This window comes from Silurus meridionalis, chromosome 28 (genome assembly GCF_014805685.1).
Source record: "Silurus meridionalis isolate SWU-2019-XX chromosome 28, ASM1480568v1, whole genome shotgun sequence".
NCBI lineage: Eukaryota > Metazoa > Chordata > Actinopteri > Siluriformes > Siluridae > Silurus > Silurus meridionalis.
In genome coordinates this window covers 8,222,236-8,292,021 of record NC_060911.1, presented here as the reverse complement: position 1 = coordinate 8,292,021, position 69,786 = coordinate 8,222,236, and the positions used below count along the sequence as shown (strand labels likewise).

The following is a 69,786-nucleotide window of genomic DNA, read 5'->3' as shown; positions in this document are numbered from 1 at the left end:
GTGTTGACTGAATGTACAGATAGCAGACAGACAGGCTGAAATGCTTTCCACAAAATATACTAGATCATTCACAGCAGATCGTGTCAACATGCACAGGGATGAAGCACTGCATTCCATTCAATCTTAATGAAAATCAATGGAAATCTTTTGAATTAGCAATGTTCTGCAATAATAAACTCATGAGTTAGGTAGATCAGAAGCATGTATTCAGAAGCATGCATTCTAGGTTATGTATATAACCCTGGTTTCCTGAGGGAACGAGATGCTGCGTCAACAACAATTTGGGAATGTTTCCATGTGACCATACAGGGAGTCCCTTTTTATAGCAGACAAACACTGTACACAGCTGGTTAAGCTTTACGTAGTCAGGGGCCTGAAAGGTGGAGGATAAAATGTCTGAAGCAGGACAGGTGTGGGGAAAACAAAAGTACTTTGGCAACATACCCCAGTCTAGGTTAAAGAAAAGCACTGGCCATGCCTGAGGTAAACTCCAAAAGAGACCGGGGCCATGTAGAGGACCTGAAGATCCCCGACCCTCTTTAGGGAGAAAATGGCCAAGAGAAAGACAGTCTTAACTGTCAAAAATTTTACGGACCCCTCAGTCAAGGGCTTAAAGGAAGGTTTAGACAGGGCCTCCAGAAAGATAAGCAGGTCCCACACAGGCAATCTGTGTTCTCAGCCACTGGGTACCGCGGTAAAAACGGTTCACTAATGGGTCCTTGCCCAGCGACTGCTCAGCAAGTGGAGCATGATAAGCCACAGTAACAGACACAAAACCTTTCAGGGTGGAAGGAAACAACCTTGTAGCGAACTGTTCCTGAAGGAATTCCAGCACTGAACCAATGGGGCAGTTAACTAGATACGATAAGTGGAGTTTACACCATACAGTAAACAGGCCTCCTCATGGAGGTAGCTCTGGGTTGGAGAATGGTCTCTACTCCATCGGCTGAGAGACTAGAGACTAAGAGCGGTTCCCCCTTCAGGGGCTACAGCCACAGCCTCCATGGCTCTGGGTGGGGGTAAAACAGTGTGCCCCCTTGCCTGAGAGAGAAGGTTCCTCCCGGGAGGGATCTCACAGAGAGGTTGCACGAGGGGGGCTACCAGGGATTGTTGAACACAGGGTTTGTTGGGTCAAAGCAGAAGTGATGAAAAAAGAACAGAGATATTTGCTTTGAAGAGCAAGTAAGTATAAAACATTACAATGAATATGAGTGAACATTGGTTTAGGTAAAATTGCATGTCTAGTAAATTTATATTTGTTGCTGTGTAAATAGTGTATAGTGTATAGTATAGCTGAATAAAAGTCAATTATTTAATTTCCAATTAAATATTTGTATCCTTTTTTGTACTCATGTGCAGCAAAGGAGTTAAAGCTTTTTTTGTCAAATCCAAGGACTAGCGAAGAACAAGCTAAAACAGGGTGCTGCCTCGTTTGAGGCAAAGTCATAATTTACTCCTGAGGTAGCCAGTGTTCCTGTTCCTTTCTGCTCCTCTGATCTGCCTGGTTCGTCCCGGCTCTCTGCCTCTGGATGGGGTTTTTCTTCTACAGAAGGCTACTCTGTGCAGATGGGGATGGTTTCGCATCAATGGCTAGTGGATCTTTGAGATTACGAAGCAACACAGGAGCTTTAAGACTGGACTTGGACTGTAGTTAATGTCAACAGTCTGCTACAATGGCTCAGGACCACAGGTTGCATTTAATCATCACTGCAGACCTCAACAATGATTAACTGTAATTAACAAACATTTGGTGCCACCCCGATGATGATAGATTTTTTGAGTCTGATAATGACCCTTTTGTGTGTGGTTCCTGTCAAGGTTTCTTCCTCATGCCATCTCAAGGAGTTTTTCCTTGCCACAATTGCTAATTTCTGTCAAAATAAAAGTGAATCCAAGTCAAGATTTATACCTAAAACCATAAAATTCTTTAAGTTTTTATTTAAGGCTCATCAATGTCAAAATAACATTAGAAATTCTCCTGACAAATTCACTTCAATATAGAAAATGTGTGGAAACCAGACTAGAGTAAAATGTAAACGATTGTGTGACAACAAAACAGATTTCAACATTGCAAGTTCTAATAAAAGTCAGACAATCCCAACAGGAACATGGAGGTTTCTGAGGAAATCAGGAGTATGTCATGATTTGTCCAAAATTATACAGCCTAAGGAACAGGAGTAATAGGATTGCAGATGAATATAAACTCATGACAATAAACACAACACAACAAAATTAGTGTAGCTTTACAGATCTAACAAAGGCTCATTGTTTTATTTCACAAACTGTAATAAATGGGGTATAGGGAAAGGTGGAGTAAAGGCAGGATTGATGCAAGAATGAAGAATTTTTGACACCTCCCAGCTACTTCAGTGCAAAATCCACGTTTTAAAGCTAAATAACAAACGTGCTACCATCTGCATACTATTATAATAGCAATTCAATTCTGTACTTTAATGCTGCAAAACATATTCAACACCAAGCATAAGATTCTATGATCTATTTCAAGATAGAGAAAGGTGCTTTGCATGATGACATTCTTGTGTAACACAAAACATATTCCACTCTGGATGCTGCTTCTGTAAAATCATGTCGTAGCTTTCTCCAGTACACACATGAGCATGCCAAATACTTTACTATTCTAGGGTTAAAAATAAAAGCAAGGATAAAGAAAGTACACTTTATTTACTCTTAAGAGTTGTTCAAATTGAGATTATTTGGGGAAGCGTTTTCTTTTCAATCCTTAGGGTGTGCATTATGTAAGACAAAAGACTGTTATAAATCCCACAGCTGTCATGCTTTGCATTAAAAATAAAATGCTGTTTTGGACTGTTTTCTGATATTATGTAAGGTGCATTTCATCCTCTTGCACAGCATTCAAATAAAACTTTTGTTTGCTATCACACTATTTTTATTCCTATCCAACATACTGCATGTTGTGCCCAAGTTTCTGGAGGCGGAGGCAGAGGTGGAGGCGGTCGGCGTTGTGCTGCTGTTTTATGTGCATTATTTTTCCATTAAAGAAATAGAAGTTGATCCATAAGACACGCGCATTAACAGATGGAAAAGCTCTCTGCTTAAGCCTCAAATACACAAACACACCAATTTACTCATGTTTACTGCGAACAAAAATCTCTGCTCCAACCACACACCTTACTCATCTGCTAAGCATGTGTTTTATCGATCTAAAAGGAAGGGTAATAAATTAACACTGAGATCAGCTGTGATGTATTTGCAACTAGCTGTCACAGCTTGATCTTCTGACCTTAGATACACAAACACACCCTTTATTGAATCCTGGCAGGAACAGGTCCTTCTCTAGCCATTCCTGAGGGAATGCAGTGATTATCTTTAAGTCTCTCTGTGTGTCGCTGACTGCTGCCTTTCATCTGCTCTTAACACTCATGTGTCTCCACATGAAGACAGATGAGTGTGTTAAAACGCACAGTCAGACCACCTCGAGGGGAAAAAGCACCACTCGGGGAACAGCTTAACTTACTTAACACTTGACCTTGGTCATTAAAGAGCTGGTGGAAAAAACAGTCATATATCTGAAGAGCTTCCATTGGGACATACACACACCCACACATACACACTGTCGTAACACATGAGCCTATCATGCTAACATTTTATACAGAAAATGTTTTGTCTTTCAGAGGCCATAAATGAATGCTGAGGCTGATGTGCACGACTGTCTCTTTACATACAGGTATACAAACAGTAGCTTTTTTGTGTGTGCTTCTGGAATAGGATGATGCTGATTTGTTTCCATCCATCTCACTCAAATTCAGCTTACAGGCTGCTCTGGGCTGTTTACTGTCACTGGACTGCACGGTGGATGATGGAAGGCCAACAAAAATGCTATCGATAGACTAACAAAATGAGCCTAAATTATGACTAAGCCCAACTATGCAAACATACAAAAATCTCTCTTGAGGGTTAAATAAATATGATGTTGAAAGTCTTAAATGTGACAAATTGATTTTTGATATTAAGTTCATAAAACCATTAAATATGATGCCAGTTTTGCCAGTAAAATATAAAAATTAAAAGTCTTTTAACACAGACTGTATTGTAAACTAGTTTTGTTACTGTACTTAAATCATTTTGGCTACTTTCTAGTATTTGGCTTACAAAGATACAAAGATACATAGAAGCAACTTTTACTCTTTACTCAACTACATATTTAATTCAATATACACTGACCAGGCATACCTTAATGGCCATTGATCAGGGATAACATTATGACCACCTGCCTAATATTGTGTTGGTTCCATTTTTGCTGAGGAGACAGTTCTGACCCATCTAGCATCAACAGCATTAAGTTCTTTTGCAATTTGAGTTACAGAAGCTTGTCTGTTGGATTGGACCACATGGGCCCCCACGTGCATCAATGAGCTTTGGCCACCCATGACCCTGTTGCCAGTTCACCACTGTTCCTTTCTTTGACCACTTTTAATAGATTCTGACCACTGCACAACAGGAACATCCCATAAATGCTGCAGTTTTGTAGATGCTCTGACCTAGTTGTCTAGCCATCACAATTTGGCTCTTGTCAAACTCACTCAAATCCTTACGCTTGCCCATTTTTCCTGCATTTAACACATCATGTTTGAGGACAAAATGATTACTTGCTGCCTAATAAATCCCATTAACTAACAGGTGCCATGATGTAGAGATAATCAGTGTAATTCACTTCAATGGCATAATGTCATAATGTTACAGCGCTTCACTTTTTCCACCTTTTGTTATGTTAAAACCTTATTCCAAAGGTTAGATTAAATTCAATATTGTTATTGAAATTCTACACACAATACCCCATAATGACAACATTAAAGAAGAAGTTTGTTTTAAATCTTGCAATTGATAAAAAAAAAAAAAAAAGGAAAAAAAAAACTTAATGTGTACATAAGTATTCACAGCCTTTGCCATGACTCCCAAAATTGAGTTCAGGTGCATCCTTTTTTTACTGATCATTCTCGAGATGTTTCAACAACTTGATTGGAGTCTACCTGTGGAAAATTCAGTTGATTGGACATGATTTGGAAAGGTACGCACCTGTCTATATAAGGTCCTACAGTTAATTACAGTACATGTCAGAGCACAAACTAAGCCATGAAGTTGAAGGAATTGTCTGTAGACCTCAGAGACAGGGTTGTATCAAGGCACAGATCTGGAAAAGGGTACAGAAAATTCTCGGCAGCATTAAAGATCTTAATGAGCATAGTGGCCTGCATTATCTATAAATGGAAGTAATTTGGAACCACCCGGAATCTTTCCAGAACGGGCCACCTGGCTAAACTGAGGAGAGAAGGTGAGAAGAGCCTTAGTCAGGGAGTCTACCAAGAACCCATCCACTCTGAAAGAGCTCCAGCATTTCTCTGTGGAAAGAGGAGAACCTTCCAGAAGAACAACCATCTCTGCAACACTCTGCCAATTAGGCATGTATGGTAGAGTGGCCAAACCGAAGCCACTCCTTAGACACTAGAACTAGAACTAGAAAAACTCTTAGACACTAGAACTCTTTGGCCTGAATGCCAAGCATCATGTCTAAAGGAAAACAGTCACTGCTCATTAACTGGGCAATTCCATCCCTACAGTGAAGCATGGTGGTGGTAGCATCATGCTATGGAGATGCTTTTCAGTGGCTGGAACTGGGAGACTTGTCAGTCTTTTCGAGTAGCTATTAGAGGTAGTGACTCATGCCGTAGCCATGTTTGAGATAGATTGGCCGGCCGATCAGCAGAAGCTCGCACTTTTTACGTCGCTGCCTCCAAGCCGGGGTCTGCCACTTTTATCAGACCTGCACACCTCGGTGTCCAAGTCTTGGGTGAAGCCTAATTCAGCCTGCCCCTTTAGTCCTAGGGTGTTGGTATATGCTAATGCAGTCAGACTGAAAAAGTAAGGTTATGGGACGGTTGTAGAGACGCTGGCTAGCTATCTCTCCTTAGGTGTTGCGTCATCCCAGAAAAAAAAACAGGCGCTGCCCTCCAAGCCCTTTCAAACTACCTTGGCGCTGGTGTGCAAGGCTTATGCCTCAGCAGGTCAAGCTGCTCGCTGTCTGCACACCATGCTTGCAGCAGGCCTATCAGTCTGACTGTCAGGAGATCTGAGGGCTCCGCTGTGCAACAGACTTAGCTCTCAGGGCAACTAAAGAGACCGCAAAGGCCATTGGCCAGTCCATGGCCGCTCTTGTGTCTACTGAAAGGCACCTGGTATCTCCCATGACGCTTTTGTGGAGCTGCTCGGCAGGCGCAGCCCCAACCACAAACCTGCAAAAAGCAAAGCGTCGTGACTTGCACTTCCCCTTCTAGGAATCCTGTAGCAAGCCCATAGCCCCGTGAGTTGATGGGTCTGAGGACTGTCAACTTTAATAGAGGAGCTTCGGCCAAAAAGTCCTGATATAGGATCATCTGGGGACTTCCCCAGGAAGGAGCACAATGCACCTCAGTATATGTTCCCCACCCCACTCCGGTGCCCTCAAGTCTATATTATTGATTGCCACAAAAACATTGAGCCCAATATATTATTGATTAATTATCAAGTAAAATGTTTCAGTATTGTAAATCCATCATGCTACAATTACTATAGGCATATATAAAATTATGGATTCACATTTGTGGAGTAACCATCAAATTTAATGCTGGTAATTGTGTGTATAAAAAGTCCTGCAATATCAAATTTGCATGTTGTGTAAATAGGTGTACTACTGCATCAAGAACCATTTAAAATGCTATCAGTTGCTTGTACTTATAAAATTAATGTGTGTTGTGTTAGACTAACAATCCAGTTTATATTCTTATCTTTTAATTTACACAAACAGTATATTTCTCTTTTGCTATTTCTTTTTTATTTGTACATTTATAATGTTCTGAAAATTAAACTAGTAATTCTTAATGAAAGGATGGGCAGACTAGCTGTAAAACATGCACTGAAAAACATGACATATTGTGAGGGGGGAAAAGTTCTTTCTATTGCATGCCATCGCATCATGCAGTGCTTATTTTATCCTCATGGAGACAATGCTACTGTACGTCCAAATAAATGCTGAAATGTCTTAGCCCTGAACAGTCAACAGCAAAAGTTTCAGTACCAATTCCTCTGTCAAATAATATTAAAGTTGTTGATTGTACTTTTTCATGGAATAAAAAGAAAATCTAGTTTTTAATTTGAAATGCATGTATATTTTGTTATAAATAGTGTATGTGTTAATAACACTTGTGATAATCAAACAGAGGAGCATTTAATGGATCCATCATATCATAAAGATTATTGTACAATGTTGAGAGATCAATGAATTTTAAAATAATTTAAAAATAAATAAATGAGCAGCCATGTCTTTTAGCAAAGCAGTTGCGGAAAACAAATCTACACAATGCATTCTGTAAGGGATAAATAGCCTTTCTGTGCAAGTGCAATCTTCATGTCATTATCTCTTTATAAGTGTTTCAAAATGGCTTGTACCTCACTAACACTAACAAAAACAAAAAAAAAGCTGAGTACCAATGCTACATTTAAAAGCAAAATGGTCATGTCTACATTCAACACTAAATTCTACAACATATACATGTAAACAAAAGTCAAATACCTACCGATCCATTGTTCTGAATGTTTCTGGAGCTGTTTTTCTCCTAAAAATGTACTGAAAGCTCTTTAGCTCTCCATGGGCCTCTGGACTGTGTTGCTTGGTCAGGAGTTTTTACAATAGTAGTCCTGTCTCATTCTTTAGTCCTGGTCAGGTATAAATTCAAGGGACAAACCGGTCAGGATGTCAGTTCACCAGCTGAAAACTGCTCGAACAAACCAAAACAGCCACCATGACTATGGGCAAGGTGATCATTACAGATAAACTTATTTGTGTTTAAATACTGTGTTTGCTTGAACAAGTTTGACTCATAGCCCATTTGATCCTTATATTCAAACAGGTGATCTTCTATGAGGACAGGAACTTCATGGGGCGCTCCTATGAGTGCACCAGTGATTGTTCCGATATGTTCTCTTACATGAGCCGCTGCCACTCCTGCAGGGTGGAGAGCGGGTGCTGGATGGTCTACGACCGCACCAACTACATGGGAAACCAGTATTTCATGAGGAGGGGCGAGTATGCTGACTACATGAACATGTGGGGCTGGGGCAACAACTGCATCAGGTCCTGCCGCATGATCCCCATGGTATGTTAATGTGAAAATTTTGGTTTTAAAATATTGTGCATTTCTTAGTTAACTGACTCTTACATTTTCCAAACAGTACAGAGGATCCTACAGAATGAGGATCTATGAGAGGGACAACTTCATGGGACAGATGAATGAGGTGATGGATGACTGTGATTCCTTCATGGATCGCTACCACTGGTCCAACGGCTGCATGTCCTGCAATGTGATGGACGGTCACTGGCTCATGTATGAACATCCCCACTACAGAGGCAGGATGTGGTACTTCAGGCCTGGAGAGTACAGGAGCTTCAGGGACTACGGGGGCATGAGGTTCATGAGCATGAGGCGTATCATGGACTCTTGGTATTAAATGCAAACTATCAGTAAAAGTGTCAATAAACATATTATAAAATCCAGCCAGTCAAGTACATCATTTCTTTGCCACCACAGACTGATTTTATTTATTTATTTATTCTTAGTAAACACATTGGTCTTGGATCAGAAAATGGAATATAATTTGGTATGAAAATTAAACCTCAGCTAAAATGAAATCCAATTTCAAATTCAACTGAATATTGTATTTCATATTAAAGTATTTACTAAAACATTTGTTTCAGGAAATTCTAAAAATTCATATCATTTTAGATATCATATTAGAAATTCAACAATTATTATTTTTTTAATTGTAAAAAATACTTTGAATATGGATCCTCCATCACTACAAATGCTACAAATCATTTATGCTCTACTGGCATAAAAGCATGCAAAATGTGCAATCACCACTATATAAATTGCTCATGAATTTGACTATTCTCACCATGACAATGCTAATTTTCGTGATTATACTGATCAATCTTGGTTTAGCAAAAAACTAATAGTAAGTATACAGTGCATTGTTTATTGTTAACATGTTTAATAAGTCTTTGTCTTAGCTTGATGTATGTCACATAAAACAATAGCTGGCTAACTCTACTTTTATATTAAATTCTATCCATGATTCCATATACAGTGAGGAAAATAAGTATTTGAACACCCTGCTATTTTGCAAGTTCTCCCACTTAGAAATCATGGAGTGGTCTGAAATTGTCGTCGTAGGTGCATGTCCACTGTGAGAGACATAATCTAAAAAAAAACCCACAGAAATCAAATATATGATTTTTAAACTATTTATTTGTATGATACAGCTGCAAATAAGTATTTGAACACCTGTCTATCAGCCAGAATTCTGACCCTCAAAGACCTGTTAGTCTGCCTTTAAAATGTCCACCTCCACTACATTTATTATCCTAAATTAGATGCACCTGTTTGAGGTCGTTAGCTGCATAAAGACACCTGTCCACCCCATACAATCAGTAAGAATCCAACTACTAACATGGCCAAGACCAAAGAGCTGTCCAAAGACACTAGAGACAAAATTGTACACCTCCACAAGGCTGGAAAGGGCTACGAAGAAATTGCCAAGCAGCTTGGTGAAAAAAGGTCCACTGTTGGAGCAATTATTAGAAAATGGAAGAAGCTAAACATGACTTTCAATCTCCCTCGGACTGGGGCTCCATGCAAGATCTCACCTCGTGGGGTCTCAATGATCCTAAGGAAGGTGAGAAATCAGCCCAGAACTACACAGGAGAAGCTGGTCAATGACCTGAAAAGAGCTGGGACCACAGTTTCCAAGGTTACTGTTGGTAATACACCAAGACGTCATGGTTTGAAATCATGCATGGCACGGAAGGTTTCCCTGCTTGAACCAGCACATGTCCAGGCACATCTTAAGTTTGCCAATGACCATTTGGATGATCCAGAGGAGTCATGGGAGAAAGTCATGTGGTCAGATGAATTCCAAAATAAAACTTTTGGGTCATAATTTCAGTAAACGTGTTTGGAGGAAGAAGAATGATGAGTACCATCCCAAGAACACCATCCCTACTGTGAAGCATGGGGGTGGTAGCATCATGCTTTGCCGGTGTTTTTTTTGCACATGGAACCGGGCGACTGAGAGAATCTTTGTAGGGAGCTCAAACTCCATGTTTCTTAGCGACAGGCCAGAAACCTGACTGATCTAGAGAAGATCTGTGTGGAGGAGTGGGCCAAAATCCCTCCTGCAGTGTGTGCAAACCTGGTGAAAAACTACAGGAAACGTTTGACCTCTGTAATTGCAAACAAAGGCTACTGTACCAAATATTAACATTGATTTTCTCAGGTGTTCAAATACTTATTTGCAGCTGTATCATACAAATAAATAGTTAAAAAATCATACATTGTGATTTCTAGATTTTTTTTTTTAGATTATGTCTCTCACAGTGGACATGCACCTACGATGACAATTTCAGACCACTCCATGATTTCTAAGTGGGAGAACTTGCAAAATAGTTCAAATACTTATTTTCCTCACTGTATATAAAAATAAAACTGAATAAAGATGGAATGAAATTGTTTTACATTGCTTCACTTTAACTGTTCATTAAAATTTCTGAACTCCACAATCATAATGGCTATTTCTTGTTACAATGTTAATAATATTTCAAGTTTTGTCACACAAACAGATAACTAACAAACAAAGGAAAGATATATAGAAAGAGTTAGACTCAACAAAAACAACAAAAGCCTACGTGTAAATAATTTTTAATCAACAGCAAATGTTAAAAATGTCTCAAAATTGCACAAATTTAAATATATATGTTTGTGTGTGTGTGTGTGTGTGTGTGTGTGTGTGTGTGTTTTGGATTAAACTTTACTTACAGAATTCTAATAAAATGTAAGTGTTAAATATTATGTGCAATGAGCCTGCTATAAGTATATTTATTTTTTACTATCAATTAGATTTCACACATTGTATTTTAGCATGTTAGTGTTACATTTAAACTTTTCATAGGCATTGTCTGCAAACTAAATTTACAAATCTAAGCCATATTGTCTTTGAAGAACGATTTGATTACACAGGAACGTAGTATGAATGAAGCACTATATATGAGATTTATTAAAGCACTATTCATAGGAGGGTGGACATTTATTTAAAAATAACCACAGTGAAATAATACTAATTCTATTAATATGAATAGTTTTCCTAAAAGCTATTTGCTGTTTTATTAAAATAAAACACCAGATGTACAGCGCTGCCAAATAAAAACATTAATAAACATGTAAATAACTACAAAAATCATAATTGCTTGTTTTCACAATTAATTCATTTTCTACATGGTGCAGAATTCTACAATTTTCCACATTGTAAATTCTTGTAAAACAATATGAACTGTTGTCAATTGGCATATTATTTCACAGTTTATTCATGGTAATTTTCCACCCAGCAAATTACAGCAATTAAATAAATTTTAACTGCCACCTTTCCTGCCAGTCTTTTAACCATTTCACAGGATTTATTGATGGTGTATTTTTTATATTTTAAAGGAAAATAACAGCTTTTTGTTGGTTTCTCTTCCTTTTTGTAGACTAACACTGTGCTATGTTGCTTGCTCAGGAGTTTTAACAATAGACTTTCATATTCTTTGGTGCCACCCTGGTATAAATACATGAGAGAAAACAGGCAGCATTTCAGTTCACCAGGTAGAAACTGCTTAAACAAACCAAATCGGTCATCATGAGTAGAGGCAAGGTAAGAAAATGATGTTTTTTCGAGTTAACATTTTAATGTTGCTAGGTTTGTATAGAAAATGGTGTTTAATTAATTTTAATACTCAAATCCAAACAGGTGATCTTCTATGAGGACAGGAACTTCATGGGGCGCTCCTATGAGTGCACCAGTGATTGTTCCGATATGTTCTCTTACATGAGCCGCTGCCACTCCTGCAGGGTGGAGAGCGGCTGCTGGATGGTCTACGACCGCACCAACTACATGGGAAACCAGTATTTCATGAGAAGAGGTGATTACGCTGACTACATGAACATGTGGGACTGGGGCAACAACTGCATCAGGTCCTGCCGCATGATCCCCATGGTATGTTATTAGGTCTGAGATATAAATTGAGAACTGATTGTATATGCATGTCAGAAGAAAAGAAAAATTATATGTAAATGATGCTTTTCTTCCCAAACAGCACAGAGGATCCTACAGAATGAGGATCTATGAGAGGGACAACTTCATGGGACAGATGAATGAGGTGATGGATGACTGTGATTCCTTCATGGATCGCTACCACTGGTCCAACGGCTGCATGTCCTGCAATGTGATGGACGGTCACTGGCTCATGTATGAACAGCCCCACTACAGAGGCAGGATGTGGTACTTTAGGCCTGGAGAGTACAGGAGCTTCAGGGACTACGGTGGCATGAGGTTCATGAGCATGAGGCGTATCATGGACTCTTGGTATTAAAAGCAAACTGAGTGAGAGTGTCAATAAATATATTTTCAATAAAACCCAGAAATGTGTATCATTTTTTGTCTGTACAACCTCCCAAGCAGCACTGCAAAGTCAGTCACAGATCATAAGTGCATATAATTTAATAAAAAAAATTATAACCCTAACCCTATCAAGCATTGTACAAGCCCCATACAATACAAAAGCAAATCTTAGTAAAAAAGAATGAAATTTTCTGAATGTTATGTTAATTGTGCAATTAAACTATCAAATGGTAACTGATAAGACATCTGTCTTCAACAAACCTGGGCCCAAATTAAACTTGTAAATATTTTGTTGAGTTTATGTTGCATTTTATAAGATCAAATCCCCATTTAAAATTTAGAAATCATTTAAAGGCATGTTAAAATTAATGTATTTTTTCAAGGGGTGAATTTGGTACTTCTAAGAAAATGTGAACGCAGAAAAAACAAATTTTCTATCAGTAATGCATTATTTTATGTTTAATGACAAACATCATGTTACCTTTAACTTTATGGCAATTTTAGGCTGCAGCCACATAGCAATGATCATTTAAACCTCATTGGGCGAGTTGCGGTTGTCCAACAGTAAATGGAGGTTGACGCATGTTTTACCAAAATCAATTACATTCATTTATGACCCCAAGTTGCAATGTTAAAAATATAATGTTACAAATTAACAATGTACTACAGAGGGGTTTTGATGCTGGACACTCACTAGTTAGTAGCCAACTAAACTGTAGTTTTTATTACCTTAAGTTGTTAAATCAAACAGGGGCAAGTGCAATTTGTTAGTTTAACACCACCTGTATGAAGCATTTATAATTTTTTCACATTTGTTGTTTTCATGGACAGCAAGACATGAAGTGATTTGTGGGGTTTGTAATTCATTAGCACAAAACCAAGTTCCAGCTTACAATTTTCTAAAATTGTGTTTGGGTTACTAAGATTCTCTATTATTACAGACATTATGCTAAAACAGTGGTTTTATTTTAAACAGTGGGTTAAAAGTCCAGCCTCATATTCAACACCTCTCTGTGACATAAATGTCTTAGTTCACTCAAGAAACTAAAAACAACAATAAATTATTTACCCATAACATATAAAACGTAACATATAAAACGTGAAATGTGAATCAGGTCATGTCATATTCCAAACAAAACATTATATAATTAAGAAATAACAAAAAGGGTTATTCAATTAAAATAAATGTCTTATTCAATTATTTTAATTCAATTCATTTTTTTTTGGCACATGTACAATATTGATAATAATAAAAAAGGCTGTTAAATACAACTCTAAGATATCCTTTGTTTATCAAACAGCTTACATAGGGATAACTGAAAACGTAGGTTTAAACGTTTATATTGTTTTTTCATTACAATTAAAGCCAAAAATATTTAAATTATTTATAAAAATATTTAAATTATTGAATTCAGTATGCAGGTCATGTATAAAGAAAAGGTACTACATTATTTAAAAAAAATTGTTAAATATGTATTTGTCTTAAAATTTGTCAAGATGTGTGGTTTGCCCTGCAGGCATTATGCTTTTATTGTTTCTAATGTATTTGTGATGAGTACAGTATGAGTATATCTCAATCTTATCAAAGTAGCCAAAAATATAAATTCAGTCTAAAGAACTGAAAAGTATTGATGTGCTGTATTAACAATGGAAATCATTCAAAAGCCTTCTGGCGATAACTGGAATAGCAAAAACTCTTTAGATCTTTTCTGTAGATCCACTGTGCTCGTTTGCTTATTCATGATTTTTCACAATAGGAGTGTCATAGTCTTTAGTCCTGGTCAGGTATAAATGCAAGCGTTAAAGCAGAGAGGATGTCAGTTCATCAACTGGAAACAAACCAAACCAGCCATCATGACTATGGGCAAGGTAACATTATACGGTATAAACATTTGGATTGTACTCTGTTCGCTCGGACAAATATGTCTAACTCACTGTGATCCTCATCACCCAAACAGGTTATCTTCTATGAGGACAGAAACTTCATGGGGCGCTCCTATGAGTGCACCAGTGATTGTTCCGATATGTTCTCTTATATGAGCCGCTGCCACTCCTGCAGGGTGGAAAGCGGCTGCTGGATGGTCTACGACCGCACCAACTACATGGGAAACCAGTATTTCATGAGAAGAGGTGATTACGCTGACTACATGAACATGTGGGGCTGGGGCAACAACTGCATCAGGTCCTGCCGCATGATCCCCATGGTATGTTATTAGGTCTGAGATATAAATTGAGAACTGATTGTATATGCATGTCAGAAGAAAATAAAAATTATATGTAAATTATGCTTTTCTTCCCAAACAGCACAGAGGATCCTACAGAATGAGGACCTATGAGAGGGACAACTTCATGGGACAGATGAATGAGGTGATGGATGACTGTGATTCCTTCATGGATCGCTACCACTGGTCCAACGGCTGCATGTCCTGCAATGTGATGGACGGTCACTGGCTCATGTATGAACAGCCCCACTACAGAGGCAGGATGTGGTACTTTAGGCCTGGAGAGTACAGGAGCTTCAGGGACTACGGTGGCATGAGGTTCATGAGCATGAGGCGTATCATGGACTCTTGGTATTAAAAGCAAACTGAGTGAGAGTGTCAATAAATATATTTTCAATAAAACCCAGAAATGTGTATCATTTTTTGTCTGTACAACCTCCCAAGCAGCACTGCAAAGTCAGTCACAGATCATAAGTGCATATAATTTAATAAAAAAAATTATAACCCTAACCCTATCAAGCATTGTACAAGCCCCATACAATACAAAAGCAAATCTTAGTAAAAAAGAATGAAATTTTCTGAATGTTATGTTAATTGTGCAATTAAACTTTCAAATGGTAACTGATAAGACATCTGTCTTCAACAAACCTGGGCCCAAATTAAACTTGTAAATATTTTGTTGACTTTATGTTGCATTTTATAAGATCAAATCCCCATTTAAAATTTAGAAATCATTTAAAGACATGTTAAAATTAATGTATTTTTTCAAGTGGTGAATTTGGTACTTCTAAGAAAATGTGAACACAGAAAAACCAAATTTACTATCAGTAATGCATTATTTTATGTTTAATGACAAACATCATGTTACCTTTAACTTTATGGCAATTTTAGGCTGCAGCCACATAGCAATGATCATTTAAACCTCATTGGGCGAGTTGCGGTTGTCCAACAGTAAATGGAGGTTGACGCATGTTTTACCAAAAGCAATTACCGTACCGGACTATAAAGCGCACCCACTGAATTTAACAAAGATTTTTATTTTTACATAAATAAGCCCCACCTGTCTATAAGCCGCAGGTGTCTATGTAATGTCCTTTTTAGCTTACGTACAGTATACCCCAGTAGGTTTTTTTCCCCTAAAATGACATTATTTGTTCTTTTACCAAACAGTACAGATGATCCTAGAGAATGAGGATCTATGAGAAGGACAACTTCATGGGACAGATGATGGAGGTGATGGATGACTGTGATTCCTTCATGGATCTCTACCACTGGTCCAACGGCTGCATGTCCTGCAATGTGATGGACGGTCACTTGCTCATGTATGAGCATCCCCACTACAGAGGCAGGATGTGGTACTTCAGGCCTGGAGAGTACAGGAGCTTCAGGGACTACGGGGGCATGAGGTTCATGAGCATGAGGCATATCATGGACTCTTGTTATTAGCTAAAATGTGATATAAAGTGACAATAAACACATTTGAAACAACACTCAGTACAAATGAAGTGTGCCTTTTGTCCAATTTATTCTTAGCTAATGTTACTTTCTGCCAGAATTGTCAGCCTACTACAGTATATGCTCTTAACAAGTTTTTATTTTTGAAAGGTGAAACAATTGTTCTATTTTAGTTAAAATGGTACTTTAAAATAATTATTACACTAATGACATCAACACTTATTTCAGATTTGTATTGCCTTTACAAATCCAGTAAGCAGTCCAGACATCCACCGTGCTGCTCTGATTGTTTATCTCACAGTTTGGCTTTTCATTCTTCTTCTGATCACAGCCTGCTCAGCCAGACCTTCATGCTGAGAATGAGTGTTGCAGCTTTTGACTGTGAAAGACCATGGGTCTGTGCTGTTTCTGGAAGCTTTTTTTAGGTTCACAGAGCAGAAGAATAAAGCTAAATGGTGGCAATTGCATGTTAAGGGCAGCTGCCTTCACTGAACCTAGCAAATACATGGTATCAGTAGAGTCAATTTGTCATGCACATATGAATTATTTGCAGGGGATATGGAAAGTCTACTGTATATTTAGCTTCACACATCATTTGAAAGTATTAAACTTGGCTTGGAGATTCAGAATCCGTTTGTGTCAAGTCCAAAATGTTAGTGGTTCACTCCTTAATAAAGGTGTCATGAACACAAGTATGGCAAGTTGCTCATTCTTTAAAGTATCATCAGTTTGATCTACCAAAACAGAGACAAACCGTCTTCTTTATCTCACATACAGTTTCTTATATTGCAAAAAATCTAACTGTTTTGTGGATGAATACTAATCTCAGAGTCTTTGGTTTTTGTATTATCTATATCAGCAAGTACCTATGGGATTTTAGAATTGTTTCCTTTATTTTTTGAGTCATCAGTCACATTAGTTTTGAAAATAAATTAGCGTATAAAGTGCACCCATATATAAGCCTGAATTTTCAAATATTTTTATTTTGAACATAAATAAGCCGCACCTGTCTATAAGCCGTGTATATGTCTACACTAATGTTCTTTACACAGGCTTTAACTAAAGACACGTTACACACGGTGTAACGGGTGAAATATGTTGCGCTTTTTTTTTTTAGCAGCAGAGCGGTATTTTGGGAATAGCATGCCACTGCATTTTTCCGCTATTACTGCGTGTGTGTAAGACGAGGATTATGTCCTTATTAACGCTGTTGCCAAGAAAAATAAAAAAACACGAGCTCTCCCTTCACCCAGACTCAACGCGTTACAACGGCTTGTATCTAAACAGTAGCCGACCAAGTAAGTCATTGTTCACTGTCTTCCTCCTTCCTTTCACAACTATTTCTCTCGAGAGTTTATCTTTTGGCATCGTCGTGCGTTTAAAAAAAACTTTTTTTTCTTCTGATGTCGTCCAGCTCAGAACACAGGTGAAGTGCGTTTTTTTCGTTTCCGTTCGGAAATTTCATTGGTCTAATGTTATGGGGTTCAGTTTTTTGGCTTGAAGTTTGTGAAACTGGGAAAAACCCAGGAAAAATTCATAAATAAGCCGATTGGTTGTTTAAGCCGCGGGGTTCAAAGCGTGGTAAGAAAGTAGCGGCTTATAGTCCGAAAAATACGGTAGTCTTCCATTTAATAGTGCACTTTGTTGTCTAAAATCCAATTTCATTTGAGATAGAGTCAGATTGCAAGACTGAAATAGTCTACAATTAGTCTATGCAAATACTCATTCAAATTCCGATGCACAGCCAAGTTATGGAAACTGCTACATGCTGCCATACTCAAATCACACCTTGGGTTTAAAGTCTGAAAATGTCTGAAAAACTGATTCTTATTGTACACATTTTATTTTTTATTTCTATCAAAAATTAGATGCTGTCAATCAAACTCACTTCATGAAATAAACATAAGTAATACAACTGTAACCTTATTTTCCTTTTTTTTCATATTTATTTTTCATATTTTTTATAATAAGTTAATTTAATAATGACTATAATAACTTACAGGAACTCTGAGTACCCAAAATTAGGCTGGTAAGTTTATGAGTATGAACTTCAGTTTAAATGTTACCCCCATTTATTCCCATTACGGTAAATATGTCAGCACATAAAATCTGTAATCAAAGCCAATAATGAATTTAAAAGAAAATAAAAAAAACTTTATTGCAAGATTTTTGGGATATTTGTGAAAAACCATTAAACCTCAATAAAAGGTACTGAACTGAGAAAACAATTGCAACGACATCACAAAAAAAAATGGAAGGTCATTTAACCTACTCATTGAGAAACAGTAAATATAGAGCATTTATAACAACTGAAAAAGCAATGAAGTAACGAAGTTAGATATGGTATTTTCTAAAAGGATGACGATGCAAACAAGTGAAAAGTGAATAGTCCTGTATTACAAAAGATAATTGCAAAGTGTTTAGAATAGCATCAAAGCTCCGTATGTCCACAGTGTTCTCTTTTGCTTGCTCCGTAGTTTGCACAATAGATGTGCCATATGCTTTCATCCTGTCTAGGTATAAATACAACAGTTGAAGCAAGCAGGAGGTCAGTTCACTAGTTGGAAACGGCCTGAACAATCCAAATCAACCATCATGACTATGGGCAAGGTTAGTACCCTAAGATTCGTTTGAAATAATATTTACATGTGAACTAGAAATGAATAGCTATGCTACTGTGTTTGCTTGAACAAATTTCCCTTAACTAATTTTGTTCCTCATATCCCAAACAGGTTATCTTCTATGAGGACAGGAACTTCATGGGGCGCTCCTATGAGTGCACCAGTGATTGTTCCGATATGTTCTCTTACATGAGCCGCTGCCACTCCTGCAGGGTGGAGAGCGGCTGCTGGATGGTCTACGACCGCACCAACTACATGGGAAACCAGTATTTCATGAGGAGGGGCGAGTACGCTGACTACATGAACATGTGGGGCTGGGGCAACAACTGCATCAGGTCCTGCCGCATGATCCCCATGGTATGTTATTAGTTCTCCACTTCATTTCAGTCTAAATTTAGGATTTATGGTGTATTTCCTGGTGTACTGACTCTTACATTTCCAAAACAGTACAGAGGATCCTACAGAATGAGGATCTATGAGAAGGACAACTTCATGGGACAGATGAATGAGGTGATGGATGACTGTGATTCCTTCATGGATCGCTACCACTGGTCCAACGGCTGCATGTCCTGCAATGTGATGGACGGTCACTGGCTCATGTATGAGCATCCCCACTACAGAGGCAGGATGTGGTACTTCAGGCCTGGAGAGTACAGGAGCTTCAGGGACTACGGTGGCATGAGGTTCATGAGCATGAGGCGTATCATGGACTCTTGGTATTAAAAACCAACTGAGCTAACATAACAAATGCATTGGAAATAAATCCACAAATTGAATGCAATTTCTGATTTCTGATTTTATTTTTTTAAGTAACATATCTTTCATAAAAATCAACTCAAAATAAAATTCTTTATACCACACCTGGCAAAACAGGTTGTTGATTTGAAAAAAATGATTTATTCCAAAAGAGCTACTAAAAAATAAAGTGATTCAAGCAGCTGTGAGTTAAAGGCTTTGCTCAAGGGTTCAATTTTGAATAAAAAATTAGTTGACAATTAAACATTTAAATTGGGGAACAAGTTCCAAATCTTTTCAAGGCAGGCAGTTTCAGTTCTTATACTGGGGAACTAATATTGTGTGCTCTGTGTAATTTTCGATTACTTAGCTGAAGCTATAGGGCTAGAATTGCACTTATCTCTTACTCCTTTTTGTTTAAAAGACTAAATGTTCATTAGAGAAATACTTAGTGTAAATATGAATACCATTAACTTTTATAACATGAAGAAACCCTAGAGCCAGAGATGGTTAGACATAAGTGTGTGGTCTTTATGTTGTGGATATTTATAGTAAAGTACTGTCAGGGCCTGTGGCTGCAATAGATTGTGAGTGGAAGACTGACAGGTTGAAATCAGTAGCTGAGCTGAAAGCTGAAACAGAATCAGAGACTAAGACAGAGCTGATGATAGAAACTAGAAGGAAGACTATAGATGACCTACTGCAACAGTGATTGGAGGAAATACAGGTTTGGAGACCATGACCAAGCCATGCCAGTACAAAAGAGTAGTGAATTAATAAAGAGTAGTCAAACAGGGACTGAGACTGAGAGTGAGGAGCGAGGACAAAATTAAAGTAAGGATCTAGAGAAAATAAGACCCAACAATAACAAGGATAGGAATAAAAGCCAAAGATAATAAATAATCATAAAGTGAACAAGCCAGTAGAAGTTGTTGAGTTATTAACAAAGGGATAAGGAGATATTGGCGAGAGGTGGTGATTTTGACATTATATTTTAGAAGCTGTGACTCATGACAGGACCAAACTCAATGAAGGTGAACCTACCAAGGAACCACTCTAGAGGATCCTTGCCTAAGACAGGCAATGAAGTAAAATTTGTAAGAATCATGTTTCTCACCTTATCAGTTAAGACTTTAAACTAAATGATGGCTTCCCCGCACAAATAGACAAAGGCACAATGATCAAAGCCACAGGTCTTGAGACAGAGGCTGGGTGGAATATCAAAAATATGTATTGTAGAATAGGTAGCTAAGAGGCGATTTAACAGTCAGGATTCTCTGAGGTGTAAGGGGGATCATGGCCTTTGAAAAATGACAGCAGTAAAGGGTTCCTGGAGGCAAGAATTGTTGAAAATTAGTAGAGCCTATATCAAGCACGCCCAATGTTATGGAGTTTCGAGCACATCCTACTATTAGAAGTGGGGAAAAAAAAAACATGTAGTATGTCTGTGAAGTTTTCCTCAATTTTCGTCTCAGTGTTCTGGACCCAAGCACAGGAAGGTGCTTGTCCGTAGACTCTCCTATTGGGCTGTGAGGGAATATTTGTCACTTAGCTCATGAGCTCACCTATTTTGTACAAACTCTTTCACTTTAAGTATGAATGATCAATGACTAAAGTTTAATGATGAATAATAAATGGTTGGGGAAAGTTCAATTCTGGTTGAAGCCAAGTGAATTTAAAGAGCAATGCTCTTTCAAGTGAATTGAAAAGTGTCTGGTTTACCTATAGGCCATTGTGATTATGTTTATAAGCCAGAAAGACAGTCTCTTTTCGATATAAAAACTCCCCGTATTTTTCTTCAAATGAAGACGTCCAGCCAATGTCTGGTCTACATACAATAGCACTTTAAGAGAGGATAAGATAGGATAAATATATACCTTTATTCATCCCACAGTGGGAAAATTTCTGTGTTACAGCAGCAAAGAAAAAGAAATGTGCAAATATATAAAAAGTATTATATAAAACATAATAGAGTTTATACAACACAATGTATAAATACAATAGCAGAAAAAGAGACCGCCAATAAGTAGTTACGCTATCAAAGATATTGCACATAGGTAATATTGCACAATTCAAAATTATTGTTATTGCACATTTATTGCATTAAAAAAAATAAATCAATAAATAAAAATGTTATTTGTGAATTGTACACCTTCGTGAACAGCTTCTATGTCAAGCGATAGTTTAACAAAAGTAGATCATATTTTTGGCAAGAAAGACCTAAAGTTAAGTTTTTTACATCCAATTTACCATCCAATTATATGTTTGGTTATCTCTGGAATACTTTCATAATAAACTAATGCTAAACATCTCTTTAGCACAAATACTACTGTTTGCATCTATACTTTTATACTGGTATACTGTAATGATTTATATTCCCACTATCTGGTGTCATCAGGACAGAATGGTATTAACTTTTGATCCTTATTCCACTCAAAATTTCTTTAATTAATTCTTTTGTGAAGTTTATTTTATTGCCACTGTTGACTCTGACTTAGACAGTTTATTTGACATTTAGTATAAATCTGTTTTAATGCATGAACTTGATGGAACAAGTGGATAAGATGTGACTTTAGTAAAAATCTTTGGTAAATATACATAAAAATTTTAAAACCATCAAAGCTGATAGACAGCTGAAAGCAAGATTTACATCTAACAAAAAATAAATAAAAATAAAAGTAAATGGCTCAAAGAGGTACTGTATATAAGATACAATGCCTAAAGTATTAGAATAAAAGTTCTATTGTGGAAGATTCTAAAGACTTCTGGAGACCTGGCAACTTTCAGCTTTTCAATGGACACTCACTGTTGCTTAGTCAGTTGTTTTGTACAATAGAAGGCATATAGTCTTTAGTCCTGCTCAGGTATAAATGCAAGGGTTAAATCAGGCAGGACAGGAATTCAGCAACTGAAAACAGCTGGGACAAACCAAACCAAACCAAACCAACCATTATCACCATGGGAAAGGTAACCACTTTGTTTAAAATTAAAGGATTTTTAAAAAATCTTAATTTTGTTGAACAAATTTGTATATCTGATTTTGACATTTACCCTCCGGTACCCTTTTTTTAAATGCTAATTCTGATCATCAACACTCAACAGGTTATCTTCTATGAGGACAGGAACTTCATGGGGCGCTCCTATGAGTGCACCAGTGATTGTTCCGATATGTTCTCTTACATGAGCCGCTGCCACTCCTGCAGGGTGGAGAGTGGCTGCTGGATGGTCTACGACCGCACCAACTACATGGGAAACCAGTATTTCATGAGGAGGGGCGAGTACGCTGACTACATGAACATGTGGGGCTGGGGCAACAACTGCATCAGGTCCTGTCGCATGATCCCCATGGTATGTTATTAAATGTAATGTCTGTTTTAGGATACCTACAGTATACCCCAGTAGATGTTTTTACCCTAAAATGACACTGTTTGTTCTCTTCCCAAACAGTACAGAGGATCTTACAGAATGAGGATCTATGAGAGGGACAACTTCATGGGACAGATGAATGAGGTGATGGATGACTGTGATTCCTTCATGGATCGCTACCACTGGTCCAACGGCTGCATGTCCTGCAATGTGATGGACGGCCACTGGCTCATGTATGAGCATCCCCACTACAGAGGCAGGATGTGGTACTTCAGGCCTGGAGAGTACAGGAGCTTCAGGGACTACGGTGGCATGAGGTTCATGAGCATGAGGCGTATCATGGACTCTTGGTATTAAAAGCAATTAGGTTTATTCATGTACACTTTGCAAATTGTACACTTAATAAAAAACTTGATCAAAAAAGCTAATTTGTATTATTTTAATTATTATTATTATTTTTTTTTTTTAAATGTGGGGAATTCACTTAGATGTGTTCAGAACTTAATCTGGGCAACAGCCAAAAATTATGAAAAGTTGGAATCTGACCAAAAATGAAGTAATTAAGAAACATAATTAAGAAACTTAAACCTACAACTTCAGCAAATCAATTTGGAAATATTTGTATTATTATACTTTCTATTTTCTGCCAAGTCTGCATACAAAATAAAAACCAATTTGATAAAGAGGCAGTTTATCAAACATAATTGTATAAACATTGAGTCTGCCTGAATATTTGCTGGTCTACAGGAGAACTGTGCTCAGTAGCCATACATACTATGGTGTTAACATTCTTTAAATATAATAATAATGCTTAAAACAAATTCATTTAAAATGCTGAATGGAGAGAAATGGGAGAAAAGAAAAATCATACCAGTATGTGTAGTAAATCTGGCAGCTGAGGTTTATTGTATGTACAGTGTACCAATAAAAATATTACTTATTTTTAATTGTACTTTCAATGACTAAATGCCCTGCCTGACCTGGTAAATGCAATACTGCACAACTCAAACTGCACAGAAGTACAAACAAATACATACAATATTAGTAAGATATGCAGTTTTTATAACACAAAGATTTAACTAGCATGAAGTACAAGAACAATCATTACAAATTTTGTTCTTAAAAAGTCAGTATCTCAATCTTTAACACAGCAAAACACTTTAAATAGTGTCATTACTGACAATCTTAAGATACTGTTTATGGAGAGGCATTAATAATAATAATTATAAGTAATATATCATAGTACAGTATAAGATAAAAAAAAAAAAGGTTTACCAACAGTAATTAATAAATGATTATATTTTTAAAATAGAATTTTCAAAATGTTGCTACTGAACATTAAAAAATGCCAAAAATAAATAAGAAATAGAGAAATAAACCTAAATGATTGAGTGTGTAGCTTAGTAATTAATTATATGGATCCATGTCTGGTCTAGAAGCCTCAAGAAGTCCACTACTGAATCCAATCTGTAGGTTGTATCACCAACCAGCCACCTGATTACTAACCACACCTGTTACCTGTTTAATCATTTTTCATCAGTCTAGCTAGACTTTGGAAGGTATTGAAGCTCTCATATTAATAACACTTGAGCATTCTTTGTGTTTATAGATTCTTGCTTTTCTCCTTAATGTATAATTTTGATTTTCCTGTGGTGTTGTATATTTGCCCATTCGACCCCTGCCTGCTTACTGTTAAGGATATATATATATATATATATATATATATATATATATATATATATATATATATATATATATATATATATATATATATATATTTTATTTTTTATTTGCATGTTTAAATAAAGGTCATGCTTCATAACATTGTGTATTGTGACTATAATTCTCATCTTTTGGGAAATGTTATGTTATATTTAGAATACACACTTAGACCTTTGGTAAAATATCTGTTTCTAGATGTTTTTTCCTTAGAATGATTAAAAAGGTTTAACAATAAATAATAAAAAGAATAATAAGAATAATAAAAATCCTTATTACAAAAGACATTTTTGTTTCAGACATACTGTATGTATACATAGGAGAATAAATGTCAGAATATTTGTATTTTTTTAAATTGTACAAATTCTGACAAATACAAATGTTCATTAACCTTTTACTAGTACAGTATATGTTGCAGAAAAAACCCCCCGAAAAGAATGAAGTTTGTTTTGGGCTTATTATTAACTTTTTTATTTGCATGTTATATGTGCAAATAAAAAAGCAATTTTAAAAACATTTTCAAATATGAACAAATTAGTCTTGCATGAAAAAATCAAAGTATAAAAAAAAAAAATCCTGGATGTTTGGATGACATTACTTCCAATAGAAGTAACATGTCAAAATAGCTCATATATGTATTGAGGATGAAAGAAAACTAAAGAAAAAAGTACTATATGCTTTTTTCCAGAAAAGAAATTCTAAAGACTTCTGAATGACCATTTTACGGGTAAATGGAGCAAAAGCTGTATAGTTACTGATTGGCTTGTGTGACTTGTTGCTTGGTCAGGAGTTTGCATAATAGGAGGCACCTAGCATGTGATCCTGCTCTTGTATAAAAGGCGGGTTTAAACCAGGCAGGATGTCAGTTCACACTTGGGCACTAAACAGCTGTCATAACGATGGGGAAGGTAAAGATTTGTTTGATGTAAAAATAATACTAACAGATTAAATGTAATGTTAAATTAAACTGTTTACTTTTGCTCAAACAGGTTATCTTCTATGAGGACAGGAACTTCATGGGGCGCTCTTATGAGTGCACCAGTGATTGTTCCGATATGTTCTCTTACATGAGCCGCTGCCACTCCTGCAGGGTGGAGAGCGGCTGCTGGATGGTCTACGACCGCACCAACTACATGGGAAACCAGTATTTTATGAGGAGGGGCGAGTACGCTGACTACATGAACATGTGGGGCTGGGGCAACAACTGCATCAGGTCTTGCCGCATGATCCCCATGGTATGTTATTAGATGTAATGTCTGTTTTAGGATACCTACAGTATACCCCAGTAGATGTTTTCACCCTAAAATTACACTGTTCATTCTTTACCCAAACAGTACAGAGGATCCTACAGAATGAGGATCTATGAGAAGGACAACTTCATGGGACAGATGAATGAGGTGATGGATGACTGTGATTCCTTCATGGATCGCTACCACTGGTCCAGCGGCTGCATGTCCTGCAATGTGATGGACGGCCACTGGCTCATGTATGAGCATCCCCACTACAGAGGCAGGATGTGGTACTTCAGGCCTGGAGAGTACAGGAGCTTCAGGGACTACGGTGGCATGAGGTTCATGAGCATGAGGCGTATCATGGACTCCTGGTACTGAAAAACCTTTCACTGAAAATTTTGAAATAAAATTTCCATAATCATAAAATCAGTATTTTTTGTCTTTGTTTTATTTTCTCACAAAAGCACACTGTTAAAATAAGTATATAAAAGCAGTAGCGGGTGTTAAGTTTGTATTAAGTTTGCATCATAACCAAAAAACACAGACACTTTTTATTTATTTGTATTTAAGTAGTCTTTTTGCAACAAAAATCTTGCAAAAATATAAAATTTTGTCTATAATAATTTAAGCAAAAATAATATTTGAATTTCAGTATTTTATTTATTTGAACAAATTAATACATATTCAAGCCTCATACTTATCTTTAATTGAAAGCACATGGCATCAACTTGAATAGCCAACATCACATGTTTCATATTACAGTCCCCGACTTACAATGGAGATACATTACAATGACACCATAAAAAATTGAAAATATTGTCCAAAAAAAACAAGTCGAGACAAGTGCTTGCCTTTCCAAAAATCTTAAAGAATGGTGCTCATTATAGGTTAGTATACTGTAATTTGCTTTTAATTTAACAAATGCCATTACATAACTTATCATAATGTATAAACTTTACAGTGAGTAGTGGAAGCCAGGCTGAGAGAAGAGGTGACCAACTGTGAGCAACAGTATTGTTTCATGCAAAGGAAGAGCACCACAGACACAATATTTGATTTGAGAATGTTGATAGAGAAGTATGGAGAAGGTCAGAGGGAGTTGCATTGAGTGTTTGTGGATTTAGAGAAAGCATATGACAGGGTGCCGAGAGAGGAGTTGTGGTACTGTATGAGGAAGTCTGGTGTGGCAGATAAGTATGAGATGGTGGTTCAAGGTGGAGGTTAGACTGCATGAAGGATCGGCTCTGAGCCCTTTTCTGTTTCCAGTGGTGATTGACAGGTTGACGGACGAGGTCAGACAGAAGTCTCCATGGATTATGATGTTTGCGGATGATATTTTGATTTGTGGTGAGAGTAGGGAGCAGGTGGAGAAGAGCATTGAGAGGTGGAGGAACGTGCTGGAGAGAAGGGGAATTAAAATCAGTAGAAGTAATACAGAGTACAAGAGTGTGAATGAGAGGGAGGGCAGTGGAGTGGTGCAGTTGCAGGGAGAAGAGGTGGTGAAGGTGGAGGAGTTTAAGTACCTGGGGTCAACAGTGCAAAGTAATGGAAAGTGTTTTAGAAAAGTTAAGAAAAGGGTGCATGATGAGTGGCTGGAGTGATTTGTTAAAGAAGGGTAGCTGCAAAAGTAAAATTGTAAATTTATAGGACTGTGGTGAGACCTGCGATGTTGTTGGTTTAGAGACAGTTGTGTTGACTAAAAGACAGGAGGCGGAGCTGAAGGTAGCAGAGCTGAATATGTTGAGGTTTTCATTGGGAGTGACGACGATGTACAGGATTAGAAATTAGTTTTTTAGAGAGACAGCACATATAGGACGTTTTGGGGACAAAACGAGATAGGCCTGATTAAGATGGTTTGGATGTTAGTTTGTTAAATGTATGTTAAAATGTCTTCTGCTACTGAATCATCTAAATCTACATAGACCTTTAAGGTTTTCACCAAAAAGGTAACCAAATAATTTTTGAAAAAGCCTTTAGACAGATGACGAATTAAAAAAGCCAATATTATTTGTATTAGTATAATGTTGTGACATCACACACTGTCTGAACATCTTTAGAATGCTATAGCAAATAATCTACAATCCTCTAGGACTACAAAACATGCCAACAAAATGTCCCCCTACAGCATAACAGTTATTTTGTTTTCCTTTGTGACCCATCAGTACCCATTTGGGGTTTAGGCTTAAAGAAAAGCTGATTCAAATTATTAATTTAAGAAGGAAAAATAAAACCATTGATGTAATAATAAGTGCACATTTTATTAAACATTTGCTTGTTGTCACCACCAAAATCCTAATAAATTAATACCAGGAGTCCATGATACGCCTCATGCTCATGAATCTCATGCCACCGTAGTCCCTGAAGCTCCTGTACTCTCCAGGCCTGAAGTACCACATCCTGCCTCTGTAGTGGGGATGCTCATACATGAGCCAGTGGCCGTCCATCACATTGCAGGACATGCAGCCGATGGACCAGTGGTAGCGATCCATGAAGGAATCACAGTCATCCATCACCTCATTCATCCGTCCCATGAAGTTGTCCTTCTCATAGATCCTCATTCTGTAGGATCCTCTGTACTGTTTGGGAAGAGAACAAACAGTGATATTTTAGGGCCAAAACATCTACTAGGATATATGTATCATAAAAAGGATGTTACATCCAGTTACATACCATGGGGATCATGCGGCAGGACCTGATGTAGTTGTTGCCCCAGCCCCACATGTTCATGTAGTCAGCATACTCGCCCCTCCTCATGAAATACTGGTTTCCCATGTAGTTGGTGCGGTCGTAGACCATCCAGCAGCCGCTCTCCACCCTGCAGGAGTGGCAGCGGCTCATGTAAGAGAACATATCGGAACAATCACTGGTGCACTCATAGGAGCGCCCCATGAAGTTCCTGTCCTCATAGAAGATCACCTGTTTTGGTTACATGTGATTCAAAGTTAGTTTTATAGCAATGCAGTCCTCAGTGGCCTATTTTCTTACTATTTTAAATGTTTTTTTATACATATAAAAAATGTAATTGTATTTGGTGCTTACCTTGAACATGATCGCTTGCTTAGCTTTCAAAGAAATTGACATACTGTCTGGTTTAACCTTTGCTTTTATACCTGTCCAGAACCAAAGAGTCTTTGATTCCTATTGTAAAAACTCCTGACCAAGCAACACACCACAGAGGCCCATAAAGAGCTGAATAGCTTTTGCTACACTCCTATGTTTGACATTCTTTACTTCTCCAGAAGTCACCAGAGTGACTAGAAAAGATAATATATGGAAGCTTTACACAAAACGGACATTTTAATTTATATGTTTTTGCATTGGTGATTAGAAGAATAGGAACTAAAACATTCCATCTATTGGATGTTGATCTAATTAACCAAAGTTGCAAAAGGTTTTCATAATTACCAAGTTTGTTGAAAGGCAAAATCAGGTCTTAGTCTGTCGCAACATGAGTTCAGATGGAGACACTTCAAGACATTCCTGCAAACCCAAACCTCTCTCCATAAGCAACATTTATGGAGTTTAATATTTATCAAAAATGTTCAAAGAAAGTTTTGACTCTCAGTAATTCCACTAGGGTTTGTGGTTAGCAAAGAATGTTTGCATAACCTGTACAAATCATTTAGACATGAAATTCATGCAATAACGTTTGCTCATTTAAAATAAAGAAAATCTTGGTTAAAAGGAATGGCTCAGAGTATTAAATATCCAGTCATGTTTTTTTTTATGTATTTTAACCAATATAACTTTCTGTTAAACTCACAGAAGCCACAGCTGATGTGATCGCTTCAGTAATCACTGGGGACTTGAAAGATATTGCGATATTTGTACAATAAGCTATAAACAGTACATATTTTTACAATGCTAACAGAAAAAAATCACTCCAGTCCAAATCAGACACAGATCATACTCTCAAATAAACAAGCCAAAATGAATATTCTGTTTTCACTTACTATTAAGCCTTACACACAGAAAGCCAATGAAAACCAAGAGTGATCAGGCTGTTGAACCACTATCACCTTTACTTCATTTCTATGTTAAGACTCCATAACAAATGCAGGGCATTTGATAGTAGAGTTTGGTGATGGCACAACCTCTGCTGCTGACACCAGAACTGATTACTTGGACCTTCAATGTTATGAGACTGAGCCCGAGTGATTATACTTACAGAACAAAAATAAAGGGTCCTCCTCAATAAGCTCCTTATCCATTGCCTCTTTTGGCAAGATTTTCTGCTTAACCCAGCCATGTATGTTGCTGCCTGGAAGAGTCTTGACAAAATTATTTCTAGTTCAGTATCCTCGGATGGATTGGGTAGGATCTGCTCATTATTTTATTTGAGTAAATATTTTCAGAATGACCCAAAACTCTTGTTCAGGAAAAAATCACTAGTTTACCTTTAATGTGTGGTCAGGCCTTTCGGCCTTGTCCATTAATTTTCTAAAAATGCTTCCCTTGCCATTAGAAATCCAGTTGTGTTTCAGGTTTTGTGACTAAGCATAGGTGGATGAGTGGGCTTTATAAACCATCTATATCAGTAATACTTTCGTCTCCTACTGTTTTTTATTATATTTTGCACTATTCCTGTTTGTACTGTTTAAATGTCTCTGTTTTATGTAAAGTATTTATGTGAGGTCAATGGACATTCAGATGACTTCCTTCAAAATGTTAGTTAAATGTAAGTTTATATAGGTAGTATATTTATACAGATCAGTCATAACATTATGACCTCTGATGGGTGAATGGAATTACACTGATTATCGCTTCATCATGGAACCTGTTAGTGGGTGGTATATATTAGGCAGCAAATGAAGATTTAGTCCTCAAAGTTGATGTGTTAGAAGTTAGAAGCAAGTTTGACAAAGGCCAATCAAAAGTGGTCCAAGGAAGGAACAGTGGTGATCCGGTGACAGGGTCATGGACGGCTAAGACTCATTGATGCACGTGGTGAGCGAAAGCTAACAGACGAGCTACTTAACCTAAAATTGCTGAAGAAGTTAATGCTTTTAATGCTAGACTGGCCAGGATTGTTTTGCAGCAAAATGGGGACTAACACAATATTAGGCAGCTGGTCATTATGTTATGCCTGATTAGTGGCGATAAAGTTATGCCTGATTGGTGTATTTGCAAGTTTATTTAGCTATGTGTTTATTTACCTCTTTATGTTTTATGTTTATATTCTTACATGCATACCTGTCTCCATATATGGTGAAATGACAAAAAACTTATAAACAATAAAGTTTGAAAGCCTTTGTGAGTAAACTTGCATTTATTAAATTGGGCCAAAACTAAACAAAATTGTAAATTAGCTTAACATAGCACAAGTGCACTGGCTACAGATCAGTTAAATCAGAATAAGATGAATAACTCTTTTCTATGCTTTAGTGGATGTATTCATGTATATTATTATAAATAGTTTAATGCTGGAAAATTCTGTTAAGCCTCTTTTTACCATAAAACTCCAATATATGGTCATACCTTTTGCTCTAAAAATGCCTCCACTTTGCTACCTTTCAGCAAATATAGAATTCCTGACTAGTAATTTTGAGGTGTATGTAACCTGGTGACCTGGTGATGCATTTAATTTAATTGGGCATTGAAAACATCTGTCTAAAAGACGCTTACCTTACATGAAATTTAGCAAAGTGCAAGTGCTTACTATTTTGGGAAAGCACATCCAGCAGGGTCAGGTGTGGGTAGCTGATGTAAAGGTGTTTGCCATTATTTGCTTCCCCTTGTCACATTTGGCTTGTGTTATTATTGTGCTTCTGTACATGCTGCTCAGTGTTGTTTTTAAGGTGGTGGTATTTACTGTGTTTTTATTCATAATTAGGTCGTTTCACCAATGTTGCAAGAAAAGTTGAGATGTGAAGCTTATTTGCATTTGTTTTGAAACAACCAGATTGAAGACTCTAGTTGTGATGCTCACTTTTCACTATTTTGAGGTTTAACCAGTTGCTTAACAATAGTACAGCAAAAATCGTGGTCTGTACTAATTTGGACCACCTGCATGTTGTGCACCCATGTTTATTTTTTGCTTTTTCAGGTAATTACACAATAGACTACACCACACAGATGGTAATCCAGTCTATTATATTTAGAAAAGATCTTAGGTCTGATTCAGATGGTCTATAACAGGAAAATTATCGAGTGTAAAAACTGGATTTGCTTTGTTAGTGCAAAACTTATACTGGCTTTTGCTCCCAACATTAGAGTGAAAACAGCAAGCTCCTGGAATTTTTCAGCCTTTTTTTGCAAAATTGTGCCTTTCTTAAATACTTAACCAATATTCAGCTCATCCTGATTTGTGATTACTGAATCTGCAATGATAAGCACAAATATTTTTGTTTGTTTGTTTTTTTACCTTAGCATTAAGTTCACACTTCAGGGATTTCCTTTAATGACTTTATTATGATTATTTTCAATACCAAGAGTCCATAATACGCCTCATGCTCATGAACCTCATGCCACCGTAGTCCCTGAAGCTCCTGTACTCTCCAGGCCTGAAGTACCACATCCTGCCTCTGTAGTGGGGATGTTCATACATGAGCCAGTGGCCGTCCATCACATTGCAGGACATGCAGCCGCTGGACCAGTGGTAGCGATCCATGAAGGAATCACAGTCATCCATCACCTCATTCATCTGTCCCATGAAGTTGTCCTTCTCATAGATCCTCATTCTGTAGGATCCTCTGTACTGTTTGGGAAATAAACAAACAGTGTCATTTTAGGGCCAAAACATCTACTAGGATATATGTTTCATAAAAAGGATTAGTTAGATTTGTTAGATCCAGTTACACACCATGGGGATCATGCGGCAGGACCTGATGCAGTTGTTGCCCCAGCCCCACATGTTCATGTAGTCAGCGTACTCGCCCCTCCTCATGAAATACTGATTTCCCATGTAGTTGGTGCGGTCGTAGACCATCCAGCAGCCGCTCTCCACCCTGCAGGAGTGGCAGCGGCTCATGTAAGAGTGAATATCAGAACAATCACTGGTGCACTCATAGGAGCGCCCCATGAAGTTCCTGTCCTCATAGAAGATAACCTGTTTGGGTAGAAAATATAAATATAGTTTCAAAGAAAATTTGTAAATTGTAACTCAGTAGCTTTAAAAAAATATATATATTTCACTAGACAACTGTTTAAAATGTGATGCTTACCCTCCCCATGGTTTTGGTGACTCTTTTGGTTTGTCCAAGCTCTTTCCACTTGTGGTTTGACAACCTGTCTAGCCCTGCTATTTATACCCAATAGTTCCAAACTGACACGTATTGTAAAAAAATCCTGACCAGTAGTAATGTTAAGAGGTGAATAGGGACCATGTCCTATTCTTTGTTTGTCATATACAAAGGACAGTTATTTAAATGGCTTACATTGGCAAGAGAATGCACATGTATTTACACCCTTGAGGAATTTTCCTTATAGAGACAATTTGTGGTTTTGTCCTTTTGTATCAAATCTGTTGTTTATTTGCGAGGCAAAATGTGTTTGCAAAGACAGGATGTTGGGAGCACAAATTAATATTGTTGCCCCCCTAAATTTAGTGCTATATTTGAAAATATTGGGTCCTCGGAGTATCAAGCAGCTGCTTTTCAAAAATTTAAATGATGGACAGTGTAGAGAGAGAGAGAGAGAGAGAGAGAGAGAGAGAGAGAGAGAGAGAGAGAGAGAGAGAAAGAGAGAGATTTTGAATGCTGGTTTCTATCTTGGTCATTATTCTATTTCATTTGAGCTGATCCTGTGTAAATGAAATCCCAGGCTACACTGTACAATAGTATCACCCAAACAAATGCTTCTACTGCTACAGTTTTCCTTCATAATATAGTAAAGAAACCTTTCTAGAAAACTCGAACACGGCTGAAGTTTCATTCCACTTTAAATAAATGTGTCAATTATTGATCATAGTGTGTAATCCCACATCATATTAAACAATATATTCTACACTAAAGTTAAAAAAGGGTAGTAGCTCTAGGTCTGTATTGATGGCTGTTCATGCTCGCTCTTAAAGCAGCTATCCAGTGCTTCCAATCAAAATATAGCACCTAAAGGCTGCATATATACCGTATATGAAGTGTGATGCATTGCTTGTGAGATTACCCCAGCCATTATAAATAATGTACTGTAATACTTCATATAATATATATGTGGTGACATCTGTTTTATAATTTTATTGTATTCTGTTTGTCTGCATTTGGTTTGAAAATAAATGAAAGAATAACTGCTTCTCTTCTCAAAACCATGTAGCTGAATTACTGTATTTATATTAAAAATGATTTGTTAATGCAGTTGGGGATTTGGTTGTTTGCACCCCAGTCAGAGTCAAAATGGCTGAGAGAGGTAGAAATGTTGAATTTTATGCCTATATTAGGTATTACCCTTTATTATTGATCTCATATATATTTAACAAACATATATACCACCTAATAGTACAGTAGTTTTAGGTCTGCCTTGGATACTTAGTTCATGGTTTGGTGGCATTTAATGGTTGCTAAGTCTGAATAGCAGCATGTGCAAATCATGATAAACAAGGACAATCAGTATAGGTACTGTACAGTGTAGAGGATGAATACTGCCTAATGTGTATGTAGCATTCAAGTGCATTATTAATCACTGCTGTCCTAATACTTCAAAAAGAAGGAAATACCGATGCTAGTTTGTGAAAAGCACAAAATAGTAAGAGGCATTTATACATTTATTAATTTCATACCTGTATCCTGTGATGACTACTAGTAACATTCCCTGCAGTCTTACTTTCAAGAAGCATCTGTTCTTTGTAATTAAAATGTATACAGTATGCTGTGAAAAGCAAATTGTTGGCACTTGTGTATTGCTTCCTTTGTATGCATTTGATCCTAGCGAGGGAAGTGAATCTAGAACCTATTTTGGTTCATTTAGATGCCTATTTTTATTTTTTAGATATGTAGGATGATTGTAAAATGACCACATATCAGCTGTAAGTTACTTTTGTCATCTGCTTTTAAGTTACAGTAGGCTGGGAAAACCTTACTGGGAAATTAGCTTGGGAAACTATCTAAAAAATGTAACAAAAATTGACCCATACCCGACTTCATCTTAGCCAAAGGTATGATCATATATTGGAGTTTTATAATAAACAGGGGCTTAACAGGATTTTCCAGCATTAAAATATTTACAATAAATTTATTTACACATTTTTTATGTGTCAAGAAGCTAATTCTGTACATGTACAGTATTTGTTTTTGATTGATATATTGACAATCCTCTTAGAAAAACATTCTGTATTGTACTGGTTGGCACTACTGTCTTCTTGTTTTTCTTGTCTTATGTAGTCTCTTCTTTTTTTTCTTCTTCCCCTCCCCTTTTTGCACTAAATGTTGCACATTTGCACTTTGTGTTGTGAGTTTAGAGTTGTGTAGTTCTGTGTTCCCTGTGTTTCTTTTGTTAATATATGTTGTTTGCTGTTAAACCTTGGTCCTCGGGAAACATTGTTTCTTTCACTGTGTACTGCAATGTATATGGTTGAAATGACAATAAAGCCTACTTGACTAATTCCTGTACCTGCCTCTGGCTAATGTCAAGAAGCAGCACACGTTTATCAATTTTAACTTATATGCAAAATATTAAATTCACATCTTTTGAAGAAATCATAGTGTTTATTCAAAATTTATTTAAATATTGTAATTGTTACACCATTTTTTTTAGTACCAGGAGTCCATGATACGCCTCATGCTCATGAACCTCATGCCACCATAGTCCCTGAAGCTCCTGTACTCTCCAGGCCTGAAGTACCACATCCTGCCTCTGTAGTGGGGCTGTTCATACATGAGCCAGTGGCCGTCCATCACATTGCAGGACATGCAGCCGCTGGACCAGTGGTAGCGATCCATGAAGGAATCACAGTCATCCATCACCTCATTCATCTGACCCATGAAGTTGTCCTTCTCATAGATCCTCATTCTGTAGGATCCTCTGTACTGTTTAGGAATGAACAAACAGTGTCATTTTAGGGCCAAAACATCTACTAGGATATATGTATCATAAAAAGGATGTTACATCTAATAACATACCATGGGAATCATGCGGCAGGACCTGATGCAGTTGTTGCCCCAACCCCACATGTTCATGTAGTCAGCGTACTCGCCCCTTCTCATGAAATACTGGTTTCCCATGTAGTTGGTGCGGTCGTAGACCATCCAGCAGCCGCTCTCCACCCTGCAGGAGTGGCAGCGGCTCATGTAAGAGAACATATCAGAACAATCACTGGTGCACTCATAGGAGCGCCCCATGAAGTTCTTGTCCTCATAGAAGATAACCTGTTGAGTGTTGAGGATCAGAATTAGCATTAAAAGAAGGGTACTGGTTCTTTTGGTAGAAAATTATTTTGACCAAATTAAAAATTAGGGACATTTGATCATACCACTATAGTAGAATAAAAAAGTTTCAATTAATTGTTGCTTCTGCAGTGCTTACCTTGCCCATGGTTATGTTGACTGGTTTGACTTGTCCAAGCTGCTTTCTCTAGGGAACTGTCCAACTGTCTGCTTTAACCTCTATATTTATGCCTGACCGTAAACAAAACAACCATTGACCACAGGTGAGCTTTTGTTACATTTCTCTGTGACAGTGTTTCAGTAAACTTTTCAATGACCGTCACTGGCAGCACACATACTGTATATGTTTCACTAGTCAGCTATTTTGGACTACACTACAATCTATAGAATTTTTTTTTCCTTTTGTGTCATGTGAATAACCTGTACCTGCCTTCTTTAAATGCAGTTATTTGTAAAGTTGACAAAATGGTTTCGTAATAACAAAAATGCCTTGTCAGTACAAGCAATATGTTGGTCCCTGAGTTTTGTAGCATAGTTCATTCAGTAGTACAAATGAGCCTTTAGGGTATTATGCAGCAATTGCTCTGAGAAGCTTAAGTAGATGTTTTGGTGTGTCTAAATAGATCTTTATAGCAGTCAAAAAGAAATCTTTCAGAATGAACAAATAAAACAGACAAAACAACTGCCATGCTGCTGTTTCCAATTTAAGGGTAACTTCATTCCCTGGTCAGTGGATATCAACAAAGTATCAACATATACTTTTTTTTTTTATAATATTGTAATTCTTTTTTATTTTCCACATACTGGCACACAGGGCAAATCCTGTAACATTTAGACACAGATGGTGTTATTTAAGGCCGGATAAAAAGCCCAAAGATATATAATTTGATGTATTTGCCACACCAAGAAACCCTGAAATTTAATCCTATTTATCTCACTACACACCTCAACATCAATTATAGAACACCACTACAGTATGTTGAGAGCGAAAGCTAGGTCTGTTTAAACACTGTCACCTGCTATTGTGGAGCTATACTCTGAGCCCACAGTTATATTATATTATTATATTATGAATATTATACATTATATAACATTGGCGTAAAGTATTTGAGTACTTAATAAATTTTTTAGTTACTTTCTATTTTTACTGAATATCCAAGATATAAGAAACTGTTACTCTTTACTCAACTACATTTATGATTCAAGATACGTACTTTTTACTCCACTATGTTTTAATTGACAATGACCTGTACCAATTAGTTTTTTGCAATCGTCAGTCTGCTCTGAATATTTGTTTTAACTTTATTATAAAATGATTTACTTTAATTTCATTTGTTTATTGTATACTGATAGTGCTTCTATTTTCTGACATACCTTTTCGAAAGATTGCTTTACTACTTTGTCTTTTTTTTTGACTGACTCTTTTGATCTTTGTTTCATTCTGGCATGTTTAAGAGTCTGTTGTGTTGTGTTGAAATTAAATCTCACAAATCAACTGTTTTTGCCATTTCACTAACATGTGCTATTGTGTTGAGGACACTAGTGCATCTTTGAGCCAGTAATTAATATGAGTAAATTACTCAAGTAGTAGTTAAATCAGATGCTTTAAGATTTTTACTTATTTCATATTGGAATTGGTGACTTTTAACTTGTAATGGATTAAGTTTTGCAGTAAGGTATCTATACTTTTATTCAAGCATAATGTTCAGGTACTATTTATACCTCTAATATATATATATATATATATATAATTTACACATATATATATATAAAATCACAACAGTAATTGCTAACTACTTAATTACTTAAATATATATATATATATATATATATATATATATATATATATATATATATATATATATATATATATATATTTATATTTATATTTATATTTAAGTAATTTTTTTTTTTTTGATGGTGCACTGAATTTTTTATTTACAGTTTATATCATACTGGAAGATTTAGCTCAGCATTTCAGTCAATGTCTGCCACTTGCTATGTTTGACACATTTTTTAAACAATTTGATGAAAATGGAAATTTAATGCATTTCATTAATCCAGTAAAAAACAGATTAGCTGTGAGTATACAATCAAATGTATTGGTCTAAGAAATGTCCATGTTAATGAAGTTAATTAGCCAAATGATGTCCATATAATATCAAAAGATGGAGTGTATTCAAGTATGGATGCATTTTAATAATGTGCAAAACACGCAAATGTAACAAAATGAAGCAAAACGCAAGACATGATCATTGAACAACCAACAGAAAAGAGAGACAGGTAGTTTCTAATTGCACAAATCATGCGACATAGTTCATTGGAGTACAGTAGCTGGTGGGAAATGTAGTTTTGTCTGTAATACTGACACCTGGAAAGAAACTTAATAACTATGAGTGAGATTTGAGCAGGCTGGTGAAAAGACACTGCTGCTAAACATATACATAGAAAATTTAACTTAGAGCAAAAACACGACCAGCTGTGTTTTTTTTTTTAATGCCCTGGTCAAAATAGGATTTGAGTCAGCATTTAGTAGTGCTGGTAATACAGTGCAACACTTTATTTTTGACAATTTTTTATATTTATTTTAATGTGTTTATGAAATTTCAGAATGAGCTTAATTCAATAAACTGTGTCTTGCAACCAATTTAGAGTTTAAAGGTAAAGAGCTGAAAGGTCATATTGTGGCTTTATCTCAAAACCTTGAATGATGCATTTTGTTTTACAATATATTGTAAAAACAATGTAAAACAATAATTTAATTACATGCAAAATGTGATGTCGTTAAAATGTTATAAGATTCAATTCAATTTAATTCATTTTTATTTGTATAGCGCTTTTAACAATGAACATTGTCTCAAAGCAGCTTTACACAGATAATGTGGTGATTAAATGTAAATATGTAATAAGTATGTTTGTCCCTGATGAGCAACTGTGGCAAGGAAAAACTCCCCGAGATGGCAAAGGAAGAAACCTTGAGAGGAACCAGACTCAAGAGGGAACCCATCCTCATCTGGGTTGCACCAAATGTCCATTCGAAGCATATATGCAAAGTTGCGGGGTACAGTGATGATGATCAGAAGCAAACTGCACTCCCGAGTCAGTGCAGCAGGCCGCTGACACCAACTACAGTCCAATCCGTCCTCAAAAGCACCTGTTCTACTCCGGAATTATATGGAACCACCCAAGGTGTTGATGAGAGACCGTCCCGAGCTGCACAGAAGTGTGAAGATCCATGGAGGAGAGGGGCAGGAACAGTGGTCACTGGAGCCTCAGGAGCATGTTTAACTCGACCGAAAGAGAGAGAGAGAGAGAGAGAGAGAGAGAGAGAGAGAGAGAGAGAGAGAGAGAGAGAGAGAGAGAGAGAGAGAGAGGGTGACGGGAAGAGAAGGATATGGATTATTAAGTGTAACTATTGGTGTATGAAAGTTAATGTCACTGTGCAGTTTGGACTCCGGCAAGACTCGCTATGGCAGCATAACTGAAAGAGAGAACCAGAAGGTAACACAGACATGAGGGATCTCTGGGATAAGAGACGACCCACCACACCACCGTTCAACAAACCTGAGTGAACGTGTGAATGTGAGGGGACGACAGCATACAAATATACCAGTTCACCAAACACTCTATATCCATGCGCCCTCCAGATCTGTGCCTTTACCTAAGAAAAATCTACTGATAAAAGGCTTGACTAAATAAATAAGTTTTCAACCTCGACTTGAACACTGAGACTGTGTCCGAGTCCCGAACACTGATTGGAAGGCTGTTCCATAACTGTGGGGCTTTATAAGAGAAAGATCTTCATTATTTGAGGAACCAACAGATAGCCAGCACCTTTTGATCTAAGTAGGCGTGGAGGATCATACTGGTACAGAAGTTCACTCAGATACTGCGGTGCGAGACCGTTAAGTGCTTTATACGTCAGTAGTAATATTTTATAAACAATGCGAGATTTGATTGGGAGCCAGTGTAGACTAATTAAAACAGGGGTGATGTGGTCATATTTCCTAGATCTAGTGAGGACCCTTGCTGCTGCATTCTGGACTAACTGAAGCTTATTTATGCACTTACTCGCACACCCAGACAGTAAAGCGTTACAGTAGTCTAATCTAGAAGTAACAAAAGCATGAACTAGTTTTTCTGCATCCTGTAACGACATCATATTTCTAATCTTAGCAATATTTCTAAGGTGAAAGAAGGCGATTCTGGTGATATTATTCACGTGAGACTCAAAGGAAAGACTCGGGTCAATAATCACACCAAGGTCTTTGACAGCCGTACATGCTGAAACAGAAACACCATCCAGAGATGCTACATAATCGGAAAGTTATTTCTAGCTGCATGTGGTCCTAGTAAAAGTACTTCTGTCTTATCTGAGTTGAGCAGAAGAAAGTTATTAAGCATCCACTGTCTAATGTCCTTTACACACTTCTCAACATTGTTGAGCTGATCTAGCTCATCTGGCTTTGATGAAATATACAGCTGTGTGTCATCAGCATAGCAATGGAAGCGAATCCCATGTTTATGAATGATTTCACCAAGAGGCAGCATATATAAAGAGAAAAGCAGTGGGCCCAAGACAGATCCTTGAGGAACACCAAACTTTACCTCATAAAGTGTGGAGAACTCACCATTTACATCCACAAACTGATAGCGATCAGTCAAATAAGACCTGAGCCAAGAAAGAGCTGTTCCCTTTATTCCTACAACGTTCTCAAGTCTAGCAAGCAGTATAGTGTGATCAATGGTGTCAAAAGCTGCACTAAGGTCGAGCAAAACAAGTAAGGAGACAAAACCCTGATCAGAGGCCAATAACAGGTCATTTACCACCTTAACTAGCGCCGTCTCTGTGCTATGATGAGGCCGAAATCCTGACTGATACATTTCAAAAACGTTATTCTTAAGCAGATGTGAGCATAAATGCTGTGCTACAACCTTTTCTAAAATTTTGGATATAAAGGGGAGATTTGATATCGGTCTGTAGTTGGACAACTGACATGGGTCAAGGTCAGGTTTCTTAATAAGGGGGTGGATAACTGCCAGTTTGAAGGATTTAGGTACATAACCAGTGCTAATGGAAGAGTTAATTATTTTTAAAACAGGTTTGATTACCTCTGGAGCTATCTGTTTAAATAAACTTGTAGGCAAGGGATCGAGAAGGCAGGTTGATGGTTTTGATGAGGAGACTAATGAAATTAAGTCACTCTCATGAATAGAAGTGAAGCTTTGTAGTTGATTGTCCGTTATAATGACACTGCTGTCTACAGGGTTACTTGTAAAATAATTTGGATTTATATTAACCGTCTGGATTTCTTGCCTGATGTTTTCAATTTTATTATTAAAAAAGTTCATGAAATCATTACTACCTATTGGTGGTGTGCACGTTAGTGTAGTGCTTTTATTCCCTTTTAATTTTGCTACTGTGCTGAATAAAAATCTAGGATTATGCTTGTTATTTTCTATGAGGGTGGAGAAATATGCTGATCTGGCAGCACTAAGAGATTTTTTTATAATTTAGGAGGCTCTCCTTCCATGCTATTTGAAATACTGTTAATTTTGTTTGACGCCATTTACGTTCTAGTTTTCGAGTGTTCTGTTTTAAGGTGCGCGTATGATCATTATACCACTGTGCTAATTTTTTCTCCCTGATCATTTTGGTCTTAAGGGGAGCTACATCATCTAGAGTGTAACGTAACGTTGTTTCAAGATGTTCAGTGGCCCAGTCGAGCTCTGCGGGGTCTGACGGAGATCTATCTAGTATCGTAATATCGGGAAGATTATTAATAAAACGTGCTGCTGTAGCTGACGTTTAAGTACGCTTAACACGGTAACGTGGTGACGTAGAAATGCAATGACTAAGGCAAATTTTAAACGAGATGAGATAATGGTCTGAAATAGCTTCAGACTGTGGAATTATGACTAAGTTTTTTATTTTTAATCCAAATGTTAACAACAAATCGAGAGTGTGTCCACCACTATGAGTGGGTCCTATAACATTCTGATTAATTCCGACTGAATCTAGAATGGACACAACTGCTGCTCTTAAGGAGTCTTCCTGATTATCAAAATGAATATTAAAGTCTCCAACAATTAATGCTTTGTCTAAAGAAGTAGCTAGATTTGTAATGAAATCTGCAAATTCTATCAGAAAATCAGAGTAGGGCCCTGGGGGTCTATAAATAATAAAGATAATAAAGATGTCTGCTTGTGGAAGTTAACTACCATAACAATTGCTGCACCTTAATCCATGATAGTGCACCTAAGCTTGTGTTAATGGAGTACATACTGCGCTTCAGTACTTCCATGTGGAGTGGTTTATAAAATTAAATTTTTAAAAACATATTTCTGGAAATATTGGTTAGATTATATTGGAGGAAAAACACAAATGTATTTCTGTATTGTGATAAAAAAAAACTTTATTGACACTTTTGCTTAGATTGCATTTAATACCAAGAGTCCATGATACGCCTCATGCTCATGAACCTCATGCCACCGTAGTCCCTGAAGCTCCTGTACTCTCCAGGCCTGAAGTACCACATCCTGCCTCTGTAGTGGGGATGTTCATACATGAGCCAGTGACCGTCCATCACATTGCAGGACATGCAGCCGTTGGACCAGTGGTAGCGATCCATGAAGGAATCACAGTCATCCATCACCTCATTCATCTGTCCCATGAAGTTGTCTTTCTCGTAGATCCTCATTCTGTAGGATCCTCTGTACTGTTTGGGAAAAAAAACAATGGCATCAAAATAAAAATTTTTGTTAAAACTCTACTTTCTAAAACTCTATTTGGAGATCCAGTTACACACCATGGGGATCATGCGGCAGGACCTGATGTAGTTGTTGCCCCAGCCCCACATGTTCATGTAGTCAGCGTAATCACCCCTCCTTATGAAATACTGGTTTCCCATGTAGTTGGTGCGGTCGTAGACCATCCAGCAGCCGCTCTCCACCCTGCAGGAGTGGCAGCGGCTCATGTAAGAGAACATATCGGAACAATCACTGGTGCACTCATAGGAGCGCCCCATGAAGTTCCTGTCCTCATAGAAGATAACCTGTTTGGATATGAGGATCAGAATCAGTTTAGCTTATACAAGTTCAAATACATGAAACAAGTCTTTGGATAATTTTACCTTGCCCATAGTCATGATTACTGGCTTGTCCAAACTGATCCACCTGGTGAACTGACATCCTGCCTGGTTTAACTGTTGTATTTATACCTGGACAGGACTAAAAAATATGCTATGTCTACTGGGAAAATTCACGAATATGCAGCTGAGCACAGAGAGATTTTGTTACTATTTGAATGACACAGACGGTTTTTGAAAGGTTTCTACTGGCAAGACAATACATCTGCTGTACCATGCTATTTTGGTCAGCGCATGCTATAGACCTACCAGAGCCATTTTTATATTTGTTACGTTTGAATCATAAATGTTTTTCCTTCTTAAAAATTATTTTAGTTAAAATTAAACAATTACACAAACCAATTCAAATCGTCCACTAAAACAATTGTAGAAATGATAGTTTTTCTCTAAGAAAATATTGTCAACAAAAATCATGCACAAATTATTCATACCTTCAAAAATGACACACCAACCAAGCATAACATTATGACAATATAACATTATGAGCGGTGAAGTAAATATCACTGATTATTTCTTCATCATGGCACCTGTTAGTGAGTGGGATTTATTAAGCAGCAAGTAAACATTTTGTCCTCAAAGTTGAAGTTTTTAGAAGCAGAAAAAATGGGGATTTAAGAGAGTTTAACAAGGGCCAAATTGTGATGGCTAGACAACTGGGGCAAAGCATCTCCAAAACTGCAGCTCTTGTGAGATGTTGCTGGTCCAGCAGTGGTCAGTATTTACTAAAAGTGCTCCAGTGGGGAACCATAAACAGGGTCATGGGCTCACTGATGCATTTGGTGTGGAAGGCTGGACCGTGAGGTCCGATCCAATTGATGAACTTCTATCGCTCAAATGGCTGAGGAAGTTAATGCTGTTAATGCTCGGTGGGTCAGAACTGTTTTGGAAGCAAAAGGGGGACTAACACAATATTAGGCATAAGTGTAAATATAAATAAATAAAATTTTGGAACATTTGATAATTGCAAATAAAGAAGTGAAAGGATGGAATGATAGATGAATGAATAAACAAACAAATTAATAAATAAATAAATACTATGTCAGGTTTAAAACAGTCATGAATGTATTTGTTGTATACACTGTAAATGGGAAGAGGGAGGAAGTGGTAGCTCAGTAGTGAAGATGTCTGTTTTTTTTAAAAAAGAAGGTTATGAGTGCAAATTTCAGCACCACGAGCTACCCAGCTTAGGCCTTGAGCAAGGCCAGTAACTATGAAATATTCAGTTGTATAATGAGATAATTGTAGTTTGCTCTGTGGTGTCTGCCAAATGTCATAAATGTAAAAAGTAAACAAAGCCACTCTTTATTTAGCAGCACGACATACCGAAAACTAGCAACCTAATTGATCGCTGTTTTTTAATTCCACTGTTAACTGACCTTTTTAGTTGTTTTTTAATAAGCTATCATATTGTTTAAAGAAGGAATGCTACTATAGACAAAATATTAATCACATGTGTAATCCGGCCAACTGATCCACAATCCACTAACTGAGAGTCTGCTTGTTGGCAGGAAACCCTTTTTTATAGGGGCTGTAGCAGACAACCAGCTACTCTGACAACCAGCTGAACCACAGTTCTGTCCTGTAGATGTATGTGTCCAGTTGGATTAGCTTCTCCTGGTCAGGGGCTTGAAAAGGAGAAGAATAGAATTCCTGCAGCACGACAAATTGTAGGAGAACCGAGGGCACTGAGAAAGTCACTGTCCATGCTGCAAGTAAACTCCAGGAGGGACAGGGCCATTGAGAAAGCCTGTAGGTCCCCGATCCTTTTCAGGGAAGATATAGCCAGAAGAAAGGCAGTCTTAACTGACAAATACCTTAGGGCCACCTTGGCCAATGGCTCGAAGGGGGCTTTAAGAGAGCCTCCAGCACGATGGCCAAGTCCCACACAGGCACTCTGGGTCATGTCCCGGGCCTCAGCCTCTGGATGCCGCACAGGAAACGTGTCACCAGGGGGTGTTTACCCTGTGACTGCTCAGCAAGCGGAGCACAATAAGCTGTGAAAGCACTGACTTTTCATGGTCAGTGGAGACAATTTTAAGGCAAACTACTTCTACAGTTCCACAACTGTACCGACTGGGCAGTTAAGGCCTAGAGATGCTAGCCATGCTTCTAGCATTGAAGTGTTTCCTCCCAGACCTCAAAGACCACCACGTGCTGTACATTAACCATCAGGGGGTCTGCGCTCATGCCCCTATACAGGCTGGCACACCAGATCCCCCTGTGGGCCCAGGAGAAGCTCCTCTCCTTTAAAGCAGCATACATCCTGGGCCGGTTGAACAAAGCAGCAGATACCCTGTCAAGATAGGGTTTAAAGCCCGGGAAATGGCGCCTCCATCCTCATGTGGTGAAGCAGATTAGGAAAAATTCGCCAGGCTCGAGAGGCAAATTCGGCAAGTCTTGCACGGCCCCCTCTGGTTCTCCCTTACTCCTCCAGCAGTTGACCCAAAAAGTTTACGTGTCCACCATTTTGGCGTATCATGCTCCCATGGCAGGGCAATCACTGGCCAGAGACCTAGAGGCTAGTGACACATTTTTACCACGGCACCTAAAACGCCTGGTTGGGACTTGGCCGTTGTGCTGGGGGCTCTGTCTGAGCCCCTCTTCAAGCCTTTGGCCAAGGCAGCTTGGAGACACCTCACAGTTTAGACTGTGTTCTTATTGGCCATTTGCTCTCTGAAGAGAGTAGGAGACTTACAGGCCCTCTCTGTGGCCCACTACTTTATGGAGTTTACTTTAGGTATGGCCTGTGCCTTTTTGGATGCTAGAACTTGTTACATACCAAAGGTGCCCTCGGTCATCCTACGACCTGTTAGGCTACAGGCAATCTATTTTTCTCTAGATTGCAATTTTTCAATCTATTTTCTCACCGGGTGTGCCCAGTACAAGCACTGGACACTTACATCCACAGGACGAGTCTCTGGAGGAAGTCAGATCAGCTGTTCGTCTACTACGGCCCTCTGAGGAGAGGCCTCTCTGCTAACAAGCAGATCCTAAGGAAATGGATTATTGATGATGATATACGTCCTCTGGTCTCCCCGCTCCATTCGGGGTCAAAGCTCACTCTACCCGGAGTGTGGCAGCCTCAAAAGCTGGGTCCTCTGGAGTGTCCCTCCAAGACATCTGCAATTCTGCGGGCTGATCCACCCCGCTGACCTTTGTCAGGTCTTATAACCTTGACCTCAGTGCCACTCCTGGCCCCTCTGTCCTTTTAACCTAGCTGTGCTAATACACATTGTTAAAGGATGGTCAGTCTGGCGGTATTGGATTCTCGTTCCTAAAGCGTTGCGACGCAGCATCTCGTTTCCTCAGGGAACTAGGGTTACATACATAACCTAGAGATATTCGTTGCTTTTGTCACATCCGCTTGATATTGTCTGGAAAAAACAATGTGAAATCTGGGCTATTTGGACAAAAAACACTATTGCTGGAAAAAAGTTACATTTCAAGCAAAAATTTGAAGCATTCACTCAGTCAGCTACATCTTTTTGAAATAAATGTTTCTCTCAAAATAAATAAATTTAATATATTATTGGAGTCAGAATTCAGAAAAGCTGGTTATACATTGTTGAATTTCGAATTTTGTTTTCATATTGATTTTAATGTGTTTTTGAAATGTCAAAATGTGCTTGATTAAAAAAAAAAAAAAGCTCTGCAATCAGTTTGGTGTTTAAAGGTAAATAGTTGAAAGGTCATAGTGTGGTTGATGTGGCTTTATCTTAGAACCTGGTCTTTTGATGTGTTTTTAACAACTTTATAAATCATGAATTTATTACAGGAAATTTGACTGGCTTTATATATATTGGTGCAAAATAATCACCACAGCAAATCGTTCATCCATGATAATCCATCTAACCTTATGAGGTCATTGGATGACATAATGTGATTTAGTACTCTCACATGGAGTGATTTAAAATGAGTTACTAAAATTTACTTAAGGGAGATTATGTGAGATTATTAGGAACACACAAATGCTGAAGAAAACACACAAATACACAAAAATGCACACAAAAGCAGCTCTGTTGGTCATATTCTCAATACTCAAAGAGCCAGCAGAGACTTTGCAGGCACTGAGCAGATTAGATTGACATGGCAGCACATAGAGGCTAAAATTTGATTGAGCAAAAAATCTAACATTGACATACACATACTGTAAGCAGTGCAGCCAAAAGAAATGCTACGAACTGAAAAGAATAAACTGTTGGGAATAAATTAATAATTTTTGGAACAGATATTAGAATTTAGGTTGTAAATGTATGTCAGTGCTTCTGATAGTGTTTAGTCCAGCAGAAAAGGCTTTGCTGGCCCTGACCGCCCACCACTAAAGAGAACATATCAGAACAATCACTCATAGAAGCGCCCCATGAAGTTCCTGTCCTCATAAAAGATAACCTGTTTGGATATGAGGATCAGAATCAGCTGATCTTATACAAGTTAAAATACATGAAACAAGTCTTTGGGTAATTTTACCTTGCCCATAGTCATGATTACTGGTTTGGCTTGTTCAAACTGATCCACCTGGTGAACTGATATCCTGCCTGGTTTAACTGTTTAACTGGACAGAACTAAAGAATATGCTATGTCCACTGAGTAAATTCATGAATATGCAGTTGAGCACAAAGGCCTACAGAAAAACTTTGTTACTATTTGAATGACACAGAAGATTTTTGAAAGGTTTCCACTGGCAAGACAATACATCTGCTGTACCGTGCTATTTTGGTCAGCGCATGCTATAGACCTACCAGAGCCATTTTTATGTTTGTTTCTACTGTATCATAAACATTTCTCTTTCTCAAAAAATGATTTGTTTCTCTTTTCTTACACTGTCAAAAAAACTGTTTTAGACAGTTTCTTAGACCCTCAAACACTTTATTTCTTTTTAATAATTTTTTCTTTTTTATTGCCTTTGTTATTATCGAGATTGAGATGGTTTGGACATGTGCAGAGGGGGGACATGAATTATATTGGTAGAAGAATGCTGAGGATGGAGCCACCAGGTAGGAGGAAAAGAGGAAGGCCAAGGAGGAGGTTCATGGATGTGGTGAGGGAAGACATGCAGGTAGTTGGTGTGAAAGAGGCAGATGTAGAGGACAAGATGGTATGGAGACGGATGATCCGCTGTGGCGACCCCTAATGGGAGCAGCCGAAAGAAGAAGAAGAAGAAGATTGCCTTTGTTATTATCACACTGCAGTATCTGAGCACATTTGAGAATTAAGCTGAGTACATAGTAAGTTTGGATGTGTAAGTTAAGTTCAAATTAATCAATTACACCAATGACACAGTTTTTTTAATTCTACTGTAAACTTAACCTTAAGCCAGAGAGCATCTCAGTACTTTGCTTTTGGCACATCCGCTTGATATTGTCTGGAAAAAGCAATGTGAGTCAGATCTGGGCTATTTGACTGAAAAACACTGTTGCTTTTAAAAGTGCTTGAAAAGTTAAATTTAAAGCAAAAATTTGAAGCATTCACTCAGAGTGAGCTACTTTGATCTTTTTCGAAATCAATGTCTCAAAATAAATTAGTTTAAAATATTATTGGAGTCAGAATTTAGAAATGCTGGATATACATTGTTAGTTATGACTTTGTTGGTGATTTTTCTTTGTCATATTGATTTTAATGTTTTTATGAAATGTCAAAATGTGCTTGATTCAATAAAATGCTCTGCAATCAGTTTGGTGTTTGAAGGTAAATAGTGTAAAGGTCATTGTGTGGTTGAAGGGGCTTTATCTTAGAACCTGGAATTAAGTATTTTTATGCTTTTTAAACAGCTTTATAAATCATGAATTAATTACAGGAAATTTGACTGGCTTTATATCTATTGGTGCAAAATAATCACTACAGCAAATCCCTCATCCATGATAATCCATCTAACCTTATGAGGTCATTGGAGGACATAATGTGATTCATTACTCTCACATGAAGTGATTTTTAAAATGAGTTATTAAAATTTACTTTCAGGAGATTATGTGAGAATATAAGGAACACACAAATGCTGGAGAAAACACACAAATGCTATTTTTGTATTTGTTTTTATTATTTGTTTTTTAGTGACATTTTGCTCAGTTTGCATTTAATACCAAGAGTCCATGATACGCCTCATGCTCATGAACCTCATGCCACCGTAGTCCCTGAAGCTCCTGTACTCTCCAGGCCTGAAGTACCACATCCTGCCTCTGTAGTGGGGATGCTCATACATGAGCCAGTGGCCGTCCATCACATTACAGGACATGCAGCCGCTGGACCAGTGATAGCGATCCATGAAGGAATCACAGTCATCCATCACCTCATTCATCTGTCCCATGAAGTTGTCTTTCTCGTAGATCCTCATTCTGTAGGATCCTCTGTACTGTTTATTAATGAACAAACAGTGTCATTTTAGGGCAAAAACATCTACTGGGATATATGTATCATACAAAGGATGTCTTATCTAAAAGCATACCATGGGGATCATGCGGCAGGACCTGATGTAGTTGTTGCCCCAGCCCCACATGTTCATGTAGTCAGCGTACTCGCCCCTTTTCATGAAATACTGGTTTCCCATGTAGTTGGTGCGGTCGTAGACCATCCAGCAGCCGCTCTCCACCCTGCAGGAGTGGCAGCGGCTCATGTAAGAGAACATATCGGAACAATCACTGGTGCACTCATAGGAGCGCCCCATGAAGTTCCTGTCCTCATAGAAGATAACCTGTTTGGATATGAGGATCAGAATCAGTCAAGGTCTTACAAGTTAAAATACATGAAACAAGTCTTTGGATAATTTTACCTTGCCCATAGTCATGATTGCTGGTTTGGCTTGTCCAAACTGATCCACCTGGTGAACTGACATCCTGCCTGGTTTAACTGTTGTATTTATAACTGGACAGGACTAAAGAATATGCTATGTCTACTGGGAAAATTCATGCATATGCAGTTGAGCACAAAAGCCTACAGAGAGATTTTGTTACTTTTTTGTATGACACAGAAGATTTTTGAAAGGTTTCCACTGGCACAACAATACATCTGCTGTACCATGCTATTTTGGTCAGTGCATGCTTTAGACCTACCAGAGCCATTTTAAAGTTTGTTACTTCTGTGTCATAAACCTTTCTCTTTCTCAAAACATTATTTGTATCTTTCTTCTGAAACTGCCAGAAAACTGTTCTAAACACCCTTAAATACTGTCTTTCTTTTTTTTAACCACAACAGATTAATAATTACTCAATAATTATTTAACTGTCAACAGATATTGTTTATTTAACATCTAGCTGGACTGCATTTCATTAGTTCTGTACTCTGTAAAATAACACAATTAAGAATCTAATGAATCTAATCTATTCCAGATGGCTTTGCATTTTACTTAAATCTAACTGAAGTGTAACCATGACTTGAGTTCAAGTATAAAAAAAAACAACAATAACAACAATAAAACAGGAGTCTTTGATTCATTTCACCAAAGCTCTTTTAATAGTCTGGTGACTCCACATGGTAAACAAAATAGTGGAAGTTTAACTCTATAAATCACTAAAGAATCAACTTAATTAGCTTGGAACATGATAATACACCAATCAATTTTAGCCTTTTTATTATGAATGTAAAACTTTTTCTTATTATAGGTTAGATATAAATCTTTACATTTGTTAAAATAAATAAATAAATAAATAAATAAATAAATACATAAATAAATAAATAAATAAATAAATAAATATTGTACATTTAATGGTTTTTAATTGACATTGAATGGTATGAATAGATCTGTAAAACATTTATTGCTCAGCCAAACAGATTACATTCACTCTAATCAGAGCTTTGTTTGTACATGCCATGACAGAATCATGACAAGGTTATCCAAAAAGATATAAATGGCCTTTTTGTCCAAGATGTCAACAGGCGATCTGGCTCAATGTGTTCCTGGGAACCATAATGAACGTTCAATAGCTCACTGTCTGGTCTGTCTCAAACACTGTTTCCATAAGCTGGCATAATAGAGTGTATAAAGAAAAAATATTTATGATTCAAGACTTTTAAAAACTTTCTGGAAAATGTAGTAATAATAATAAAAATTAGGACATCCTCACATTCAATCCCATTTAAAAATCACACACAGGTGTATCGCATCAGTTGCACTTGATTAGAACATCATTACTCAGCTTTTTGAAGAAGGTTTGCCCTATTTAAACCTCAGATATTTGGTAGATTGGTGTGGTTTGTCCTGACTGTTCAAGTTAGAGTAACCACCATTATGAAATCAAAAGAGCTGTATGAGGCCTTCAGAAAGAAGATTGTAGCAGCTTATGAGTCTGGTAAGGAATTAAAAAGAAATCTTAAAATAATTTGAAATCAGCCATTTCACTCTCCAGAAAATAGTCTACAAGTGGAGGACATTTAAAACGGCTGCCAACATGCCCAGTTCTGGCCGTCCAAACAAGTTAACCATGACAGCAGACTGCAAGATGCTAAAAGTAGTCACTAAAAACCTACAGCAGGCTCTTGCTACTGTTGATGTAAAAGTGCATGCCTCTACAATCATCTAAATACTTTCATGGGAGGTGTGCAAAAAGGAAACCTTTGCTCTCTAAGAAAAACATGAGGTCAGACTAAAGTTTGGACAGAGGACATGTTTGGCATAAATCAAATACAGCATTCCAGTAAAAGAACATCATACCAACTGTGAAACATGGGAGTGGAAGTGTCCTGGCTTGGGGATGCTTGCTGCAGCAGGATGTGGCCAGTTCTCCTTCGTAGAATCCACCATGAATTCTACCGCGTATCAGAGGCTGTTTGAGGAAAATGTGAGCCCATCTCTAAACATATTAAAGCTGAGGCAGAACTGGACCCTGCAGCAAAACAATAACCCAAAACACACAAATAAACCTACCAAAGACTGACTGAAAACTATGAAATAGAGAGTCCTGGAATGGCTGAGTCAAAGCACAGATCTTAATTCCATTGAGATGATGTGGGGTGACTTGAAACGTACATGCAAGAAACCCCTCAAACATCTTACAGCTAAAAGAATTCTGCATTGAAGAGTGTGGCAAACTTTCCTCAGACTGATGTCTGAGACTGGTAGATGACTACAAGGAGCGTCTCACTAAAGTTATTCAGCCAAAGGGGGTAACACTAGCTATTAGGGGTGGGTGTCCTAACCTTTTCTTTAGTTAAAAATATATCCTTTTTGTTTATCTTTTGTTTAATGAGTAAAACAAGTTTATTTTTTGTTGTTTACCTGGAATTATATCACATTCTTTTCCAAAAATAAAAACAAGATTAGACATTGATATGGGAACATTTCTTAATAAAGAACTAAATATTTAATAGGGTGTCCTACTTTTTTCACATGACTGTGAAATACATATATATATATCTCTTCTTAAGAAAAAATACCATAGAAATGAAACCTGAATATGTTTTACAGTAGTCAATGTGCAGCTTGGATTAGATTTTGCAGTATAGATTTACTTCAAAAAACAGACAAGTGCTTCCAGCTTTGCTTTAGAGGTTGCAGAAGCGGAAGGTCTGTTTGTCAGTAAACAGTCAATACGCCGCACCCTGCAACAGGTCGGTTTGAATGCCCGTTGTCTCAGAAGGAAGCCTTATTTGAAGCTGGCTCACAAAAAAGCCCACCAAAAGTTTGCTGAAGACATCCTATCCAAGAGCATGACTTACTAGAACCATGTCCTATTGTCTGATGAGACTAAAATAAACTTGTTTAGCTCAGAAGGTGACCAGCATTTGTGGCAACGTCCTGGTGAAGAGTACCAAGAAAATTGTTTACACACAAGCATAGTGGTGGCAGCATCATAGTCTGAGGCTGCATGAGTGCTGCTGGTACAGCGGAGCTGCGGTTCATTAAGGGAAACATGTGCTGTGACATTCTGTGGAGAACATGATGCCCTTCCTTCAGAAAATAGGCCGAACGGTAGTTTCCAGACAAAATAATGACCCCGAACATGCCGCCAAGATGACAACTGCCTTGCTGAGGAAGTTGAAAGTGAAGGTAATGGATTGACCGAGTATGTCTCCAGACCTGGACCCTGTGAGCACCTGTGGTGCATCCTCAAGCGGAAGGTGGCGTGTGTCTAACATCCATCAGCTCTGTGATGTCATTATAGAGGAGTGGAAGAGGATCCTAACAACAACCGGTGCAACTTTGGTGAATTCCATGCTCAGGAACATTAAGGCAGTGCTGAATAACAATTGTGCTCACACAAAATATCGACACTTTGGACACAGTTTTGACATGTTCACTTAGGGTGGATTTTTATGGTATTGTCTCTTGAGAAGATATACTAAAATGGTTGCTGAAATGTGAGGGGGAGAAACTGTATATATATATATATATATATATATATATATATATATATATATATATATATATATATATATATATATATATAGTTTTTTATTCCTTGAGTACAACTGAAAGCCAAATCTCCATCACAATGTAACAGCTCCCTTGTCTCTACTATGTGCTATGTGCCAGAAATATCTCCACATCCAAACTTCCTCCCAGCACATCTAATGATGCAACAGCAGGAAACCTGGAGAAAGTGACACCAGCTGCTCGTGGCAAGCACTTACAGCATCTGATTAACAGCAATACATCATGTGTAGGGTTAGTGGGTTATCCGATTTCCTTCTAGCTTACCATCTACACAGGACACTTTGCTAATGGCCGCCTCTAATTGCTCATTCACTGAAGCAGGTTAGTGTTTTTTTTTTTTACCCAATGTGCTATTTATAGCTGGCTTCCAAGCCAGTGTAAATATGTTCCCTGTTCTGACAAATAATCAATACCATAACAGGTGAACACACATTGACCTTGTCTGCTAGATTAAAACTGTGTACTGCCAAGCTTTAACTCACCAGGAAATCTTTGTTCAGTGTGCTGAGTGTCGTTTGGGACTATTTTCAGCTGCTTGCCAGTAATATTATCATTTTTAAACATTTTTAATTTTGACAGTTGCAGTCAGAGTAGATTTGAGACACAGCACTATATCGCAGAATGCACCTGATAAAATGTTGGACAGTTGATCATTAAAACTCTAACAAAAATCTTAAGGGAGTTTTCATTTTTATTTTTTGCTGAGTCAGAATCATTTTAGGGTTTTTGCTATTTGGTTAAGTATGGGGAAGGGTGCACATTGCACATTAACTCAACAAAAATGCATTTAGCTAAGGGTAATGTAGGGCTGAATTGCTACACAAATTTCCTGCAGTTGATAGTCAAACCTATGCCCAAATTATGTGGTGAAATCACAAAAAAATAACCCAAGTGTAGAGAACATGAGGGCAGTTTTGAATAAACGATTATATAATTATATAAATAAATAATGTTTCAGTTTTGTAGCCAGCATTTCTTTTTAACTCTTTTTGCTTTTTGGCCCAAATATTCAGAACACATTTCTGAGCTCATAAAAAAAATAAAATAAAAAGTCTGTATCCCATAATACAGTGTGTCTGCTCTGCTTTTTGCAGTTGAGTCGATTCAAAATCGACTTTATCACTTTCTCATTACAAGCAAACCATTCTAAACTGCAATGGGAAGCAAGCTTAGGAAACCCAATAGCAAATGTTGTGTTTTCACCTTTTTAAAGAACACTGAGGAGAAAACACCCTCAGGGTTCAATTCAAATCGACAAAACGTTGCATTTTTCAAAGCCGTTCTCCTGTCATTTCTTACAGTATCACAATGTTTACATTCAGAACATCACGAGTTTGTTTTGGTGAAATCATGCGAACAATTTGGCCTGTGATATGTAAAAAAAAATCTGCTTAGTTATTGAAAACTTAGAGATAAATTTTGATTTGTATCCAACTAGTTCTCTTCCCCTCTTAAATATGACGGCCGTAGCATGATTTGACAGTTATGTAAACGTGTTAATGCAGACTTCTCACCGATTATGTGGTGTTGGAAGGGTAATTGTAAAGGGCAAAAGTGTCGGTGTGTGTGCCAGAGAGATGAGTCTATGTGTGCATGCATGAATGCTGTAAAAAGGTGTTATAAATGAGTGCTGAGAGCACTTTCACAGTTACTACTGTTTCGTCACTTCTCAAAACGAGTGAAAATCACCTACTGTATATAAAGAGCTTGGAAATACACATAGCACAGAGAGACACATACATATTCCTGAGAGTGCCATCGTCTGAGTTTGGTGCTGTACTAGCCTCCAAAAACATAGCAATGTACTGAGTCATAGTCTATAAATAAACACATGCAACAACAACATGCCATGGATTATTTCAACTTCACTGTATGGATTTATATAAGAAAATATGGATGCATTAGACTAAAGCATCAAGGATTTATAGTCTCAGTGTTTAAACCTCACGTCTTTTACACAACACTGTTTGATTTAGTCACTGATGGTTAATCAGCAGCGTGGAAGAAGACACGTTATAAAAAGATGTTTCTCATGTTTCTACAATTCACCAACAACCAGCATGAGCTCATAATTCAATAAACTATCAAATAATGTTATGTATATTCTGATATTTTTTTTAATTCTGCTAAGACAAGCCAGACATAAAAGCTTTACTTCCATGTTTTGACTAGATGATTCACTTACCCTAGCATTCATCTATTCCACCCCCCCACCCCATGACCTTCACCTCATTGTTTTTCTCAACATACATCACATTTAGTCCTCTATCTAGCAATTACGCTGATTCATTTTCATTCTTCTGTGCCAGTTAAGCAGATATGGAGTGCACAAATTGTGGGGGGTTAATTATCATGTTCGGAGTAATTACCATAATTGGAGCGCTGTATAAGGCGAAATAACGGTTTCTTTCAAACACGGCCTCTCTTCCAGAACATTCTGTCGTTCACAGTGCCATTAATGTGTGAGTTTTGATTGAGCATTCGGTGTGGTCCTATTAATTTGCTAATTGCACAGAAGTGAAACACACCATTTGAAAATAGACAAACATTAATGTATTCAAGTTCAAACAAATAACACCTGTTAAGGATTAAATTGCAGTATACCCATATGGGCAAAGGCCTGGACTATTAAACAGGGAATTGTCTAGCACTGAATTGATTTAAAAGGTCTACTGCTTTAGCAGCGCATCACACCAATTTCTGACTTCTGATTTTACAACAGATCGGGTTGTACATAAAGCGACACTTGTTGACTTGATAATTATTCCTGACACACACCGAAGTATTTTCGGTCATGGAGCCGTCCCGTGGGTATGTGCTGGAAACCAAGTGCACAAGAAATCTCAGGATTAGCAGGAGGTATGAGTCAGGCATTCTCCATCCATTTCTCTATTACTCTCAGTTCATCCCTTTTTCACTCATTCTATTCAATCTGCTCTCTCGTTCATCTGATGGCTCCAGGCTGATAATGTCGTTTCAGTGAGTGCGCGGCCATTTCTGTATCGTCCTATCGGCTTTCTCTTTTCATCTGTCCTCGTCTCGTCTCTTTCTCTCTCTCTCTCTCTCTTTCTCCATTCTCATGTCCTCCCTCTATTGTGAGGCTGAGATTAGAAGGACAGTGAGGTGTGGCGAGGGCAGAGTGGAATCTTATTTGGATTTGGCCGTGAATGGACACGGCGAGATTGCAGAAGATCCATCGGCTCTTTTTCGGGCTCCCATGATGATTCCTGTCTTCCTCTGTCACCAGTGTCTTGCCTTGCATCACAAAAAACAGATTTTGACAGGAGCAAACGGCAGCACAGCTTGTTATCGTGTTGGAGAAGAAGCCTTACTGGGTGATCACGAAGAGGTGAAGTGACACATCTGAGTCAGTACAGATGTTCCACAGCATCATATTAGGGTAACTTTAGATTAGTCTGTTTATGAAACTGTAGGCATTGTAGTTGTAAATTTGGTAATGTTTTTAAAAAATATATTTTTTTGTAAAAAGAAATACACTTTTGCCCAAAGAGGAGTGAAATTGAAACTGAATACAAATAGCGAATTGAGAGTTAAGGATTCGACAGTGGCTGCTGTCGATGGCAATTTTAGCCGAAATTGGAAAAAATGTAAAAGTGTCAACACTATTTTATAACTAAGGGTGTGACTATTCAAAATCATTCTGTGTCTGATTCTGATTAGTCCATTTAAAGATTAGCTGTTCCTTTATCAAAAAAAAACATGAAACTAATTATCAGTCAGGCTGCCAAGAGACCTACAGTACAGACACATTAAAGCAGCTGTACAGCTCTAACAAGTACTGATTAATCACAGTATGACTAATTCTCTTAATTCTTTGCACATCTGGGCTATGAGGTATGCCATCTAGACACCCCCTTGTTAAAAAAACTTTTAAAAATATGTTCGCAAAATGTGTTCTGAGACAAACATGTTCTCAATCCCAACTCGACACATATTGACGCGTTCGTCAGGATCCCTTGCCTTCACATTTTGAAGCACTGGGTACCCCTTTGGGAGTGATTTTTTTACGTGCAGGGATTTCCACAGATTTTAACCCCTTTGGCGTCATTTTTCAACGTGAAGGGATTCCCATAGTTTTCTATAGAACGTTGAACCGAAGCCTGCGGTGTTGAAATTTGACGTGTTAGGTAAGCAGACTGCCCCGAGGTCATATTTATCCATCTTTCCAACTGATTTATGATTGAAAAATTTGCTTGCTGTCTGATATCAAAGTGCCACCTGTGAAACAGCTTTAAGCAACACGTTATAACTCCCAACTAACCTTAACCCTAATTTATTTGGTCTCACTACCCCTAACACTAACCCTGCACATTGAATAATGATGCCAAAAAGTAGTACCCAGGGCGTCAAAAAAAGACGCTATGGAATCCTGATGAATGCGTCCAAATGTGATGAGCTGGGACTGAGAATAGCGGAGACCAATTCTAAAATATGTAACTATTCCATCATTCCAATAGGTATGTTTGGCATGCTATCATACCTGTGGTGCAGCATGTTATTGGCAGCATCATGCTTTGAGGCTATTTCATTTCTGTCAGAACTGGGTGGGTTTTTTTATCAAGGCAGAGGGACTCATAAAGCGCTACAAATGCTAGACAATTTTAATGCCAAACCCCCAAGTGTCTTCTAGTAAACTGAAGATATAACAGTGGTAAAATATTGCGAAATCATGATTTAGCACACTCGATAGACTCATACTGTAGCTGAAAAGACTAATGTACCAAAAAGACTGAACACACAGATTCTATTAGAATTTTGTTTTTCCCCACAATTATTTTTCTGATTGTTTTTCAAATTAAGGATTTTACTTATTTGTTAATTAATAGTTAATTGTTTTGCAACACAGAGCCATTTTAGCAAGGGTGTACAGTCTCTATCATACCGATGTGGGTGAGCTTACATTTTAAACAATATTAAATGATTACATAATAAAAATACATTATTCTTACCCTCGGAAACCTGTACAGTACCTAAATCTGACAGTGTAGGATGTAATTGCACATTATTTAGGCTTTTCCTGAAATAATTCACAACAGGACGCCAAGTGCTGGCAGTCAAGATTAATATAGGCAGGTCCACAATATGTAGTCAAAATACAGACAATTAGGAAAGGAAAATAGGAATGTAAGCAGAGTAGGAGACAAGCATGATTCTAGGAAGCATTTAAATTTACAGTAAAATCGACAAAATGTTGCCTTAAATCCCCCAGTGGGCAAGTCAAGGGCAACGGTGACAAGAGGAAAAACTCTGAGTCTGAGGGGTCACTACATTTTCTCTCTATCCCGCACTAGGGATAGTAGTTTCGTTTTTTAATCACAGTCTAAGGTTATTAATGATATGCATGTTATCAGTAAAATTATTATACTATATATCACAGGTTCCCCCTGGTCCTGTCTTACTTATAGTGTGTTTTTTTACACACCTCATCCTATAAAACATCAAAAGAACAGCCCCTCCAGCTGTTTTGCAGGGCAATGGTGTACTTCAAGAGCAGGGCTGGGAACATGTGTGCTTAGATATACAAGACATGATTATAAGTTAGCAAGACACAGCAAAGGCAAGAATCACAGGAATGCAGCAATACCCCTTTAAATCATTCTTATTCTTGTGATCATTCCTTATGTATTTCCACATCGAACCCTTTCTGTAATTGATACATATTAGAGATTTCTATATAATATTAACAGCGTACAAGTGTTTGTTAGAGTAGATTTGCACTCCTTTAAATCTACGAGTCAATTTCCTAAACACGCACTAATAAATAAACAGCACAACTTCATTCACACTTCTCAACACATTAATATAAACAATTAATGAACTTGCTCCTATCCAGGATGTTTTACTGCCTTGGGCTCAGTGCTTCATGATAAACTGAGGATCCACCATGACTATTTTCTGGATTAAGTGCTTATGAATGTAAATGAACTATAATCCATTTCTCTGTTTCGTATTAAGGTTTGGTTTTATTGTTTGAAATCGGACTGCCAATACCGTTTACCACTGTTAAAAATGGAATTGTACTTTTTTAATCAGTTTAAAGTTTATTTTAAAGGCCATGTAGCCAGTTATTAATTTTAATTTATTTTTTTCATAACAGCAATGCATACTTATTTCTTTTCCGGCCTCACATTTTTCATTTTTCTGATGTTATATAAAATGTTACTTAGAAAATGCAAAATTAATCAGCACCTTCTGCCATTTTTGAGACTTCAAGCATGATAATCAGCATTTTATATAGACGTCTAAACATCTGTCTATACTGATTTGTATAGAGGAAAATCATGCACGCACACACAGAAAAGGTTCACTTGTAACCTGTAAAATGAATGAGCCGTTAGAACGCGGTGACTCATTAGAAAAACAACTCAACTTCTAGCTTCATTTTACTTAACTGAAATAAAATAAACTGTTGAATTCACTTCATGCTCTCTGTAACTAAAATCTGTGTATGTTATAAGACAAAACTTCTAACCCTTTCAACATGAGTCACTGTTCCTCCAGTTTAGCTTCATTAAAGGAGAGCAATCCTGAAACTGGGTTACATTGCCAATTCCCTTTGAGATGTGTTTGTCTCTAATGTTCAAATTTTAATCTGTTTATATTTAGATGTTTCTCTCGTTTATTGAATAATGTATACTCATTTCGTGCAACAACTGCAGAAGAGTGAATAAAAAGAAAAGCAGATAAAACACTCCTCTAGGGACACTTTTGTTTCAACCATGCTAGAGGTAAATGGCACCTAATTTAGATTTTTTAGGAGCTACAAACAAACACTCATGCCAGTCTAGCTAATAAGCTACATTATATCTACCATGATTAATATGGATCCAAAGGAAAAAAATCCCTACGACCAAATAAATAATTCTTCAGAAAAAAAGCTTACTCTGTGCTCAATTATTGCTTAAAAGAATTTGTATAGATTCATAGATTAATAATTACCATTGAGGCTTTGAAAGATCAATGTCAATGGCATTAACTGTGCTGGTATAATCTGTTTACTCACGCATTAAGATGATACTGAATAAATCATCTGGGTTTTATCATTGGCTGTGTGTGTTATAGATAAAAAAAAATGTTAATGGCAATAAATGACTGTAGTCACATTCCACTATATTTTCAAACAAATTGCTATATCAATATTTTAGCGATAGAGAATTAGGTTATGGTCAGGATGGATTATTAATGAAAAATGAAAACATTCTGAGTATAGTCACTCAATGTATCATATATTTTACATTGTACAGCTATTATAGTCAATTTAATACACAACCTAATAAGCAAAAGGAGCAATGACCTTCCATGTTCCAAACAGGTTTATAAGAAAATATAAAAGAGGACACTGAGTGAAAAAGATAAGCTGATATGACATTGTTTGTGATTAAATGTGTCCTTGAAAGCTCTACATTGGAGTTTAAAATGAACGACTGAGAACTGATGAAATTTAAAGAAAATGATGTTGTAGCTGGTTTGTAATATAATCACGAACTAATCAGTAACAGGGATATTTATATTAGTGTATTTATGCATATAATATATAGTATTTGTGTAAAATGTTTGTAGTTGTAGCACTTTAATGAACCATAAATGCGTTTGTGGTGCTTGGGTACATAGTGAAGTTTTGGGCTTTATTTTTTTCTAAAAGAAGGATTTTTGAGATGATTGATCTTTAATTATAAAATACATGTAAAAGATTATGCACAAAAAAGTTTTGACAGTTTCTTTTTAGGTCTTTTTCATGTCTACTCAAAACAAATCTCTTCAAAATAATAAGAGATGTGTTTATGCACTATTACTGGGACATCAACTCTCAAGCAATGAGAACAAAAAAAGCAAACCAGGAAAAATGAGCAAGAGCTGATGTCTGTGAATAAAGATTCTCCTGGTCACATCTGCCATGTTGCACAATTGTGCCACTGTGCCATCATGTGGCGCTGACAGTTTTTGATTGGGCATTCTGATGGCCTACTGATCTGAAATCAGCACTGACACCGAGAGGGACTCTGAGACACGTTGGCAGGTTTTTAATGGAAGACGCCGTGAGAGATGAGATCTGTCACTCGCATAATTTGATGTGTATCTCCACTGCCGTTAATTTGGACTTCTTTCCCCCAACAGTGATGTTTCTGTGATTTTCTGAGTAGCCTTTTGTTTCTCCCTCTCTTTCTGTCTGCTCATCCCTGTTTTCTGTTTCTGCTTTCTCCTTTTTGCTTCTGGAGGTTCTTAATCCTATGCAAATCCTATGCAGCAGCAGCTGTCGCCAATTCCATATCACAGTTCCCTCTCCCTCTGACAGTGCGATGGTGGGAAAAAACCTTCAAAGACAAAGAAAGAGAGAATGAGGGAGAAAAAAGTGAGAAAGGAAGACATGCATGTGTGAGTATGAAAGCAGTGAAAGTTTCCTCTCTCTATCTAGAGGGTTGGCTCAGTTCTTCTCAAATGAAATATAAGATGACTCACACCAATGCCAAAGCAGATAGCGTGCTGTGAGATTTAATATCCAGTAGAGAATTCGGTCAATTAAAGCCCGGCCATGAATAAAGAAATCAGACTGACAGCATGTACCTAACACTCAGCCAGCCAAGAGACAGAACCAGCATCCATCTTTTTACCACACAGCTTTTTAATACTTAATTCTGATTGGTTAGTAGGTGTTCATTTCCCACAACACCACAGCTTGTGGTTTCAAAAGGTTGTATTAATGCACTAGTTATAATTTGCTACACTTTCTACAGTGGTGCTGGTATTAGTATGGCGTGGGGGTCTAAAATCTATTAATAGCTTAACAATAACCTATTAGTTTTAATCATTAGATTATTTCCTGAGGTCTTACTGATAAGAAAAAAAAGGCATGAGGAAGAAACCTATCATAGAATTACTATAGTGGTCACCATCATTTGTATGGCGTTTATTAAATGTTAATTATATAAATTAAATTAGGATATTATCATACACACCAACTGTAATGTCCAACTGGATTTATGCTACGATCGTGTTTACTCTCTGCATAGTAAACAAAGTAACTTGCAAAGCTGACTTGCAAACCAAACCATGTTTAGTTATTGTAAAATAAATAACTTTTGGGTTGTACCACTTACGCCATTTAATCGCATCACTCTGTTGTCGATTATTTTCCTTTAATTGCTACGATGTAATTTTTTATTCCTTACTGGCTAAATTAAATAGGATGTTACAGAACACCGAGTTGAGAGCTGGTTTGGCAGTCCTAATGAACGATTAAAGAATCTGTAGTGAAGGTAATATAAACGTTGGAAACAGAAAGAGGGTTTGGTGTTTGTGTTTGGTGATGGTGTTGTCTGGATTTGATGTCACTTGACAGCATATGAGAAATATACAGGAAATATGTATGAGGAAATATCACACTGCTAAATGCTTGAAAATATTACAGAACCACCTTTTTTTTTTCCACACAACAACATGTAGCTGGTTGTGTAGAGCATGTTGCTAAACATAATGCTGATTGCTCAGTATTACAATCAAATCACGGTTCAAATCACAGTTGAGTTGAATGACCTACAAAGCTGGTTCTGACTGCAGACATGAAATGCATAAACATTATTAATTACTGGTTATTACAGGAGGCATCACTCGATAAGGATTTTTGTTAATATATCTTTGTGGGTTGTCATGTGACACGTCAAATTTCAAAACCAAACCGGCTATTGGAATGTCAGGTCAAAGAAAATACACGTAATTCTGTGATGGCAACATAACTCAGAACATGTTATGACAGTGTCATAAAAACTTTAGAACGACTGTGTTTCGAATGACTGTGACCTTCACATAAAAGCTTGGAAAAAATGTGTGTAAATCTGCTGTGTCCTGTAATAGCCATAAGCAGAAATATGACATTCTCTTGATTCTGGGGCCAGAAAATGCACATAACTCTCATTTTTACAGTGTGAAGATGTCGTTGGGTAATGTTAGTGTTTCCACCTGGTGTGGAGTTCAGAGAACATTGCTAAGCTTTTTTTTTAATAACTTTGTTATTATTTAGTTGTTAGTAAAAATTTTATTTTTTATTTCAGATAAAATAATTACAAAAAAATCTGGATGCATTGATTAATAAGGAGATCAATGACAACTGAAGGTCAAATCCAATTTGCATAAATGTGTTCATATCACCAGCATTACAAATTGAAAAAAAAAAAAAATTATGCAATGCTTATAAATGTGGTATAAAGACAGTATGGAGGTACCATTAAAAAAGTCATCCTATTATAAGACCGAGGTAGAACGTCACAATTTTAACATAAATCAACCATTAAGTGTCAGAAACCAACCCTATTTCCATGGGTGGTTCATATCAGGGAGTGAGACTAAATGTCATGTGATTACATCATGCCACATTTTTAGATGGACATAGTATGTCAACAAAACACAAACATTCTTTACTGGCAAATAAATTAAATAAAAGTCATAAAACCTTATGTAGGTTTCATCTAGTCTTAATATCACTGTTTAACCCACTAATATGAGGTGGTATCAAAAAGTTTGAGACTAGTTTACAAGAAAGTACTTTATTTATCTACGTTTACACACTATCACCTTCAAAATAGTCCCCTTGCACAGCAAAACAGCGCTTCCAGTGTTCATCCACTTCTGTAATGTGTCCTAAAAGTCTACTTTTCAAAGACAAGCGCCTTCCTCGATTCGCGCTGGCTCTCCGCAATGTTGTTAAAACGGCAACCTTTGAGCTGGATCTGCATCTTCAGGAAGTAGGCAAAGTCCGCAGGAACCAATCTGGAGAGTAGAGTCGATCTGCATCTTAAGGAAGAAGGCAAAGTCCGCAGGAACCAATCTGGAGAGTAGGGTGGATCTGCATCTTCAGGAAGAAGGCAAAGTCCGCAGGAACCAATCTGGAGAGTAGGGTGGATCTGCATCTTCAGGAAGAAGGCAAAGTCCGCAGGGAACCAATCTGGAGAGTAGGGTGGATCTGCATCTTCAGGAAGAGGGCCAAGTCCGCAGGGAACCAATCTGGAGAGTAGGGTGAATCTGCATCTTCAGGAAGTAGGCAAAGTCCGCAGGAACCAAATCTAGAGAGTAGGGTTTTGATACCACCTCATATAAAATGCTGAGTTGTACCCTAGCAAATCAATAGAAATGGAAATATAGTGGTTTCGTTGAGCAGTACATTAGGAAACACCACAGTGTGTCCAAGAGACATCTAAACAATAGGCTAAACACATCTGAAAAAAAAAAAGTTTATTCACTGTCACTCCAGGTTACTGTGCTACCTGTTCTGATATCAGTTTCAAAATCCAATTCTTGCTATAGTGACATCACTGAACTCAACCTGACTCAAATAACCTGTAAATGTTAGAAACATATTTACCATATTTAATTTGTGTCTGTGTTTCTATGTGTGTGTGTTCTGTATGAGGAGACATCCACATTAGCATACAGCTGCTTAGCTCATCTCTGTACACACACACACACACACACACACACACACACACACACACACACACACACACACACACACACACACACACTACTTTTCTATCAGGGCTCATGTCTCCCTTCTAGACTTTTTCCACCACACCTTATTACATGCTTCTCTTCTTTCATTTGTAAGTGTATATTTAAAGGTCAGATATGATAGATCAGATATGATATGATAGATGCTTCACTGTCCTGGGCAGTGATCTAATTCGTACTGAGGCACAAGCTAGACACTCTTACACACACACATGACCATAAACATTGCACTTTGACTTGTGTATTGCTCTCGCGAAATTATTTTCAATTTAACCCCGGCTTTAACTGTGTGTGTGTGTGTGTGTGTGTGTGTGTGTGTGTGTGTGTGTGTGTCAGAAGTAGAGTTTTCTGTTAAACTTTCAAAGATGAGGGTGGGCTCTCTGAGAACTCTGTGAAATCGTGCTGTTTCTGTGAAATCTGTCTCTCATGGTGTTCTCAAATTGGCCCAACATTACGGAACTGCAATGGCTGTCGACTCAACGTGCGGATAACGTGTGACAAACAAACACCTGCCGTCTCGGTGATAAAGTGTGTGTGCGCGTGTGTGTGCGTGCACACGTCTGTGCTTTGTACCTGACAAGTGTCGCATGCCACAAAAACAGAACTCCAGACATAAAAAAAAAAACAATCTTTGAATCTCAAACAGTAGCGTATTTGCAGCACCTATATCTTGTCTCCATTCGCTTTGATTTATCTGAAAATAAAAGTCAAGGTGTGATTCTATCTAGTCCTATCTTGTTTTTCTCCAGCTTGACACCAACATCCCACCCTCTCCCAGTCTGACTGACAGGCTCGGTTGCCGTGGTGAAGTGGGGTTGCTGTGATGAGGTCCGATAGACTGATGAGTGTACGGATAGCAATTTAGCCTACAATTTGAGAGAGATGGAGAAAAGAGAAACCAAGAGAGACATAAATACAGAAAGGACGTTAAATAGAAACAGAGAGAGACGTACAAAATCATGCAGACACACACACACACACACAGACACCATACATCTTATACAAAGTCAATCCATGTGCATACATGTATAAGCGAAAACTAGTAGGAGGAACATTTATGAAAAATCCTATTCCTCTAAATTGAATAATAACTCACGCCCTAGACCTTTAAGTTAGAAATCACTCTAAACACTCTCCACCCTCCCTCCATCCTTCCCTCCTTCCTCCCTCCCTCTCTTTTTCTCTCTCTGAGTGGATGTTTATGGCAGGAGGTGATGACTGTGTGGAGTGCTGTTCCAGTACATTAGTGATTTATTACACCATTAGTTACTCCTCACTCCTCACACACACACACACACACACACACACACACACACACACACACACACACACACACACACACACACACACACACACACAATATAGATGGTATAGCACTCCTCAAGGGGGCCAGGCACCACATTGCTGTTTTACTGCACACTCACATTTTGTGAGCTCTAATTGAAAAATAAATAAATATCTCATACTAGAAATGGGGCTGTATTCAGGTCTAGACTTTTACATAGATTTTAGCTCTCGACAACCCTTGATGAATATTCAGATCTTATTACCCTTATTCTAAATGGGTTGGTAGATGATTCAGCAGCTCAAACAATAGCTACAGCTGTGAGGTGTAAATATAATGTACATGTGTTATTATGTCTGTAGTAACTAAGACAATTTTTTTTTTTTGTGAAAACAAAAATGGCTTATTTTGTTTATTCTGAATTTTTTGAAGTGGTCTTCAGTCTCACCATCGGTAAAAAAATATTTGTTAATATCTTTAAGAAAGGGAGAAAGTGACACTAGTGAGGGAATAGTGAATGCTATAACATAAGTCATAAATTGACTTGGTTCTTAGATATTCCACAGCTGCCAATATAACTATATATGTGTAAATATACTTTGTTATATATATATATATGTATATATATATATATATATATATATATATATATATATATATATATATATATATATATATATATATATATATATATATATTTTGTTTCTCTTTTTAAAAAAAAAATGTTGAATTCTGTTGCTGTGATATGAGGAATAGGATACTTTATGATGTGCTGTTATAGAAAAAAAATCAACTGTTAGAGATGATAAGAGTATCTTTCCATCATCACACCACCCCATCGTTCATTACTCCTATAACAGCAATCCCTAAGTGTTATATTTTACTGTATCACTGTAACAAGTGGTCTAAAAAATACTAAATGTTACAGTAGCTATTGACACCTCTGGTTTTTATTATCTAGTCAGATGGAGTCAAATGGTATCTGTTTGCAAAACAAACTCAATGTTTGAGTTCCTATCTGCTTCTGTAATTAAAATTAGTGTCAGAATTCATGTAGTCTGCTTTATAGCTCCAGATGTAACCAGAATTTAATGCTGTTCTCTTACTACAAAGCATGAATGGCTGTTTATGCTTTTCTGAGGGGAAAAAAACTATGTTCATGTTTAAATAACCATCTTTTGACCTGATTTTCCATTGTTTGCATTTAGATTACCAGAAAAAAACGTGCTTGTTTGTTTATATAATAAATTTGTGCTTTTAAAGCAGACAATTGCATTTTCTTTTTGTCAGATGCTTTTAGACAAAGCAATTTACAAGTGTGAAAGCAATCCAAGCACAATGCTAAAACTTCGAAGGTAAAAGGCTTCATTAGAAAAAAACCCACCAGTGGTTCAGTTGCAGTTTAAGCATTTGAATTAGTGTAGAATAGTTTGACATCCATTCCAGTGTGAAACTAATACAGTAGCGATGCAAAAAACAAACATGTTACAATTATACAGACCTCAGAGGTGTTTTGTGCAGACACCCTTAATACAGATCTCAGCAATCCAAATCCAAGGTCAATATGCAGACAAGGCTCAATAGTACACACCATACACAGTGGATAATCTATAAAATTGTAAACAAACAGCGGTAAATCGATGATAAGTCAATCAATAATGATCAAAGCTTAAAACTCACACACATGTAGGAATGGCAGGACTTGACACTGAGATCATATATATGAGTTGCTTAAATTAACCAAAATCACAATATATCCAGGAAGTGATGGCAGGAACTAAAGATCTGGAGTTTGTGTTACAATAGGAACAGTTCCTATGCAGTTTGTAGCATTCTGAGTGCAGTGTCTAAGGATAGATCTACTAGATGTGAAACAAATAATATGGAATCGGTTCACTTCACACGTCAGAGTAAACAGAGTTTAGAAGACAAACACCTGCAGGGGAGGTGGTTTCTCTACGGCAGGTCTCTAGTCAACACTGAAAGCTAAGAAAACACACCACTTACAAAAGGTGTGTTTTTCCTCCTGTGTTATCTGTCAGTAAACTAACAGTATAAGTCCTGGAGGAGACTCTGGGCCATTGTAGCTCTTCTGTATATCAGGTCAAGGCAAAGTCTGAATAAGCGATAAGAACAAGACTCCAAAAATTGGATGAAAGCAATGATCTCAATGAATTGATTCAAAATACGGACTGATGAATAAACCTAGCTATCAAACACACTCACATATACAGTAGGCATTTACAATGGTCCAGCATTTATTTCCGTCAGTGCATGTCTTTTAGTTTCAGTACAAACTTCATTTTCCCAATATTAATGTAACAGCAGTTTCAATTCATGGATGTCTCTTCTACATCTGCAGGCTTCTGTTAAAATCATTCGACAAGCTTCAACAAAGAATTTTCCCAATGAACTGTTTTCCAGGAACCCACTCTAATATAAAAAAAAAAGGTCTTTAGCATATAAAAGCACTCACAGATGTTTGCTTAATTTCAAGACATTCTCATATTTGTGTGAGAGTGAACTGACTGTGCCTGGAATTAAAGTTCAAAGGCTTAAAAAGATAAATGATTTCACAGAGCTGTGTTTTTTGCATTTGTTGACATTGTAATGGTCACATTTCAATTTACTAGTTTTGTATTCGAGAAATCTATTGGAATATAATAAATAATGATGCAATATGCAGGCACTCTAAAGCTACTGTCATTACAGTAAAAAAAAAAACAGCAAAAAACTCATAAAATTACAAAAGCAATACATTTAAAAAAGGTACTTTTAACAGCGTGAAAGTAGAGGACAGTTTTAAACCATGTTAGTACAACAGATTTCAGAATGAGGGGGAAAATGTGATCACAGTGATTTGGCATGGCATTGTTATTGCCAAACCAAAGTTCAGAAATCACTGATCTCCTGAAATTTTCAAACACAACAATATGTAGGGTTTTGTGCAGACTGGTGCACAAAACAAAAAATGTCCAATGAGGAGGAAGTCTGCCTTGCTGATAATAAAAAGCAGAGGAGAAAAGCTAGATTTGTATAAAAAATAAATAAACTTAGACAATCAAACAGTGGTGAGCAAAAAAGAATAACAATGAATCTTTAGTTGAATGAGCTACAACAACAAAAGAGAACACTGGGTTCCACTTCTAAAAGCCAAAAACGGTAATCTAATGCTATTGGGCACAGGGTCAATAAAACTCCACAGTTAGAAGTCCTGTAAGCCTGTATAGTAAGGAATTTGTATTACACATTTATTTTTACACACACACACACCTACACCCACACCCACACACACACACACAT

At 37.3% G+C, this 69,786-nt stretch overlaps 11 protein-coding genes across 12 annotated transcripts; 6 read left to right on the top strand and 5 right to left on the bottom strand.

The window, feature by feature from the left end:
- Nucleotides 1-5,440: 5,440 nt before the first annotated feature.
- Nucleotides 5,441-8,520, top strand: LOC124381451 (gamma-crystallin M2-like). Of its 2 annotated transcripts, none has more exons than XM_046843077.1 (3): nucleotides 5,441-5,452; nucleotides 7,923-8,168; nucleotides 8,245-8,520. In XM_046843077.1, the coding sequence occupies exons 1-3, from the start codon at nucleotides 5,441-5,443 to the stop codon at nucleotides 8,518-8,520; spliced, it is 534 nt and encodes a 177-aa protein (XP_046699033.1). The 2 variants fall into 2 exon arrangements, with proteins under 2 accessions (XP_046699033.1, XP_046699032.1); XM_046843076.1 differs by lacking the exon at nucleotides 5,441-5,452 and adding an exon at nucleotides 7,815-7,829.
- A 3,208-nt stretch (nucleotides 8,521-11,728) lies between these two features.
- LOC124381455 (gamma-crystallin M2-like) lies at nucleotides 11,729-12,514 on the top strand. Its single transcript, XM_046843081.1, has 3 exons — nucleotides 11,729-11,757; nucleotides 11,854-12,099; nucleotides 12,200-12,514. Exons 1-3 carry the CDS (start codon nucleotides 11,743-11,745, stop codon nucleotides 12,473-12,475), a joined length of 537 nt encoding a protein of 178 aa, XP_046699037.1. The 5' UTR covers nucleotides 11,729-11,742; the 3' UTR covers nucleotides 12,476-12,514.
- Nucleotides 12,515-14,337: 1,823 nt separating this feature from the next.
- Nucleotides 14,338-15,123, top strand: LOC124381450 (gamma-crystallin M2-like). The gene is made up of 3 exons (XM_046843075.1): nucleotides 14,338-14,373; nucleotides 14,463-14,708; nucleotides 14,809-15,123. The coding sequence occupies exons 1-3, from the start codon at nucleotides 14,359-14,361 to the stop codon at nucleotides 15,082-15,084; spliced, it is 537 nt and encodes a 178-aa protein (XP_046699031.1). The 5' UTR covers nucleotides 14,338-14,358; the 3' UTR covers nucleotides 15,085-15,123.
- Nucleotides 15,124-15,914: 791 nt separating this feature from the next.
- LOC124381183 (gamma-crystallin M2-like) lies at nucleotides 15,915-19,525 on the top strand. Its single transcript, XM_046842600.1, has 4 exons — nucleotides 15,915-16,132; nucleotides 16,513-16,576; nucleotides 18,914-19,159; nucleotides 19,250-19,525. The coding sequence occupies exons 1-4, from the start codon at nucleotides 15,915-15,917 to the stop codon at nucleotides 19,523-19,525; spliced, it is 804 nt and encodes a 267-aa protein (XP_046698556.1).
- A 2,970-nt stretch (nucleotides 19,526-22,495) lies between these two features.
- LOC124381452 (gamma-crystallin M2-like) lies at nucleotides 22,496-23,260 on the top strand. The gene is made up of 3 exons (XM_046843078.1): nucleotides 22,496-22,504; nucleotides 22,640-22,885; nucleotides 22,985-23,260. Exons 1-3 carry the CDS (start codon nucleotides 22,496-22,498, stop codon nucleotides 23,258-23,260), a joined length of 531 nt encoding a protein of 176 aa, XP_046699034.1.
- Nucleotides 23,261-25,431: 2,171 nt separating this feature from the next.
- On the top strand, nucleotides 25,432-26,283 carry LOC124381453 (gamma-crystallin M2-like). Its single transcript, XM_046843079.1, has 3 exons — nucleotides 25,432-25,530; nucleotides 25,612-25,857; nucleotides 25,957-26,283. Exons 1-3 carry the CDS (start codon nucleotides 25,522-25,524, stop codon nucleotides 26,230-26,232), a joined length of 531 nt encoding a protein of 176 aa, XP_046699035.1. The 5' UTR covers nucleotides 25,432-25,521; the 3' UTR covers nucleotides 26,233-26,283.
- Nucleotides 26,284-28,154: 1,871 nt separating this feature from the next.
- On the bottom strand, nucleotides 28,155-28,949 carry LOC124381454 (gamma-crystallin M2-like). Its single transcript, XM_046843080.1, has 3 exons — nucleotides 28,894-28,949; nucleotides 28,525-28,770; nucleotides 28,155-28,430 (listed from the first exon to the last, which is right to left on the bottom strand). The coding sequence occupies exons 1-3, from the start codon at nucleotides 28,933-28,935 to the stop codon at nucleotides 28,155-28,157; spliced, it is 564 nt and encodes a 187-aa protein (XP_046699036.1). The 5' UTR covers nucleotides 28,936-28,949.
- Nucleotides 28,950-32,275: 3,326 nt separating this feature from the next.
- LOC124381444 (gamma-crystallin M2-like) lies at nucleotides 32,276-33,054 on the bottom strand. Its single transcript, XM_046843067.1, has 3 exons — nucleotides 33,018-33,054; nucleotides 32,657-32,902; nucleotides 32,276-32,551 (listed from the first exon to the last, which is right to left on the bottom strand). Exons 1-3 carry the CDS (start codon nucleotides 33,024-33,026, stop codon nucleotides 32,276-32,278), a joined length of 531 nt encoding a protein of 176 aa, XP_046699023.1. The 5' UTR covers nucleotides 33,027-33,054.
- Nucleotides 33,055-35,534: 2,480 nt separating this feature from the next.
- LOC124381668 (gamma-crystallin M2-like) lies at nucleotides 35,535-36,384 on the bottom strand. Its single transcript, XM_046843478.1, has 3 exons — nucleotides 36,307-36,384; nucleotides 35,904-36,149; nucleotides 35,535-35,810 (listed from the first exon to the last, which is right to left on the bottom strand). Exons 1-3 carry the CDS (start codon nucleotides 36,313-36,315, stop codon nucleotides 35,535-35,537), a joined length of 531 nt encoding a protein of 176 aa, XP_046699434.1. The 5' UTR covers nucleotides 36,316-36,384.
- A 6,187-nt stretch (nucleotides 36,385-42,571) lies between these two features.
- Nucleotides 42,572-43,333, bottom strand: LOC124381667 (gamma-crystallin M2-like). Its single transcript, XM_046843477.1, has 3 exons — nucleotides 43,301-43,333; nucleotides 42,977-43,222; nucleotides 42,572-42,886 (listed from the first exon to the last, which is right to left on the bottom strand). The coding sequence occupies exons 1-3, from the start codon at nucleotides 43,313-43,315 to the stop codon at nucleotides 42,611-42,613; spliced, it is 537 nt and encodes a 178-aa protein (XP_046699433.1). The 5' UTR covers nucleotides 43,316-43,333; the 3' UTR covers nucleotides 42,572-42,610.
- Nucleotides 43,334-49,328: 5,995 nt separating this feature from the next.
- On the bottom strand, nucleotides 49,329-50,121 carry LOC124381449 (gamma-crystallin M2-like). Its single transcript, XM_046843074.1, has 3 exons — nucleotides 50,079-50,121; nucleotides 49,755-50,000; nucleotides 49,329-49,661 (listed from the first exon to the last, which is right to left on the bottom strand). Exons 1-3 carry the CDS (start codon nucleotides 50,091-50,093, stop codon nucleotides 49,386-49,388), a joined length of 537 nt encoding a protein of 178 aa, XP_046699030.1. The 5' UTR covers nucleotides 50,094-50,121; the 3' UTR covers nucleotides 49,329-49,385.
- Between the last annotated feature and the right edge of the window lie 19,665 nt (nucleotides 50,122-69,786).

What these genes read in the sequence shown, in the direction of transcription:
- LOC124381444 (XM_046843067.1), bottom strand. An exon ending in CCTGCCGCATGATCCCCATG is followed by an intron (nt 32,552 to 32,656) that starts GTGTGTAACTGG and finishes TTTCCCAAACAG; the next exon opens with TACAGAGGATCCTACAGAAT.
- LOC124381449 (XM_046843074.1), bottom strand. An exon ending in CCTGCCGCATGATCCCCATG is followed by an intron (nt 49,662 to 49,754) that starts GTATGCTTTTAG and finishes ATTAATAAACAG; the next exon opens with TACAGAGGATCCTACAGAAT.
- LOC124381453 (XM_046843079.1), top strand. An exon ending in CTTGCCGCATGATCCCCATG is followed by an intron (nt 25,858 to 25,956) that starts GTATGTTATTAG and finishes TTACCCAAACAG; the next exon opens with TACAGAGGATCCTACAGAAT.
- LOC124381454 (XM_046843080.1), bottom strand. Translation starts at nt 28,935, where the DNA reads ATGTCAATTTCTTTGAAAGCTAAGCAAGCGATCATGTTCAAG. An exon ending in AGCAAGCGATCATGTTCAAG is followed by an intron (nt 28,771 to 28,893) that starts GTAAGCACCAAA and finishes TAACCAAAACAG; the next exon opens with GTGATCTTCTATGAGGACAG. An exon ending in CCTGCCGCATGATCCCCATG is followed by an intron (nt 28,431 to 28,524) that starts GTATGTAACTGG and finishes CTTCCCAAACAG; the next exon opens with TACAGAGGATCCTACAGAAT.
- LOC124381450 (XM_046843075.1), top strand. An exon ending in CCTGCCGCATGATCCCCATG is followed by an intron (nt 14,709 to 14,808) that starts GTATGTTATTAG and finishes CTTCCCAAACAG; the next exon opens with CACAGAGGATCCTACAGAAT.
- LOC124381455 (XM_046843081.1), top strand. An exon ending in CCTGCCGCATGATCCCCATG is followed by an intron (nt 12,100 to 12,199) that starts GTATGTTATTAG and finishes CTTCCCAAACAG; the next exon opens with CACAGAGGATCCTACAGAAT.
- LOC124381183 (XM_046842600.1), top strand. Translation starts at nt 15,915, where the DNA reads ATGAGGATCTATGAGAAGGACAACTTCATGGGACAGATGATGGAGGTG. An exon ending in TTGACTGTGAAAGACCATGG is followed by an intron (nt 16,577 to 18,913) that starts GTCTGTGCTGTT and finishes TATCCCAAACAG; the next exon opens with GTTATCTTCTATGAGGACAG. An exon ending in CCTGCCGCATGATCCCCATG is followed by an intron (nt 19,160 to 19,249) that starts GTATGTTATTAG and finishes TTTCCAAAACAG; the next exon opens with TACAGAGGATCCTACAGAAT.
- LOC124381668 (XM_046843478.1), bottom strand. An exon ending in CCTGCCGCATGATTCCCATG is followed by an intron (nt 35,811 to 35,903) that starts GTATGTTATTAG and finishes ATTCCTAAACAG; the next exon opens with TACAGAGGATCCTACAGAAT.
- LOC124381452 (XM_046843078.1), top strand. An exon ending in CCTGTCGCATGATCCCCATG is followed by an intron (nt 22,886 to 22,984) that starts GTATGTTATTAA and finishes CTTCCCAAACAG; the next exon opens with TACAGAGGATCTTACAGAAT.
- LOC124381667 (XM_046843477.1), bottom strand. An exon ending in CCTGCCGCATGATCCCCATG is followed by an intron (nt 42,887 to 42,976) that starts GTGTGTAACTGG and finishes TTTCCCAAACAG; the next exon opens with TACAGAGGATCCTACAGAAT.
- LOC124381451 (XM_046843076.1), top strand. An exon ending in CCTGCCGCATGATCCCCATG is followed by an intron (nt 8,169 to 8,244) that starts GTATGTTAATGT and finishes TTTTCCAAACAG; the next exon opens with TACAGAGGATCCTACAGAAT.